This window comes from Osmerus mordax, chromosome 6, assembly GCF_038355195.1.
Source record: "Osmerus mordax isolate fOsmMor3 chromosome 6, fOsmMor3.pri, whole genome shotgun sequence".
NCBI lineage: Eukaryota > Metazoa > Chordata > Actinopteri > Osmeriformes > Osmeridae > Osmerus > Osmerus mordax.
In genome coordinates this window covers 10120080-10192168 of record NC_090055.1, presented here as the reverse complement: position 1 = coordinate 10192168, position 72089 = coordinate 10120080, and the positions used below count along the sequence as shown (strand labels likewise).

The following is a 72089-nucleotide window of genomic DNA, read 5'->3' as shown; positions in this document are numbered from 1 at the left end:
GATCCAAACAGCACGGGCGGGGGAGAGGGGCTCCACTCCCCCCTGAAGCAGACAACAACACAGAATCCACGATGGTGGTAGGTTGGACTCATGCTGGGAACTTTTGCCACGTTCCCGTCACCATATGTGGGGCCTTATGTACCGCCCTTGTGGACACGGGCTCCACAGCGACACTGATGCGGCCAGATGTGGTTCCAGAGGGGACACAGTTGGAGCAGACTACAGTGCAGCTGAGGACGGTGACTGGTGAGCTGGCCCCTATGCTCGGTAGGGGGAGGGTGATGTTGAATGTGGGAGGGCAGACAACGGACTTTACAGTGTGGGTAGCACAGGTGCAGGACCCCTGTATCCTGGGGCTGGACTTTTTGAGGTCTGCGCGCTGCCTGCTGGACCTAGGGGAGAACACATTGACCTTCCCCGGGGGCCCCGCTGTCAGAATGACACCGCCCACACAGTCCTCAAAGCCACACCCCCTGGTCGGGACAGCCGTGGAGACATACGGCCATGACACGGAAACCCCAGAAGAGAGCAACGCCCCAATCCACAGTCCCCTGCCACTGGTGCCCCCTGCCCCCAACAACGGTCAGCCCATCTCTGCACACTCCAGTTCATCTCCCCCAGCCCAGTCATCTACGGTGGAGGGGACAGATAGGTTGACAGCGGTGAGAGAGATATGGAAACAGAATTGTGACCAATTGGAGCAATGGCAGCAGGAGGAGCTGTGGGAGGTGCTATCTAACTTCACAGACATTTTTGCACTATCAGACGATGAAGTGGGCCTGACACACCTGGTGCAACACGAAATAGACACCGGGGATGCGCAGCCCATCAGGACGCGTCCCCGGCACCTCCCCATGGCTCACCGTGAGGCTGCAGACAGAGCGGTGGAGGAGATGCAAAGAGATGGCATTATCGAACCATCAGACAGCCCATGGGCCTCGGGAGTGGTGATGGTTTCAAAAAAGAGGGCCTCCAAAATTTGATTCTGCGTGGACTACAGACCGCTGAACAGTGTGACCAAAAAGGACGCGTACCCATTACCCAGGATCGATGAGTCACTAGACTTGGTGTCTGGCTCCTCCTGGTTCTCTTCACTCGACCTGCGCAGCGGATACTGGCAGGTGCCACTCAGCCCTGAAGCGAGACCAAAGACTGCCTTCTGTATGGACAGGGGGTTGTGGCAGTTCCGCGTCCTGAGTTTTGGATTGTGCAACGCCCCAGCCACCTTTGAAAGACTCATGGACCAGGTGCTGGCTGGCATCCCCCGTCAGAGATGTCTGGTGTATTTGGATGACATCCTGGCCCATGGGAGCTCCTTTCAAACAGCCTTGGAGTCGTTGAGGCTGGTGCTGCAGAGAGTGTCTGCGGCGGGCCTGAAATTACACCCACAAAAGTGCTGCTTCATGAGGAAGGAGGTGGAGTTTTTGGGTCACAGACTGGGAGGAGAAGGTATCAGCACACTGGAGGAGAAAGTGCATGCCGTGAGAGACTGGCCCATACCCGCTAACCAACAGCAACTGAAGAGCTTCCTTGGCCTGGCCTCATATTATAGGAAGTTTGTGCAAGGTTTCTCCTGCACAGCCGCCCCCCTGTACCACCTGCTGCAGAAGGGGAGGGGCTTCATCTGGACATCACAGTGCCAGCAAGCCTTCAACTCCCCCCAGAAGGCGCTGACAGAGGCCCCCATCCTCGCCCCCCCTGACCCCTTGTTGCCGTTTATTCTGGACACAGACGCCAGCGACGTGGGCATGGGCGCGGTGCTAGCTCAGGCGGGGCCAAAAGGAGAGAGAGTGGTGGCGTATTTCAGCAAAACCTTCAACAAGGCTGAGCGCCGCTACTGCGTCATGCGGCGAGAGCTCCTTGCCATGGTGGCGGCGATAAAGCATTTCAAGTACTACTTGTGTGGCCATCCCTTCACTGTCAGGACGGATCATTCAGCGCTTCAGTGGCTGATGTCCTTCAGAGAACCAGAGGGCCAAGTTGCACGCTGGATTGAAATGCTGCAGTCCTATGTTTTCACAGTGGTACACAGGGCCGGAGCCAGCCACACCAACCCAGATGCCATGTCCCGCCGCCCCTGTGCTCTGGGTGGGTGCCGTCACTGTGAGCGGAGAGAAGCACGTGAGAGAGAGCTCCGTATCGAGGAGGAGACGTGCCCCATGCACGAGGGAGCTGGACCAGTCTGCCGGGAAATTAGGATGGTTGACGTGGCTGAGTGGCAGACACAACAGGTGCAGGACAGGGACATACAACCGGTGCAGCAGTGGGTTGAAGCAGGACAAAGACCACTCTGGGAAGAGGTGACAGGGAGCTCCACTGCAACAAAAGGACTGTGGGCAGTGTTTGATGCGCTGAGAGTGAGGGATGGGATACTGCAGAGAGCCTGGAAGGAGCCTGCCACGGGAGAGGAAAGGTGGCAGGTGATAGTCCCCAGTTCACTGAGAGACGCTGTGCTGAGAACATCCCACGGGACCACTGGGGCGGGGCACTTTGGAGTAGCCAAAACACTCCGCCGGCTTCGTCAGGGATTTTACTGGGGGAGGGCCAGACGGGACGTTGAAGACTTTTGCCGCCGCTGCGACCTCTGTGCGGCCTATAAGGGCCCCCCGGACCAGTCCCGCGCACAACTACAGCAACAGGCGGTGGGAGCTCCCATGGAAAGAGTTGCTGTAGATGTCATGGGCCCATTTTCCCACACGGACACAGGCAACTGGTACGTCTTGGTTGCAATGGACTATTTTACAAAATGGCCTGAGGTGTACGCAATCCCAAATCAGGAAGCAGAGACAGTGGTTGACGCTCTGGTAGAGGGCATGGTTTGGGGCGGCAGAAACCATCCACAGTGACCAAGGGAGGAATTTCGAATCACGGGTCTTTGCCACCATGTGTGAGCGTATGGGCATGCATAAGACCCGGACCACAGCGCTGCACCCCCAGAGCGACGGCCTCGTCGAGAGGTTCAACAGGACCCTGGCAAAGCAGCTGGCAATCCTCACCGCGGAGCATCAACGTGACTGGGACACGCACCTGCCCCTCGTCCTCATGGCCTACAGGTCTGCTGTTCAGGAGTCCACCTCGTGCACGCCTGCCCTCCTCATGTTGGGGAGGGAGTTAAGGACACCAGTGGAGATGGCCTTTGGCAAACCCCCTGACACCCCTGCTGTTCCTCCAGGGAGAGAGTACGCCAGAAGACTCCAGGATCGGATGGAGTCCGCCCACATCTTTGCCCGAGACCAGCTGGAGAAAGCGAGCATGAGACAGAAAAGAAACTATGACACAAGGTCAAAAGGGAGACACTTCCAAGCCGGAGAGCTGGTTTGGGTGCACAGCCCACGTAGGAAGAAGGGGCGGTGCCCCAAGTTGGACTGTCAGTGGGTGGGGTCTTGTCAGGTGGTGGAGCGGCTGGGTAAAGTAGTGTACAGAGTGTAGCTGCCAGGAAAAAGAAAGCCGGTTGCACTCCACAGGGACAGATTGGCCCCGTACAGAGGAGACTCCCTTCCCAAACGCCTGTGCGGAGGGGCGACGGCACTACACGCAGACACACACGTGAGCCTGGTCAAAGCCCCATTCCCCCTGCACATACTTCTCCAGAGACAGTGACAGACCCCCCTGTTCACACCCCTCCTCCCCTCCCCTTCCCATCACACACACCTTTCACTGCACAGGGGCGTGGCCCCCCCCACCAGGCAGAGGCGCTGGCGTCCCCCACTCATCCACTGCCGCGGAGACAGAGACGTCGGCCGGACCATCTCAGAGACTTTGTGTAGTCCCTGTTCCTGTTATTGTCAATCGATTGTGTTATGCATGTTATCAGCAAATTGATGTGGTTCTGTGTTAAGACCTATTGGGGGGGGGGGGGGTTGTCTCAAGACAATCGAGACAACTGGGAAGTTTTGGGGGAGTTTGGAGAGCGGGATTCTGTTGGTGGCGTGTGAGCGAACTATCGAGAAGCATGGCGTGGTCACGGCCAACAGTGATCAAGATTCATCGGTTCTGCATTTAATAAACACAAGGAAGTCAGAAACCATTCCCTGCCTCCTTAATCTCATACGCAACATTGAGGAGAACATTACAATACAAAAAACATAATCAAAGTTCAGTTATATACATATTATGATCGTGTAAAACGTACAGTCATTGCTTTCTACAAGATTCACACGACAAAAAATGGCTCTATTTATGATTTAGCGAACACGCTAATAATAAAACACAACTCCATACTATCAAGTGTGCCTGATGTAGCCACGGCCATCAAATAATTTCTGACAATACCCGTGACTGTCGCAAGCACTGAAAGGTCATTTTCCAAGCTGAAACTGATCAAAACATCTAAGAAGCTCCATGTCACAAGAGAGGCTGTCAGGTCTGGCCATCCTTAGCATAGAAAATGAATGTGCGCGCAGTTTAGATGTAAAGAGTGTGGTAAAAGACTTTGCACACAGATTTGCTAAAAGACGCGCACATGTGTAGGCTATTCACCTGCAAACCGTTTGAGCGTTTCTTTCTTATTGAATACATTTTCCTCACAAGACAAGCTTGAGTTTTGATATCTTGCATTTATTACACGGCTCTTCAGAATGTTCCAAAAAGTTCAGTTGATCGCGTCGGGGTCCTGTTCGTCCCGTCGGTATTTGTATTACATTATCCGTTACATATGTGGTGTGTGTGTGTGTGTGGGGGGGGGTGTTCTCAGGCTTATTCTGCGGGGGGCCTCATGTGTTTCCGTTACGGGCCTGGTAAAACGTGTTGGGCTGTTGATCAAAGATTTTGGCATACGAAGTCGTCAGAGACTTGACTTGGATCTCCATCCATTTCCAAACCTATCTGGGACCGGGTGAAGGAGTGTGGACTGCTCTGCGGAAACCTTGGCTGCTGCTTTGCTGCGTATTGTTCCCTGCTCCGTCGATTTTGCTACTACTGGCCTATTATCGTGGGGGGACGAGGCTAGTTCTAACTAGTCTGGCTGGACGAGCTGGTGACCAATACCGGGGCTGTCCTGAGTAGCGTGTATTTGATTTGTGTTACGTGTTTGTTTTTGTTTTTATTGATGTGATGCACTGACTAACTTTGACGGTTAATCCCTGTCTACATCGGGAGGACCTCTTTGGTCTTACGGAGTTTCTCCGCCATTAACATTTGCTGTGTAGTTGCACCCAAATTTTATTATTTTTGTTTTTCTTTGTGTGAAATTTCAGTTTTTTTCTTATGGTGTGATTTTTTGGGTTGGACTCTCCAATTAACGTGTTTGCATGTATTTTCTTTTGGCGCGGAAACTAACTCAGACCATGGATGTTTAGCCCCGGCTCTTTTAATTGATAACAGTGCATCTTTTAATAGTGTTGCCTTTTCTACTTACTATATAATAAATGATATGTATTTTTGGGAAATCACATCTCTGTGTGTCATTTAGTTGACTGACCCGCAACTTTTCGAACTGGTTATTGTGCTCAGGCACACCCTTCCACAATTGTACACAGCTCAAATGTAACAAATTAAAGTGATTTCTTTTTACAGGCTAGTTGCCTTTATTAGTTAATGGTGATATGTCAACCCAGAGTAACTCCAGTATGGAACAATTGAACAACAGAATATCTGTTCTATATAATTGAACAAATATAAAATGTGCCTTTTGAAACACCTAATATTAAAGAACCTTGATGGCTAAGTTGGAACACAGTCCTACTGTTATAACTGCACAAACTCATCATTTTGTAACAGAAAGTGAAAGAAAAATGTCTTCTGGGAAACATTCAAAACATCAGTCTCATTTCAAGGAAATGGCCGCCAGCTTCTGCCAGCATAGATACAGCAAAACGGCAGCCCCTAAGTGGACAACACAAAGTACTGACACGTTGTATAACCAACTGGAAACTGAAAGTAACTTTTCACCTACATATATATCATGTCCAGTCACACCCTGGCTTTAGTCTTCCTATGTCAAAAAAGAGGGTAAGAATTTTCTGCTTCTGCATTTATTGGAGTCTCTTATCTCTTTCTAGATACTGTAAACTGAATTGCACATAAGACAGACTGCCAACACTGTTACATCATATGTTCTAGCATTTAGAATATTCTGGTTGTATTCTTTATTGGTTAGACATAGTTTTATATAATGCAATACCACGTAAAGTGTCAGGTTTTTAGATAAATACAATCGTATTTAATAAGCATAATGAGAAAGTGCAGTGTGAAATGTTTTTATAATTCATAAATAATGACTTAGGATATGTTGCTTTTGATACGAGTGTCTTCTAAATAAATTAATTGAAGACATGTTGTACATTGAAGTTGTTGTATTGACCAGTCCTGCAAAACAGTCATCATGGGAGGTGGCTCATCAATACCAGCACCAGCACCATCACCAGGTTTGTTACTTTTTAATTCCCCAAGTTGTTGTAGGCTACCCATGAAGGGCTCCAGGTCGGTCCTGTCCACCCCATTTTAAACTTCTTAAAATGCCCTGATCCAAATTAATTTCACAAAATCCACAGTTAATTGTACTTGTAAAATAAACACGCTTTTTTATGTCTACAGTTTATGACAAAGCTTGGAGGGAGGTTGACTGGACGTAAGCAGCCTACTGTCCTGACTGATGAAAAATACAGTGAAATAGAAAATAGTGAAGTGTGTAGCCATGGGCGTCGCCACAATATAACCAGGGGGGTCACGTCCCCCCACTTAAAAAAAAAAGTTATTTGGACCCTCCCTCTTTGCTATCAAAATATTAGTGCATGACGACAGGTCTACTAATCCAGAGTTCTTTCCATTGCTTCACAATCAAATCCGTTCCACTTTATCAGTAGGGGGAATACCCATAGCAATAGAAACCACCTAAACCATGTATTTTCTGAAAGCATCACAGAAATCTTCAAATGAACAATCTACATTGAGCTTATTTCAATTATCAATATGAAAGAATGCTTAATGCATACATGTGTCATATAGGTGGTTGAGATTGAGAGTGAGGCAGAGGCAGCATGTAGGGGCAGTGGAGACAGCTCTGTTGCTGAGGTTAGTGCTGAAAGGTGACAGGCAGTTAAGGAAGATGTCCCATTGCTTATTGGGAAGTTTAGTTTTCAAAATCTTTTAATGTCCAGTCCCTCAGTATATGTCTAACAACTATTGCACTATAAGGAATAATCTAGCATGCCTTAAGTTTACTGTAAAATTATGAAAATTAATAATGAAATGAATAGCCAATTTAATTCATTCCATTCCATCCATTTTCATTTCTAGGAACAAGAGACATTAGATAGGGGAGAGGGAAATATTGAGAGCACAGTGAGAGTGACTCATTCTGTTGGAGATGCAAGAGAGGGGGATGTTGAAAGAGACGAGGGTGAGAGGAGCCAGTCTGAGAGAGACGAGGGTGAGAGGAGCCAGTCTGAGAGAGACGAGGGTGAGAGGAGCCAGTCTGAGAGAGACGAGGGTGAGAGGAGCCAGTCTGAGAGAGACGAGGGTGAGAGGAGCCAGTCTGAGAGAGACGAGGGTGAGAGGAGCCAGTCTGAGAGAGACGAGGGTGAGAGGAGCCAGTCTGAGAGAGACGAGGGTGAGAGGAGCCAGTCTGAGAGAGACGAGGGTGAGAGGAGCCAGTCTGAGAGAGACGAGGGTGAGAGGAGCCAGTCTGAGAGAGATGACGGAGAGGATGTGTACCACAAGCCAAATCAGCCTGACCCAAGAGTCATTCCCCCCCAGCATCTGCTGAACAAGACTCTTACCTTTCAGGAAAAATGGTTTAGGGACTTTCCTTGGGTTCATTATGTGCCAAATGCAGGGACGGTGTTTTGTTTCTATTGTAAAGAAGCATTCAAAATAGAGGTAAGCCCTCTTGCTAAATGCACTGATGTAGCCTTTGTGGTTTCTGGTTTTAAAAACGGGAAAAAAGCCATTGAGAAGTTTCGAGCACATGAAAACAGTCACACACACAAAGTTTCTATCACAACACACACACACCTTCACAGAAACATTGAAATGCAGTTATCATCAGTTAAGATGCAGCAGCAAAGAGAGGCCAGATCATGCTTTCTGAAAATCATTAAATCAGTCAGTTTCCTTGCTCGTCAGGGTCTAGCATTACGTGGACATGAGAGTGATGGGGGAAACGTGGTTCAGCTACTAAAGCTTAGAGCAGAGGATGATGAGAATCAGAATCAGAATGGGATTTATTCACCATGAAAGTTTGCACAGACAAGGAATTTGCTTTGGCAGGAAGGTGCATACAATAAACATATAGGGACCTAAAATTTAAATATGTGGACTATCTATACTAAGGGTACATAAACTAGCAGTACTAAGTGGAATTAGAATTAAATAAAATATACAATAAAATAAAATGTATGATGTATGATGTCACAGCCTCTGTGAGCTCATCCAGACTATTGGTAGCAGTTGTGAACATGTCCCTGATGAGGTGATGTATGATGAGGTGCTGAAGCGTTGGCTCAGTAAGCCCTGCAACCATTACACAAGCCCAGAAGTGCAGGACGAGATTGTAAATATTATGGGCAACTCCTTTGTGCGTAAAATATCAAAGGAAATACACGAGGTGTATTTAAAGTTGTTCAGTCCGTTGCAATCTGCCACTCTGAGGTTGTCTGCTGGGGTAGCAGCACCATAGAAGATAACACCTGCCACAACTGACTGGTAGAACATGATCAGCATGGACCTGCAAGCTTCAGCAGGAGCTGGTGCAACAGGCAGCCAACCTAGACAGCGCCAATCCGGAAGTAGTTATAATATAATCCTGCAAAAATTGTACACAGATTTGGAAACCCAGGATATGATATTGGCTTTCTTTCGGATTGTGCCTGGAAAAGTGCTGAAGTTCAAGCATGTTGAAAGTGGAGCTCACAGAGACATCTAGTGGTTATCTAAAATGATAGACTTTAAACTCGAGTCTGAAGTGTACTGTACAACGGCCAGACAGGTAGTTAGAGGAAATGTATGGGAAATGTATGTCCGCTGCGTTAGGGCTTCAGCTGTACGTGCTGTACAGCAGAAGTACAGGCGCCACCAGGCACTCCAAACCCACATATTTCCTCTTGAGCCACACCCTCCACCTGTGTATCACAGGTTGCAGTGAAGAAATACAGTTCTGTGACGGTGAGTGAGCATCTGTTTGAAGTCCAAATGTTTACACCATTAAGTCCATCCTATACTTACCTTATAATATGTAAAAATTACAATTTAGCAGCTGGATGATGCAGTGATCAAAGAGGCCAAGGTAATGGTAAAGCGTACCAACACAGGTGATGTTTATTCCGAATAAAGTAACTAACAGCAGTTAAGCATGGCAGCAACACAGGTAGGGAGTGAGACCTGACCAGCCCTGGAGAAATAGAGACTGTAAATGTACACCATTTCAACTGGTAGGCACCAATGGATGATCCCACTAACTAAGGTGTTCACAATACCACCATCTGGCTAAATTACCATACACCAACAATTGAATATCATTCCCACCTACTATTCCAAACTATGTATCCGCTGCTGTTTAGCCCCTGTCCAAAGAAACACATAAAACATACAATAAATATATGTATACACTCAATTACCACCCCACTCCTATCCTCCCACTTCATCCCTCCCAGAACGTTGATTTAGGTGTTCATACCCCCAGGGACTGTTTTGGCTGGACACCTTGGAGCAGACACAAAACGGGATTGGTAAGCGTAAGAAAGGCTGGTGGCATCAGCCAATAGGACACTCGCTACAGACACCATCACCCACCGATGTCCGCAAAGGACACTGCGTTACTTAGTACTAATAGTGGAAGTGAAGTTGGGTTTTTGTTCTGCTTGCATTAGGTTAACAGAACATGAGCAAGCTGTAATGCCTTTAGTGTGCGTTCCTGACATGAAAACCACACACACACAACGCTAACACCCTCATGTGGTGTGATCTATAATAGTGTGACACTCTCTGGGCACCAGGGGGCAGTAGCGGGAAGAGTTCCGGTAGTGAATAAAGTTAAGCCATGTTACAGTTTTTCCCCATTGCTTTGGCTCATTTGACGAAACAGAAATGACATTCTCAAAACAACACGTGCAAACCTCCAAACCACTGGGCACTTGTTCACAAACGATTGGAATTTTTCATTCCTTTAATCAAATTGCAATTGTATTAGCACATCCTCGTAAATGACAAGTGTAATTGCCTACAGTTTGCACACATTTCAAATGATTTAGCACATCTTTGAAATGGTTAAGTACAATTGCCTTCAGTTAGGCCAATTACCAATTGAATATATCTTGCTGGTCTAAACTGACTGTTGTTTCTCAGTCAAGTGGTTATTCGCTGCAAAACATATTGGCATAATTTCCTTGTGTACATCGTCACCTGCACAATAGTTCACTCCACTGTCAAAATCTTTCAGGCACATAATACCATGAAAAACATCATGGTATAAACTGTAATATGGATCTCTTGGATCAACTGGTTACAGTCATTGTCAGGTGCAACTAGAACTTTACTAAACAAGGGGACACATCCGATCACCAATCACACAGTAAGTTTAGTTAGCTGACAGAAGCTATCCAGGAGTATAAATGCTTCCATCAAATATATAGAGCTTGTCCCAGGCCAGCTCAGAGGCAACATCACCATGTGTGCTGACATTTCAGAGAATGGTGTAGTCACCCACATTCCCAGTCTTGGCCCATACAATACCCAGAAGCACCTGGTGTTCTTGGACCACCTGCACTCCGATCTTATCCCTCTACATGAGAGGGGTTTGGTAGGGCCTCACTTGCTTACATTTGTCATTGTGTGGGACAATGTAAGCTTCCACTGTGGCCCACTCATCAGGGTTCACTGCCCATCCAAGAATGCTTATGGTGCTCATCACCTTACTCCCCATTCCTCAATCCTATCGAGGAGTTTTTTTCTGCATGTAGGTGGAGGGTCTATGAGCATTGGGCTCAAAACCAGAGGTCCCTGCTCCAGGCAATGGATGCTGCTTGTGATCATGTCACAGCAGATCAGTGTAGGGGATGGTTGCGGCATGCACAATGATTCTACCCCTGTTGCATCGCAAGGGAGAACATCAGATGTGATGTCGATGAAATCTGTGGCCAGACAGACAGGAGCGTGAGGATGAGCAGGAAAGTGAGGACGACAACTAGTGAAACTCCAGCTTTGCTTTACTTTCTTACTGTATGTGTTGGTAGTGTAGGTTATACATAATGTTAGTTTTGATGTGCTTATTGTATGACATTATATTGTGCTGTACACATTTAATGTTACAGTAACCACAATGTATGGCACTTACAGTAACAATTTCCAAAGCAGTGTGAGTGCAATATGTGATGTGAAACCTTGTAGACTACTCTTGAATTACTGTAATATTTTTTCTGTTTGATACACATTTACATTTTATATTTATTCATTTAGCAGACGCTTTTATCCAAAGCGACTTCCAAGAGAGAACTTTACAAAAGTGCATAAGGTCAATGATCATAAACAATGAGGTAGCCCCAAAAACATTGTGGGTAGCCAAAACATGAAGCATACATTGTGAAAAGCAAATAAGTGCCAATGGGAAGAAACATAGTTCTTGAAGGTGGAGGTGGGGAGGTGATTCCACCATTGGGCGGCCAGACAGGAGAAGAGCTTGGGTTGGTAGCGGGCGCTCTTGAGAGGTGGGACCACCAGATGGTTGTCAGAAAAAGACCGTAGGTGGCGGGTGGGGGTGTAAGGCTGGAGGAGAGACTTGATGTAGTCGGGTGCAATCCCGTTCACCACTCGAAAGGTCAATATAAAGAACATGCCAATGTGGCTGAGCCTCTTATGCCTTCCAAGCTACCCGATAGGCCATGGCAGAAGCTAGGGGCAGATTTGTTTACATTGGAAAACAAGGACTACTTGCTTGTTGTGGACTACTTTTTCAGGTATGTGGAGGTGGCCCAGCTGAGCCCGACAAGAAGGGTGGATGTGGTGAAGCACCTCAAGTCAATTTTCACCAGGCACGGCATACCAGAGGTTCTAGTCACCGGCAACAGGCCTCAGTTCGCGGGGGCTCACGACGGGGGGCTCACGACAAGCCTTCGCCACGAATTTGAGCATGCAACGAGCAGCCCAAGATACCCTCAAAGCAACGGAGAGCGGGCTGTTCAAACCATCAAAAACCTGCTGAAGAAATCAACAGACCCCTACCGTGCGCTGCTGGCTTTCAGGAGCACTTCTTTGAGCAATGGCTTCAGTCCGGCCCAGCTGCTCATGGGGCGCCGCCTGCGCACCTCCGTGCCATCTTTCACGGCGGTGTTGGAACCAGCCATCCCAGACCTTTGGTCGGTGCAGCGTAAAGAATGGGAGAAGAGATGGATGGACTTAAGCAACTATGACCGCAGACACAGAGTGAGAAACCTCTCTGACCTGTTACCAGGAGATCAAGTGTGGATCACAGATACAAGATCTACAGGTACTGTGACATCCGCACATGAAACACCTAGATCTTACCTGGTCAGTGGACCACAGGGAACTTTAAGGAGGAATCGCCGCCACCTTGTGCCCATGTCGGCAGACAACAGCAGTGAAACACAAGAGCATGCTGCAGGGGTTGACCAGCAGGATACTTCGACAGACACTGCTCAGGTGTCTCCGGGGGGGCCTCAGGGCACTCCCCAAAGTGTGAGAACCAGGTCTGGCAGGTCTATCACAAAGCCAGATCGTCTGGGTACGTGAGTCCGCAAAGGGAAAAAAAGAAATATACTTAAAGTAATGGGGGCAAAACAGGGTGGTTTGTTAATGTTAAGTGTTATGAGGGTTTAAAGGGAGGTTGAATCCTGTTGTGTGTTAACTGTCTATGGTGACTACTTTGTGTTCATTCGTAGATTAAGGAGGCTTCAATGAGTTCATATTCTTTAGTGTAATCCGGTCTCAATGTGAGTTCACAGCATTGGCGATTTTAGACCCTTTTTAGAGGTGCTCAAGCACCCCTAAAAATAATAATAATACAAAAATTAAAATTCATTATCATTTGATGCTGGTAGTTCATGAAGAAAGGGATATCCTTAGTTTTTTCATTCATTCAATATTTTGCATAATAATACATAAATGTATCAATTGTTATCCAGTGAAATTAAGGATTTATAGCAAGGGGGTTCAGCACTTTTGCAAGGCACTGTATTCATGTCACATTCTCATTGGGGGCTGAGCACCCCTAAAGTTCTGATCATAGAATCGCCCCTGGTTCACAGGATAGAAGAGTGATAAATAGTACAGTAAAGAAATTTGCTACGGTAGACCAAATGTTTAACAGTATACACATGTGAGATTAAGAGTTTGATGCAACCTGGGGATAAATATATTGCTTTTCGGAAAGGCAGATGTGGTGTGATCTATAATAGTGTGACACTGTCTGGGCACCAGGGGGAAGTAAAGGGAAGAGTTCCAGTAGTGAATAAAGTTAAGCCATGTGAATCTACCATGCTGCGTCTTTATTTTATATCTTAAGAACCCAACAAGACAAACATGGCATAGACTATATTTAGGAAACGTGTTATTCCAACAGCCTACGTTGTCCTTGTAAAATTGGTGCTGGGGGGTCATATAACTCCCTGTGCTTTTCAACTTCGAGAATTGATTTTATGTCGTCCATCTCCTTGAATTTCTCGATGATTTTGGAGGGGTTCTCTCTAGGGTAGGCTATGTCTGCACACGTGTGTGTTGTGTGAAATGACAACTCGTTTCTCTCAAACAAACAAAACAACTACGGGCATGCTGGCTCAAGCCGTTTATTTTCATTCGTTTTTATCAGTTTAACCACATGGAACTACCAACATTGTGTAGTTGGGTAGCTTCCCAGCCCTTGGCAGCCTGTGTGGCCGGTCCAATTTGATAACAGAGTGCCGAAAGCTCATTGTTAATGAAAAAAGGCGCCGCTTCGCAGCTAATTGCAGCGCTTCGCAGCCAGTGTGTCCCAGACGTAAAGGCCGATTTATATACTCCGTTTTCACGGAAACGGACACAGGGAACGCCCTCTCCGATGTGAAACGTCCTCTCCGAGCCCCTCGGAGAGCTCTACGTGCACTTCCTGATTTTCCTGACTATCCGTCCGTCATTTTACGGATACCCTTTGGCTGTAATTGGTCCGTATTAAGAACCGCTTGCGACAGGGGCGGGGTTGCCGTGACCAACAAGACGAACAGAATCCTTTGACCGCCATTGCTGTAGGTTTTTACAATTCATATTTCAGCTAAACAGTACATGTAAATCAGCATCTGAGTTAAAATGTGACGAGAAATGGGCAGTGTAGTTGCTGAAAATGAGCTTATTTTATTGATGAAACGGCTAATTTGCTCCGTCTTTTCTTTTGGCTTTGAGAAGTATTTAGCACTCAAAGCTTAATTATTTCCCCCCGACATGGGGGGTCACTGCCATGGTGTCCCTTATTTGACCACATTGGAGGTGGCAACACTTTCAAAGGGGTCGTATTATTTTTTAAATGCTACAATCTTTGAGACTGCTTATAGATCCGAGTGTTAATCAGGCGCGGAGGCAGGCGTTGTAAACATTCGGGGCTTAGCCCAAACCTAGGGCGTAGTCTGGGTTTGATGTGATGCTAGATAGGGACTTAATGAGAGTGAGCATAGCACACGAGTGAATTTTTTTTATTTGAGCGCATTTTTACCTTTATGTAAAATAAACATTGCCGTTTTCAAATTGGTAAAACCTTGTATTGTGAAGGTTATGTCTTTATCATTTCTGGCTCCAAATTGTCGACAGGGGAAGCAGAAACATACTAGCTTGGCTGAGTTCTCTAACCAAGTTCGAGAACGATACCAACTTGGGTTGAATGCCCGAGGACCTTGGCTGAAAATGCGCAAGGAGTAGCCTATGTTTGCATAACCAGCTGCATTGGAGTGCTGTCAGTCAAACCATGCTCGCCATCACCCACAGCAGCGGTAACGCTGATACCGAGAGACAGGGAAGTGCTTCCACAAGGTCCACGCTCTGCCTGCACTGGAGTAGGAGTTTTTTGTCCAATATCCCTTGTCGCAGGGGCGGTAGTAGATGGTTTGGGGATCAATGGTCGATGCATGATAAAAGGTTTTTCTTTGTACAAACACGCTTGCAAAGAACAACTGCCTAAACAAGCTTAAAGACTACTGTAGGCTACTGTACCGTTAACGTCTTACTAGCCCATGTATCTTCTATGAAATCAAATAAAGATTCAAACTGAAACAGAAGTATGAAATTGCAGTGTTTAATATTAAACACCAATGCTAAACTTTACTATCCGTCAAAAGCCCTCCACAAATGACTGATATACAATTACTTGGAGTCAGATGGCTGAGTGGTGAGGGAGTCGGGCTAGTAATCTGAAGGTTGCCAGTTCGATTCCCAGCCGTGCCAAATTACGTTGTGTCCTTGGGCAAGGCACTTCACCCTACTTGCCTCAGGGGAATGTCCCTGTACTTACTGTAAGTCGCTCTGGATAAGAGCGTCTGCTAAATGACTAAATGTAAATGTAACTTTGAGAACAAGTGAGTGGCAAGTGTTTCAAGGTTGATTTCAGTTGTATTGGTAAACGTGGAGGCGGAGCTCTAACCTACGTTGCCCATTATCAATCAGCCAATCACTAGGGAATCATAAAAAAAAAGCATATTGCTGAAAGCCCTAACGGACTTTTTCATACCTCCAACATGTAGCAGTTTGGCTACATGACCTCTTAACCCTGTAAGACCCCTTGTTGTAATATTACAACGTCACCTTTAGCTCTCCAAAAAACACATTTTCCAAAAAAAATATTTTTGAAAGACCACATTTTCTTAGACATTGGGTCTTATTGTCAGGGCTTATTGCCTTGCAATGTCATTGAATACTGAATGTGTATATAGATCTGGCTATAAGGCCATGAACTCAATCCACCAGACAACTTTCCTGGAAGCGAATCTCCTTGTTTAATTTGACTGGACATATCAACATTGAAGTAAGTAAATTCCATGAAATAAATTTTTGGGTGATTGTTAGAATATGTAGTTCATGTAAATACTAAGTTATTGTGGAAGTCATGCATCACATTTGATTTTCAGCTTGTTTTGTCTTTGCTGTAATTTTACAACGTTGGGTCAAAATGGTAGCTAAAATAGCAATTGCACCTTGCACTCTACATGGAGACATTACACTTCTCGAATGTTCAGATACAGGATAAATACTTACAGAAATATAATGTATTTGATGATTCACATTTTACAAATGGGTTATTTGTTATAATTTTCAGTTTAGACCAGATTTGAAGATTTCTAAATCAATGTTATTTCTATGTTAGCAGTGTAATATAGTCAACTGTTTTTTAAAATCTGGACTTTGCTTGTTTGCCCAAATATCTGCTTGTTGCACAAAGCAGATACTGTTTGTGGAATGCATTGGAGGATGGTTGTTCAGGGACAAGTGTAAATGTTTTGGAATGTTGAGGAAGTGGAAAAAGAGAATCAGAGACCCACTGATTGTCCAACTAATGATGATGATGGTAAGGACATTGAGCAAACCAACACAAGCCAACCAAACCCCAACATATGCGCTGTCAAGTGGTATGACAACAGGGCAGTCATCCTTTGCTGGTATTGATCCTGTGCAAAAGATTCAACGCTGGAACAAAGCCACCAAATCCTACATTGAAGTTGAGAGACCTCATATTGTGGGTGCATACAACAAATACATGGGCGGTGTGGATTTGCTGGACTCATTTTGAGCCAAATACAAGTTCCTCATGAAATTGCGCCGCTGATACAGTTACATCTTCTGACACACTACTATCATTGCTGTGATCAACGCCTCCCTGTCTCCTCTACAAACGGGACTGCAAGGCTCTCAATATTCCCAAGAAAAAGATGTTGAACAGGAGACTGGTCATGGGGACATGGTCGCACATTTCCCGGTGAAGACAACGAGAGGACGTTGCAGACACGGCATAAAAGGATATTCTAATATGCTCTGCAGAAAGTGCAATCTCCGTCTCTGCTTTTCAGAGGAAAGGAACTGCTTTTGGGACTACCATTGCACGTGAACAATGGACCCCGGGGTCTTTGAAGTTTTCATTCTGTTTTTATAATATTTATAAAAATAAAAAATAAAGAATTAATAAAAGAATTCTGATTCATCAAAATATGACTGTTGGGTGATTATTATTAATGAAATGTACTGTTATAGTGCTATGTAAGCAATCCACACTCAAAATTAACCATTAGTTGTTTTGTGTACCCCCCTGGATCCAGCCATGGCTCAAGGTCAGTCCTATCCACCCCATTTTAAAAGTTCTTAAAATTCCCTGATCCAAATTAATTTCACAAAATTCATAATTAATTGTACTTCAATAAACAGTTTGTTTATGTCTACAGTTTATGATAAAGCTTGGCGGGAGGTTGACTGGAAGTAAGTAGCCTACTGTCCTGACTGATGAAAAATACAGTGAAATACAAAATAGTGACATGTTTAGCAACTCTTGAAACAGTATTGTAACATGAACTTGCTCACCATCCCTTTAAATTACTGTAGTAAATTAATTAAAATGTATATATTTTTTTGCAATTCTCTGGACAGGCAGAGAGATACTATGATTAAGGAACTGAAACAATTCAGTTTGAATGATCCTGATATGGGCCAGCTCAGGATCATGCTATTTGGATCAATTGGCACCGGAAAGTCCAGCTTTGTTAACTCAATCAAAAGCGCTTTTTCTGGATATATTGTGACTGCTGCGCTGGTAGATGCTGACACTGGCACAAGCTTCACCAAGAAGGCAAGTATTCCCGGAAAACACATACATCCTTACACATTATATACGGTTAAGTAATTTTTTTAATGTAATGTTTTGAGGGAAGTGTCTTTTATTCTTGTAGTATCAAACACATTACATTAGAGATGGAAAAGGACGCTTACCTTTTGCATTCAATGACGTCATGGGTATGGAGCCTGATGAATCAAAGGGGGTGCACACTGATGACATCGTCAGCATTCTTGGAGGCCATGTCCGAGAAGGTTATCAGGTAGGCTACTCTGCAACATGTAGCTACAACAGCAACACATGCCAATTGTATCAAGTTGTTTTATGGAGTACCTAGTATTCACCAGAAGGGCTCTAGACTGTGACCAAAGGTTGGCATTTTGAGACAATTTTTTGAGACCGTGGGAGTACACTTTCACAGGTACGATCTGCAAATTTGACTTTTTCGTATTTAGTTTTCCACCAAATCAACTAACCGCCATTGTAATCACAGACATCCCAACCTGCAGAGACTCATTTCCGGGAGGTAGCTTCTTCCCTCCACCCCCCCCCCCCCCCCCCCCCCCCCGCATGATGTTCCCCCTCAACCAGCACATACACCCACCCCCCACCCCCCTGGACGCAATCAGGATGCGCGATATGCACCTGTCTCCACCAGAAATTACCATTGGACAGTCTCTCACTCGTTCTAAATACAAAATCCACGATTTCCGGGAGATTGTATAGAATTTGCGGGCGTCAGGGAGCTACTATTGAAATGCGGGAGACTCCCGGAACTTCCGGGAGACTTGGGATGTCTGTAATCACCAGCTGCATCACAGGCACTGCACTAGTTAAAGTGAACTCGCAAATCACCCACATGCATGAATCTTACATCAATGATGATTTGATGCATTATCAAGATACAGAAAGAGAACAAAAAAATCTTTTAAAAAATTGCATATTTTAGCAACCCCCAAAATTGTACTAATAATATTTTCAGGGGAGCGCAAGTCTTATGAGGAGCCAATACTCTCCCTGGCTCCTCCATAGTTCCCTTCCTGCCCATGGCAGATGCATCTCTAACCCTCCATCTCTCTGTACTTTATACAGTTCAACCCGACTTGTCCCTTGACACAAGAAAAAACAGACTACAACAGCAGTCCTGAGTTAAGAGACCAAGTCCACTGTTTAGTGGGTGTCATGTCTGCAAATGCTGTATTTGGATTGTCAGAGAGACTCAAACGCAAGCTGAGGACCATAAGGGAGAAGGCTAGCAGTCTGGGTAAGTGTTCTTCACAACCTAAATAACAACTAGTGGCACAGATTACTGAAAACAGTGGCTTGTCATTTGACCTACCAAGTACATTTCATCCCATGACATTCTAGGAATTCCTCAGTTTCTTGTCATGACAAAAGTAGACGCTGCTTGTCCAGAAGTGAAGAGGGATCTGAAAAATATCTACAAAAGCAAGGCAATTAAAAAGCAGGTAAGCTCTATAGTTACTCTGCTGTGGTCTTTGCTGAGCCTCTGGTCATTATAAAACCCTGTATGGTTCTAATTGCTCTCAGATGGAGACCTGCAGCAATGAGCTGGGGATCCCCATGAACTGCATCCTGCCAGTGAAGAACTACCATGAAGAGACAAAGACAAACAATGAAGCAGATGTACTGGTGTTGGAGGCTATTACTCAGATTGTGCAGGCAGCCGATGATTACATATGGACACTTCAACAAAAATAGTAAAGCACCACGGAAACTGTAGAGAATGAATTTACTCCGGCTCTGGAGTGTTCTGCGGCTCTGTGACCGACAGAACAAACTAAACTTAATCGCAGAAAGGAAATTATGTTACATGACTTTTGTATGTATAATATATGTGCTTGTGTGCATTGTGACGTTGTTGATATGTGTATTATGTGAAGTGGTGGCTTGAAGCCAAGCCAAGTTTCCCTACGCAACCATAATGTATACCTTATACCATACTGTTACACCTGTTTCTGTATGTACTGTATTCAAAGAGCATGGTACCTGTATATCCACTTTAGAATGTTTGCTTGATTAAAAGTCAGATCAGAATTAAGTGTAACTGTAACTGAAAGTGCTCCTATGTTCTGCTAAAATGTTTAGTGTATTGGATGTGAGGTGTTGTTCATAATGGTCAATCGTTTGGCCTCCATTCTCCTCTCTGCCACCTCTTTGACAGTCAGGGCTGGCTCCTTAAACAGAGCCTGCTCTCCTTATAAAGTTGTTCAGTCTGTTGCAATCTGCCACTCTGATGCTGCTACCCCAGCAGACAACCGCATATAAGATAATACCTGCCACAACTGACTGGTAGAACATGTTCAGCATGGACCTGCCAGGTTCAGCAGGAGCTGGTGCAACAGGAAGCCAACCTAGTCAGCGCCAAGCTGGAAGTAGTAATAATATAAGCCTGCAAAATTGTACACAGATTTGGAAACACAGGATATGATATGGCCTCCTCAGTTTTCAACATGTAATGCATTTTATTTGAAATCCAGTCCAGAGTAATGGCTATTTTAGACTACACTGACAGTACATCTCCTAACCTACAGTACTACTGATTACTATATTTAAACTGTCCAAGTTTATGTCTTAAAGGACGAAGATAAGTTTCTTTCACTTTCAATTCTGAAGTGATAAGAACTAATGATAAGACACTACCCATGCACCTTTATGTGGTCATTGGATTATCTGACCATTCATGTAACACCTTGACAGAAGGGCTTTTGATGTCCAGATGATGAACAAGTTACAGTTTTATGTATGTTGATTACACAGGTTGTTGGAAGTATTACTAGGGATGGGGGAACTATGCCTTGGTGCTTTCTTTCGGATTGTGCCTGCCGAAGTTTAAGCATGTTGAAAGTGGAGCTCACAGGGACATCTGGTGGTTATCGAAACTTATAGCAGCCATTAAACTCGAGTCTGAAGACCAGGCATTGGTAGTCTACTGTACGACAGGTAGCTAGAGGTAGACAGGAAATGTAGAGGGGAAGACATACAGGAATGGCCCAAGCCAGAATTGAACTTGACCCTCTGCGTTAGGGCTTCAGCTGTACGTGCTGTACTGGGGGCGCCACCGGGCACTCCAAACATGTTTCCTCTTGAGCCAGACCTTCCACCCGTGTATCACAGGTTGCAGTGAATAAATAAAGTTCTGTGACGATGGGTGAGCATCTGTTTGAAGTCCAAATGTTTACTTTAATGTGTTAATGTGAGACCTGATCAGCCCTTGAGAGATTGAGACTGGAAACTTGTATACCCTTTCAACTGGTAGACCAATGGATGATCCCACTAACAGGTGTTACATTTACATTTAGTCATTTAGCAGACGCTCTTATTCAGAGCGACTTACAGTAAGTACAGGGACATTCCCCCCGAGGCAAGTAGGGTGAAGTGCCTTGCCCAAGGACACAACGTCAAATTGCACGGCCGAGAATCGAACCAGCAACCTTTGTATTACTAGCCCAATTCCCTAACCGCTCAGCCACCTCACATCCCCTTGAATATCATTTCCACCTACTATTCCCAACTATGTATCTGCTGCTATTTAACCCCTGTCCAAACAAACGCAAAAAACACAAAATAAATACACTCAATAATCACCCTACTCCTGCCCTCCCACTTAATCCCTCCCAGAACGTTGATTTAGGTGTTCGTACCCATAGAGGAAAAATAAACCAGAATAAAATGTCAACACATTTCTCCTTCATTCCTTAGCTGTCAGTTGCAACATCACAGGTTAGGATTCTGCAAGGATCCATATCTGACAATCTCTGTCTCAGGTATGGCAGCCTCTAATGCTTACCCAATTAAATCCAAAATATGAAATTTCGTTTCATAACACCAAACCCAGCCCTCCAGATTAAACCCTCTCGGTGCCTGTAGTTACCTTCCAAGCTCCTCCTCTTTCAGCACTGTACAGAGGGACAGCCTATTATTGCTAATTCATTTCCAGAAATGAAAATATGTAGGTGGTTTGCACTTGCAAAATTTGTACATGCAAAGTCATGGTCACTCTATAATGAAATACTCATTGGGATGAATGGTTAAATGGGTTGTACTCAACTGTTTTCAGTACTAGACTTTTTATGGAACATAACTCAGTGAGAACTTAACACTGCAGGAATTGCATAAAAAAAACTGTCCATACCTCACTGACAAAAATCCAAACCTTTTAATAAAGATCCCTTACAAAATACATTTACATTACATTTAGTCATTTATCAGACGCTCTTATCCAGAGCGACTTACAGTAAGTACAGGGAAATTCCCCCCGAGGCAAGTAGGGTGAAGTGCCTTGCCCAAGGACACAACGTCATTTTGCACAGCCGGGAATCAAACCGGTAACCTTCATATTACTAGCCCAACTCCCTCACCGCTCAGCCACCTGACTCCCACACAAAAGCTGAGCGACATTAAGGAGTCAGATGGCTGAGCGGTGAGGGAGTCGGGCTAGTAATCTGAAGGTTGCCAGTTCGATTCCCTGCTGTGTCAATTGACGTTGTGTCTTTGGGTAAGGCACTTCACCCTACTTGCCTCGGGGGAATGTCCCTGTACTTACTGTAAGTCGCTCTGGATAAGAGCGTCTGCTAAATGACTAAATGTAAATGGAACGCTTTAATGCAAATGGTCCCAGTGCACCATCTGGTGGTCTGCTCTGGCACTGCCATGACGCCACCTCCACTACAGGAGGCTGTCCTTCTGGAACAGAGGACTCACAAAGAAAAAGACTGAGATAAACAAGGACTAATTTGTTTCCAACCCCCCTCAGTCCTGTTTTCCCAGTACCCTCACTAGGACTCCTACTCTTTGGCGATGACAAATGGCTTTCCCACTGCTATAGTGCCTGAGTTATGGATGGTGACGTCTTGAAGAGGCTTATCCCGGCCGTCTTTCCTTGTGTTCTCGATCTTCTTGACCACGTCCTGTGGATAAGGCATGTTAGGATCCACACTGGATAGTTTTTATTTCAGTAATCATAAGACTTTAAAGACCAACACTTGTGATTCTCAAATGTAGTCAACTCAGTAATCCTGCTCTTTGGAATTTGGCTTTTGAATTAGGCACAGTCAGTCTGTCTGGGCAGTTTCTGATTTCAACTAAGGTTTTGCATGACTGCCCAAGATGATTTAGCCATAGAAATTTGCCTATAGAAATACTTGTTAGATAACAATCGAGCATAGCAAATAATTCAACTAAGGGACACTGTATATCATCTTTACATTCTGTTTGAAAAGTTGAAAAATAAAATGGATAATGAACATCTGATAAAACAGTTTTCCACTTGTTTTAATTGAAGGATGTTCGGAGCATGCCTCTGAAGTAGGTGTGTAGATCATTCAGAAGTAAAACACTCACCATGCCCCCTAGAACCTTGCCAAAGACCACGTGTTTCCCATCCAGCCACGGTGTCGGAACAGTGGTGATGAAGAACTGAGAGCCGTTGGTATCTGTACCAGCATTGGCCATACTGAGCCAGCCAGGGCCATAATGCTTCAGCCTGAAGTTCTCATCAGGGAACCGCTCTCCATAGATACTCCTGCCTACAATATAAAAGAAAGCAAATGTAAACGTTTCATACAATTTATACATATTGTTTTGGTACTTTGTCACAAAAAAAACTGTGTTATTCATTGACATATGAACATATGCCACCCCTGTCATGCCGATTTAAAGATACTGTATCTGTGCTGTGATTACCTCCAGTGCCATCTCCATGGGTGAAATCTCCTCCCTGAAGCATGAAGTTCTTAATGACTCTGTGGAATTTGCTGCCCTTGTAGCCAAATCCTTTCTGTTTAGATAACAGGCATAATGTCAGTACTATGCCAATCAGATTGTTTGTCAAAAGGACATATACTGTATCAAGTTTTATTTTATTTTTGTGGCAAAATCAGTACATTAGAAGAGATGCTGCATTGGTGGTGATACATTATACTGGATGATCAATCAGATGCTAAACAAAATATAAAAATCTGTTCCTTTTACAAAACTGGTGCATAACCGTTATTACACCCACAGTAATATTTTAGTTAACTGAACCAGTGAGATTAAACACCTACCTGTCCGGTCGACAAGGCAATGAAGTTCTCAGTCGTTTTGGGAACAATCCTCCCAAACAAACCGATAACAATTCGTCCAACATCTTCATTTCCAATTCGGATGTCAAAAAAAACCTGCAGGGTAGAAGTTCATTACTGCTGTCTGAGCACTCAGATAACGTTCAAATACCAAATTCAATTTAAATTTGAAAAGGGCAACAGTCACTATGCTTCTCATCCTGGCGGAAATGTTAGAGATCAAACCCCTTCTTAAAATATATATTTTTAAATGAAGTCAGCTTTATAATGTTTTGCATCTGTTCTGATGACCCGAACATCACTCGTACTTATTGCTCTAACTCCATCATATGACAAAGAGATGTTCAATATATGGTAGCCTAGTGTCGAGCCCAATCAGAAACATTCACTGTATTTTTTACAAGCTGTCTGCAATGCTAGTCAATGTGACCATAGTAGCTAGGTAGCTACCGAGCTAATTATTTTCCGGTATACCAATGATCTGAATTATCTGTTGTAGCACTGACCACAATGACTTAAAAAAAAAATATATATATATATATGTGAAATATATAGTTCAATTGGCATGCTATGCAATTATGCCACACAAAGTCCTAGTGTGTGACACATAGTTGTGGATATTCGAGCAGCACAGGTTTGATCACGCTCTTCCCACTGCTGGCACTAGTAGTACAGTATTACGAGATAATAGTTTTGTGTTGGGTCCATACTCCGTGCAAACGTTCTATTTCAAGTGCATGCGGATCGCGGAAAAATTCAACCAGCTCCCGAAACAAATCGCTGTGCGATTGGACGCGAAGCGCGAAGTGCCTGGAAGCACAGCATTTTTCCTTTCGGCGCCCATGTCATCAAATTGGATCGGCCACACAGGTCGCAAAGCGCTGTGAAGCGCCGCGAATGGCTCGCAGAAATTGACGTAGAAAAACGACAAAATGTGTCGTCTGTACGCAAACGTCAAATTACATGTTTTGGCACAATTGGCTTGCCATACGGCCGTGTATAGACGTCGATTCCTGTCGTCTAAGGAAGGATAAATGTGTCTTCTGTACGCGAACGTCAAATTACACGTTATTGCACATTTGGCCTTCCATACAAACCAGGTTTAGCACGCCGCAGACGCGTCCGGAGTGAATAAGGGGTAAATGATTTACCTTGGCCGTTACTTCAATATTTTCTTCAGCGTTTGAACTGCTGGGAAACAGCAAAATAAACACCGATCCCACTATAACTGTGACAGCCACTAGAAACTTCATCCTCTTCTCGTAGATAGGAACCAACCAGTGAAAATGTAGCCGTGGCGGGTGAAATATATATGCCGGGGAGAAAACCCGGGAGGAGACTGGTCTTCTAATTATGTGAGCTTTTCCACACCCATTCTAAACCTATAGCTCATAGATGTAGGTCAGATTCAGAGACGCAATGTATTTGGATTGGCTCACATTTCAAGCTGAAAGCTTGTGACATTCGTTTCGTTTTACGCATCATATGAATAAAACAACTCAAATTGATTAATTCATTTCACATTGGATAAAGACTGGGAAAAAACTTTTGGATATAAGTGTGTTTTACAGTGGTGGGTGTAGGTCTACGACGAACATGGTTGCCCATTTACCCGCCGTTATCATATGGGTGATCGATGTCTGGATTTGTTAACACTGCAGACAATCCTGTCCATGACCTCAACATAAATTGGTCCCTCATAACATAATTTGTGCCGGTCAAAGTTTGAACGACACAAAGCTCAAACAAATGGTAAACGTTTGGGTTAATTTGGAGCATGTTAGGGGTCTGATTGACCTCAGAATGTAGGCTATACAATATTCTTTAATATCTTAAAAATGACAGCAACACAACAAAAACTGTTACTGCAAGACAGTACAGTACACTGCAGGGACAACAACATTTTCAGTGACCGTACAGTCCATCAGTAATAATAAATAATATTGATGGACATCTGATAGCTGTATTAGGCCCAACCTTTCTTGACCGCTCCCCATGTTTATCCTCTGCCTCAGTTCTATTTGTAGAGCCTCATCCTGAACATATAAGAAAACAGAAAACGATGTCAACTAAGCCACCTGTAAATACATTAAGTGGTTTGTTGAAAGAAAGTAACATGACCCTAATGCTCTAAATAACACATTCAAGTCAGGATGAACAAAGCTGTTTATTCAGTCTAGCAGTCTGATCCACACACACACACAATCCTTCCAAAGCACCCAGAAGGATGTGCGAGCTTGTCTCGCGCACGTGTGTGTAGACGGATCGTTGAAATCAGCCTAAACTACATTTGGGTTAGAGACTAGCAGTTGGACGAAACCTTCAGTGGTCCGTTACTCACCTTGTGAGCAGGTGGCATAAGCGATGCCAGCGTAGATTAGGACCTTTCTTTCTACAAGTTATCAGGGTTGAGGAACTTGTAGTCAGTGTGAGTTTGAGATTCGTGGACCCAAATGATAATGAGGGAAAGAAAGTCTTTGTGCAGTGCACAGAATGCACTGCACAAAACAATATACTCCACTCTACTCCTATATCTTGCATTGGCTGCACTAGAGTTTATCATCATTATTCATGTTTACATCCATTGTAAAACTTAGCGTTTTATATGAATTGGTATGAATTCTTACCTGACCTTGTGGAAAAGAACAGCAAACATCTTATGAGATGCTGAAACTAATGTTACTTTACTTCTCCCTCATACCAACTATGTCACACTCACATTGTTAAGGGAGCAACTTGAGAACCCAAGCGCTCGACATACAGCCACAGGACGGGGAGGTAAGTTCCAGATGATTTAATGATTGTACTGTAATGGCAGGGTGGGCAGGGCAGTAGCTAGGCAGATGGGCAGGCACGGTAAGTTGCGCAAATACTGACAGGGTGGGTAAGGCAGGCAAACAGGGTGATCCTGGAGACACAGGTAAAAACACAAAATGTTAACGAGGCATGCGCACTTACTTGCAAAACTCAAAGGGAGCGTTAACTAGTGTGGCGAAGAAGGGGTTACTACCAAGGCAGAAAAAACAACAATCTGGCAATAAATGACTGGAAAACCAGGGTTGATATACTGCGGGACGGATGACTTGATGGGAGACAGGTGCGGAGATCGAGGGAGTGTGGGATGATGTCATTGGGGGCGGAAACCGGAGCTACACCCACCACAAGCACACACATACAGGTATGCAAATAAGGAAAGAGAGAGATACATACACATAGTACAAAGGAAATACTGGGGAAACCAGAGGCACAGTCAGGAGCAGGTTTTCTCCTGTAGGTTGTTATTAAGTTATCCAGTGAAGGCGTAGCAAAGGAAGTGATTGGCAGCTTTGCAGACGTAGGACCGTTTGTTAGCTTTTACATCACATGGCACAAATCACCCCCCCACAAATGTTGGTACAATTCAACCCCCATGTTGTTCTTAGTGATGGGAAGTTCGGATCATATTACTGACAAGGATCTTTCGAGCTTGTTCATTGAAATTAACAAATCTTTTTTTCATGTCTTTCGTAAAAAATATTTTGGAGTGGGGGGGGGATCTTTTTCTCAATGATCTATGATTGCAGGCTCCCTTCCTGGGAACAGCACTGGAGCTCACAGACTCATATCAAGTGCGTCTTACAGAATTTCTAAGACCATTTTACTTCAATTGTACATTTATGTGGCAGATAATATTTTAAAAGAATAACTTCCTGAATTTTTTTTTAATACTTTAAATGGTCATTTATTATCACACTGGCATTTAATTATCACAGCAAACTATTTCACTGCTCTGAACTGTAAGTAACGTATCCAACAACATCCACCTCCACAAAACCTTAGAACCACAAACCATTCCGAGGTGCTGTCACATCGCTATGGGCACATAAAAACACAAAAAAACGGTAGTATCTTGGTCCCCAGCTCCACCATGTAGATAGAATAATTGAGTAATTTGGCTGGTTCCTCCTACCAATCCGGGGCTAGGTGATAAAAACTGGGGTTGTGAGAAAACGAGTGAGTATCTGTTGAGAGTTTAAGACAATTCATCAGTCTGACAGGAGAAGGGCAGTCAGGGGAACAGCACAGAAAGCTGAACTATATTTGAACCCTCTTATCCTTCATTGACGCTGCATTGCTTATATTGCATTAGCTGATTTGCTCATTAGCGTAGTGTTGGACTATATGTATCCAGGAAAAGCAAAGGACCCAGGCAGGTAACTAGCTGATTCTAATGTAACTAGTAATCAGCTCTCCAACTGCAGGATCTTTTTCTTCCTACACAGTACTTGTATTTCATGTGCTTTTAGTGCCACCTACTGACGTAACAGTCATTGCAATTTACTGCAGTTGTCAAACGAAATGTCAAAATCACATACACAACCTGGATGTTAGCTGACTGTAAGGATGGAGGATAACAGTTGGAGTGCATGGAAGTTGTAATCCAGCAGACATGTCTAGAGAGCAGTGTCATCGGTGTTGAAACATTCTCAGAAGTCATTCTCCAGACAGGCTGGGAGGCTGCCTGGCTTAATTAGTGACCTGGATAATGTCTAGATAATAAACACCTCAAAAGGCATTATCAGACCATGGTCACTTTTTAAATTAATAAAAGTGAGAACAATACTTTGTTTTCATGCGTTTTGTAATCAAAAACAGTTTTTCACAAGCTATAAAGCCAGCTCAGATACTCCTAGTCTGTTCAGTTAATATTGAACCCTGAACCAGAATGCTAACATTATGCTAGCCATGAAACTATGCCAGACCATGGTATGAAGAGCATTGATCAAATATACCGCCACGGTATTACCAATAACCACATGAGTGCGCTGACAGCATGACGCTTGATTGGACGAATGTCATTCCACTCGGCTGTGGCTTAACTCCCATTAGATTGATAGACACTGAGATGTATCAGTCATTATTTGTAGGTGGGTGTACATTCATTCGTCTCTTCCCAGGTGGGTATATGGTAAATCCCTCTCCTCAGTGGTGGGTCTATGCTGTATACATATACACAGCGCTACACCTCTGCTCTTCAGTATTCCATGATCCCTCCCGTCACCACCCTACATCGCAGGCATGTTGCCATCATTCCTCATGATAGCAACTCAAGACACACACACACTCTGTTCCTCCACACACTTATTTCTGTCCCTCTCTCTTCTTCCGCACACACACACACACCTGAATATTTCATACTAATTGGACATTTTAGGATGAGTCTGCCATAACTTGGACAAGTCAGGATTGCTAGATACATTATTAAACTTTCTCTATCTATCTCTCCCCCCCTTTCCTTTCTTTGTGTGCAGTTCCTGGGTGATCTTTCATAAAAGTCTTTGATGAGAGTGGCATGGAGAGTGTTGCAGTGTGTTACCCTGACCTCGCTTCATTTAGGAACATTTCTTCTCACAATAGCATGGTGCAAGGAGGAAGGGAGAGTTGTGGGCCGACGTACATGGCTAATATGGATGTTTCATCATAGCACTGTGCAATTTTTCAGCTGTGGAAAACCTCTGGTATCAGCACTAGTTCAGCGGGTTTTGAATATGGAGAGTGTGGATCTCAGAAAACACAGAGACATCTACACACACACACACATCCACACACACCAAAGATTGTCTGTCATGGGCTTTAATGTGTGATCAAATGGAGCCTTGTAAGGATGTGAGGTGCATCTGAAAACCTTTTATAGTGTGAGCCTTACCCAACAAGAGAGGGGGAGTGGGAACGGTACAATAAAACAGTGGTGAAAGGAAAGAGAAACTGTAGCCAGGGGTAAGGAAGAGGAGGAGAAAATATGGACAAGGTGAAAGAGAGAGAGAGAGGGAGAAAGAGTAATCCTTAAAAATGACGAGTCAGGCAAAGGACACTGTGGCGGCAGGGACAGATGGGGGTAGACAAGAAAGAGAGAGAGAGACAGAGAAAGAGAGAAAGAGAGAGAACAAAACGGCAACATACATTTAAAATGCAGCGGAGACAGCAGCCATTGCTGGGGCTGCAAACATCCAAATGAGATACCCTGGCATTTAGAATGTGGGGCGAACTACTAAAAATCAAGAAGGGGTTCTATGAATAATGAACAGAGAGAAACTTTCTGTTTGTATGTGTGTGTGTGTATATCAAATGTGTGGGTATTATGTACGTGTGCATACATTATATATGTGTGTGAATTATATGTGTGTGTGTGCGTGTCTGAATATGCCGCTGGTTCCCTTTGTCATCCTAGCAGGCAAGGTCATGCTTTCAACTCGGTCTGGCAGCCGTTCCTATCTCAGACACTCCAGGTTCTGCTCCTTCTCCCCTTTCACTCTCATTATGCACTCTTTGGTCCTCCTGGGGAACTTTCTCTCCTTCTCCGTCTCTCTCTCTCTTTCCATCTCATCTGTTTTGATGGTTTGTTTGCTTTTTATCTTTTGACATGTATTAAACACTTTTTACTCACCCTGTGCAGATGACTTCTTCTGAACGGGTTATCTGTCTGAATAGTGTTTGCTGATTCACTCTGAGACCTGCTGGGCTGGGGATTAGGGGGGAACTTTTTGGAGCCATTGAGGTGTCCCTCCTCTGAAAACGGTATTCGAAAAGAATTCTGTGGTTAGTCAAAGGAAGAGACGGAGCCAGTTCATATAGTTGACACGCGCCCTTTCGCTCATGTTCGACCTCTCTTGTCATCTCTTTATCTTTTTTGTGTGTATTCTGCTTCTTGAATACCAGTCACAGTGGTATGGAAGACTTAAAATATGTGTTCAACAAATGTGAAAGTAGCTAACATGCCCCTTTTTTGCATCTGGGAATAACTGTGGATACGTCGGCAAGGCCAACCTTGGTTGGTTGAGGTTACCCTGGTTGAGGTTCTGCTAATTTCATACCTCCTTTTTTAGATCTGTAGAAAACCTAGCTGGGAGGGTTTCTGAGCTGCTGTGGATGCAGTAGAAGTTTGTTTTGCTGATGCACACATCCGTCTAGTTGGGCAGGTTGGGGTCTAAACGGGGTTTGAACAGCTGTTAGCCAGACTTGTCTCTCTGACTCAGGTGTTTTTAAAAAGTCCTGAGTCGGACACATCACAGGAGAAGACACTGCACCACACACGTACTGGAGACGCGAGCAGATGAGCGCAAACACACACACTCAGCGCTGGGAGATCTCTGGGGATCCCAGGAGGAGGGGGCAGTCATGCATATCTAAGGAGACTGTATCCTCCGTGGGTGCTGGGGATGTGTGGCCTGCTTATGAATGGTGAGTGTGTGTGTGTGTGCACAAACCTATGTTTGCATCTGCACTTAGTCCAAAGTCACCACTGGTTACCCAAAAAATTGAAGTAGAAGTGTGTGCAAAAATAGTAAATACACACCTGACCGACAGCGCTCCCTCACTCCTACCACCACCAACAAAAAGTGGCTGATTTCAAGCCCCCACCCCCCACCACCTCAGTCCCCCTCACCAAGATTATCCCCTTACTGTGGGGTAGACACTGGTTTAAGGAAGTGTAGACCACAGTGAAGTACACACCCAAGTGTGCATGTGTTCAAATCCCCCTACCCCTGTAAGCTGCTGTATCCGTCCCCTATCCTGTCTGCCCGGCTGGGCTGGGCTGGGAAAATCCTGCCGCTTGAGTCAAATCCCGTTTAATGACTGAGAAAAGCGTCAGACACATGCTGGAGGGGAATAATAAGATTAGGATAGAGAGTTAGAGGGGCTGGATTGAGTTTGGGATGATTGTGTGTACAGACTGGAAGAAACTCCACAAATGGTTCAGATGGAGTGTGTTGTGGGTTGGAGTTTGTAGTCACTTTGATATTCAATAAGGTGTGTTCCTGTTAGTAGATGTGAATCTCAACTGCTACAGCCTGTACAACATGATATCGAGACGATTTGCACACAACGCACGATGCACACACACACACAAAATTATAATCTAACTTGAATCTGTTCTCATGACATAAATGTTTAAGGGTTTAGGAAAATTTCTAAGGATTATGTGTCTTGGCAGGTTTGACAGAGACTGCAAAGGGGGTTGAAATGTTTTAAGATTCTGGCATTGTGTTTCTTTAGCCTCTTTTCTTTGTTTTTGCTGGGTTTGCATACCTTGGTCAGATCAGTTTAACATCGTTCCTCGGTTGGGAGATTGTGGAGAGGGGTTTGTGTTTGTGTGTTGGCATGTGTGTTTGTGTGTGTGTATGTTTGTGTGCGTGAACGCAAGACTGATGACACGCAAGGAGCTGTCGTCTGGGATTTGCCCAGGGAGAGAGCTTAATCTCATGTGTGCCCAGGGATAGAGCTAATCTCATGTGTGAGAGCCCCAGTGTGATTTTTATAAAGGTTAGTGAGCAACTGTGTTTTAGTGGCTATCCTGTCCCTGACCCAATTTCTATTACTTGTGCTATCTCTCTTGGTCTTGTCGTAAGTAGTTGTGTGTGTGTGTGTGTGTGTGTGTGTGTGTCTGTGTGGTAATGTATGAGTAGGTGGGTCAGGCTTAGAAATTCGACATCCAGGTCGACAACCTCTCATGCCAGATTGTTTATTTGCAAAGACACATTACATTTGTGTGTCAGCATACCAATAGGTGAGTGTGTGTGGGAGTTTATTCATAAAATGTATGTATGTGTGTGTGTTTAGTAGCAATTGTGGTGGCTATTGCTACTCAAAGCCACTGAGTGATTGTTATACTGGGTTTTAGATGGTTTTGACGTGTGCACTCCACAGATGACTTCTTGCTGTTAATACTGTTTATTCTAATAATGAACTAGAGAGGATACAATTTCTGGGGAAATTGTAGGGTGTGCTTGCTTGCGTCGGTTGCACAGGGGTCTGTATATTTTATATAAAAATGCATCGGGCCTACTTATTATTTATAAAGATTACATAGATTTAAAAGCATCTTTTTTTTGCTGCTCATTTACAACTCAAAATACGAGTGAAGTGTAGAATGAAATATGATGTCTTCTCATTTCCCCTGCAAGAGGCAGCTGACAGGCTGAATCAAAACGAATACATTTGGCAGACCGGTGTTAAAATGGACCTAATCTCTGTGACTTAAACGTCCTTTTAAGTTGTCCCTTCTCGTGATATTTTCAGGCATTTAGCTACTCATATTGCATTAATTCATTAATAAAGAACCCCCTTTGAAGATTATTCTACGACTTTACCGGCAGAAGATAGAATCGCGATTCAAACAGTACCATCTGCTAACTGAAAATATGCCCCCAAAAACGTAAATAAGCTTGACATTTATTTAGTGGAAAATCGCTCATTCATAAAAAGCTCACTGGTAGCGATCATTGTCAGTAACAACGCAAAATGCGATATAGCCCTGTGTGGAGAAGCTGCCCCGGTAAATTCTACTACTACAATACAGTACTAGACTACTGCTGTGTTCGTCTTGGTAGCGATTGCGTTGGTTGAATTGGATTTAACGTTCCGTTGTACGGTTTAGGCTGAAATTAATTATTTTCATGAACAGATTGACAAAGTTTAGGCTGTGGCAATGAAGTTCAGGTTAGTAGTCAGATTGTTTCAACTATTGAAAGACTTTTGAGTAAGGGGAGTGCCGAACATGTTCTGTCGCCGTTTGACTTGAACAGCTGAGGAGTTTTTGTTAGCTACTCACACTAGTGTCTCGGGGAGGCTACAGCGTTGCAGTGAGCTACACTGGTTTGAAACCACAGGTAATGGTAATTTCACCAACAAATCGTTTACTAATGTCAGAATAAATCATACAACGAAAATGTATATGTGAGGAATGTTTATTTTAACGATTGAAAACAGATTCATCATAGACCACTGTAGTATGTGTTGCCCGGGCAACACAGGCTAAAAAAAAAAAAAAAAATGACTAAATGTAATGTCATGATGCTAATACTTCAGTGAAATAGTAGACTACTGTTTCCGAAAGTAGATGTACTTCCTTAATAATATCAGCTTATATTGTACATTACACATCACAATTGTGTGTCATATCACAAAGTAAAATGAGTAAATAGTTATCACCCTGGCCTCTTTGCTTGTGGCGTTTCTGCAGCTGCCTTGCAGTAAAGCTATAGTTAGCCTAGCTATCCCCCAAGTTAACAGATGCGAAACGAATGTTCTGCCAAAGGTAGTCACGCGTGTTTTTGTGACGTTAGTGACGTAGTGACGTTAGTAACGTCAGTGACTGTGGCTAGCAAATTAGCCACCGTTAGCTTCACTTTTCGCCACAAAAACTTAACTTAAGCCCAACCCATGCAACGGAACGTAAATTCCAATAGAAGCAACTCAATCGCTACCAAGACGAAACTGTTGACACCTACGTTGTCTATGTAGGCCAAATATTGACTGAGTTTTAGGGGGGCAAAAAGAAATAAAAAAAATTATAATAATATATATGTGAGAGAACAAAGGTTGTGCTCTCGCCGAAGGCTTGAGCACACCCAATAAATTGGGCAGACCGGTGTAAAAATTGACCTAATCTCTATGACTTAAACGTCATTTTAAGTTTTTCCCTTCTCATGATATTTTCAGGCATTTAGCCTACTCATTGCATTCATTCATTAATAAAGAACCCCCTTTGAAGATTATTCTACGACGTTACCCGGCAGTAGAAGATGGAATCGCGATTCAAACAGTACCATCTGCTAACTGAAAATATGCCCCCCAAAACGTAAATAAGCTTGACATTTATTTAGTGGAAAATCGCTCATTCATAAAAAGCTCAGTGGTAGCGATCATTGTCAGTAACAACGCAAAATGCGATATAGCCCTGTGTGGAGAAGCTTCCCTGGTAAATTGTACTACTACGGTACAGTACTAGACTACTGCTGTGTTCGTCTTGGTAGCGATTGCGTTGGTTGAATTGGATTTAACGTTCCGTTGTACGGTTTAAGCTTAAATTAATTATTTTCATGAACAGATTGACAACGTTTAGGCTGTGGCAATGAAGTTCAGGTTAGTAGTTAGACTTTTGATTTAAGTAAGGGGAGTGCCGAACATGTTCTGTCGCCGTTTGACTTCCTAAACAGCTGTGTAGTGTAGATGTTTTTGTAGTGTGTCTCACGTAAGCTACAGCGTTGCAGTGAGCTACACTGGTTTGAAACCACAGGTAATGGTAATTTCACCAACAAATAGTTTACTAATGTCAGAATAAACCCTACAACGAAAATGTATATGTGAGGAATGTTTATTTTAACAATTGAAAACAGATAACGCTACATCATAGACCACCGGGCAACACAGGCTAATGTCATGATGCTAATACTTCAGTGAAATAGTAGACTACTGTTTCCGAAAGTAGATGTACTTCCTTAATAATATCAGCTTATATTGTACATTACACATCACAATTGTGTGTCATATCACAAAGTAAAATGAGTAAATAGTTATCACCCTGGCCTCTTTGCTTGTGGCGTTTCTGCAGCTGCCTTGCAGTAAAGCTATAGTTAGCCTAGCTATCCCCCAAGTTAACAGATGCGAAACGAATGTTCTGCCAAAGGTAGTCACCCGTGTTTTTGTGACGTTAGTGACGTAGTGACGTTAGTAACGTCAGTGACTGTGGCTAGCAAATTAGCCACTGTTAGCTTCACTTTTCACCACAAAAACGCAATTTCTACTTAAACCATGCAACCGAACGTAAATAAAAATACAACCAACGCAATCGCTACCAAGACGAACCTTTTGACACCGCCGTTGTGTATGTAGTCCAAATATTGACTGATCCTTAGGGGGGCGAAAATAAATAATAATAAATAAATAAATATGTGAGAGAACAAAGGTTGTGCTCTCGCCGAAGGCTTGAGCACACCCAATTACAAAACAATAGCGTGTGCTCCGCAACACAGCAAAAAGAAACAGTGTGCTATTCCCAGTCTCCAATCAACTACACCTGTTCAGGTGAGCTCACCTACAAAGCTCTCCTGCACCCAGACACCACACAGTGTTCCAAATAATACAATACAAAAACAAAAGATTTACCATAAAGGTTGTAAAATACATGTTTTGTGCACTCATCAAAACATGTAGTCCAGACTGATCCAAATGCTATCGCTTTCCACCTATCAGTATACTGTAAAAAGTATGTCTAATTATTTACTTCCACTCCTACTTCTCTCATTAACTTAACACGACAGTCAACTCTGTGTCACACATGTTAACCAGCAACATTCAAGAAACATTCCTGCAACTGAAATGAGCCAGATTTGAGAAAGACAGCATTTTTGTGAGATCCAAACCCTGGAATTGTTATAGATTATTATGTACTGTACCTTTATATATACATAAGTATATTTAAACTACTAGTTGTATAAATAAACTAAGAGTATAATTATAATTGAAGGGAAATATAAGAATGTGGTTGAACATACAACATATAACTAGTCATTGAACTAGAAACATTCAGTCACACATCCAGACACCAGTAACTCATACCCTATGCCCACTAGATAAGAAAACTTAGAATAATGAAAGAACGAAAAAAAGAAGAAAAAAAAATCTAACATCTTGGTCCAAGATTCTTCCCTGATAAATTTGCGAGACTTTTTTTTGTGATTTTCTTTTTATACCCTGTGATCCCCAACCCCTTTTCACCCTCTTCATCTCCTGCCCTCTCCTCCTCCTTCTCTTTTCCTCTCCTTTGAGCGCAATATGAAAGAGGGATCAGATCTCACGCCAGCAGATGAGTTTCTCCCATAACCTTGAATAGATGATGGGAACAGTATGTCTCTCTCTTTCTCTCTCTCTCTCTCTCTCTCTCTCTCTCTCTCTCTCTCTCTCTCTCTCTCTCTCTCTCTCTCCTGGTTTCTCTCTCCCAGTTTTCTTTCTCTTTGATTTTTCTCTCCCGGTCTCTCTATGTCCCTTTCTCTGCAGGGTTTGCTGTTTATACAAAGGTTGAAGACTCAAACATCATATTCCTTGCTCGTGTGTGCGGATTCATACACTCTCAAATCAGACTTTTATATAATCTATTGAGACAGAGAGAGAGAGAGAGAGAGAGCGAGAGAGAGAGAGAGAGAGAGAGAAAGAGTGGGGCACGGATAACAGATAGAGGGTCAAATCAAAAAGAAAAGAAAAAAGGGAGATGCTAAGTAAGGCCAAGCATTGGCTTGAAAGATGTCAAGGCGAGAATTTCTTGCGTGGGAGGAGGAGGGGTTGAGGGTGTCCTGAGGAAAAGAGAACCAAATCGAATAAAAGACTTACAGTGTTGAAACACATACAGAATATCAACAAGGGGAAAAGTCAGAGAGAAATAACATTACTACTTGTAACTACTACTGTAACTTACTACTTGTAACATCAGCATCATCATGCTCTGTATCTGTGCACTGTCCTTATCTGGCCCATTCAAAGCAGCAGCCATGCACTTCTGAATGGCCATTAATTGGTTTGTTTGTTTAATTAGATTTTTCCACATTCTTCTTTTTATGGCAACCCACCCAACTTTATTGCCAGTTCACTTTACGATGTGAGGAAATTGTGCCTTTTGTAGCAAAACTATATTCACAGTGAATTCCTGAGGGACATTGGAGTACTGCATACATGCTCAACCATACATTTTTATGTGATATATCTTGTGGTTAGACTATTCGCCTTGCAGGTTATTCTGACAATTGAGCATGGCTCATGGTTCAAATGAAAAAATGACTATTTGAGATTGACTAAATCCCACTGCGAGGATACAGTGTTTGTTTTTTTAAACATAAAAGCAATTACACTGCAAATAATTCAAAGGGAATTTTCAGTTCGAAAATTTAGCCTGACCAAGCCAAAGAAAAGAAAACACAATGGAACCCATTCCAAGGTGAAACACCATGCTCTGCCTCTTCATACCACTCCATTTATTTTCCTTCACCTCATATGCTGACATGACACATCATTAGAAGGCTGGTGAGGAAAGGGAAGTCCATTTGAGCTGACCCTGCTGCCCTCTCGGAGGGAACACAGAGACCCTTTAGCTAGTCTCATGTCTGGCGTAAGGGCCTGTCAAGGCGGCACAAGAGGGTGTGCGTCCCACTGTGGGGGCGCAGGAAGAGCACTTGGAGGCAGACGGCGAGATGAGCTGTAAATGGAAAAGAAAAGGATGATTATCTCGCCGGCGAACGCGCGCTCCAGCCCCCCCCCCCCGATGGTGCTCAAAAATCTCTCTCTCCCGCGCTCTCTCTATCATATCGCTCTTTTAATCGCTCACTCTCCCGCCGGAATAAGAGGGGAGGGATTATGAGTCATTTTCCCAAACAGCCGATGGGTTCACTGTTTCTTTTCTACCTTTCCCTCTTCTCATCGTACTTCATTAGAAAGTGGGAGTTAACTTTATCCAGTCCCAGTCAATATCCCCTGTTTATATATCTCCATACCTACCTGTATACTGCATCTCTCTCTCTCTCTCTCTCTCTCTCTCTCTCTCTCACTCTCTCTCTCTCTCTCTCTCTCTCTCTTTCTCTGTCTCTCTCTCTCTCTCTCTCCCTCTCCGTCTCTCTCGCTCTCTCCAAGGAATATGACTGGAATTGCAGAACTGTCTTGTGCACTTGGGGACTGCATTCAATGTTTTCACAGTCATCTATCTTTCCTTCTTTAGGGATCCTGAGTGTGTGTGTGTATGAGTGTGTGTCTCTGCATTCAAGTTGCAGTCAGTGCAACTGAATTCATTTGGGCTGTGCGCAGTATGGTGAGTGCCTCATGGAGGTTGTGAGGATAACCGTGTCTGTGTTTATGGGGCGGGTCCATCGCGTAGCTGTGTATCTTGTGGTTTTGGCATCAGACCTGGGACCCAGAGACCCTCTGGGTCGTTGCGAGCTGTGTTTGCAGAGTCGAGTGAACGTGTGGACACAGTCTGTCTGGGGAACCTCTGTCCGCGTGTACAAGCAAGCCATGCTTGGGCTCGTCTTTCTCTCCCCGGCCAATACATTGAGATGAAAGATTGAATCGTGATAAAACAGACTCATTGAGCATTTGCACACACGCTCGCACACTCTCTGTCGTACATGCTCACACATACAAGAACAGACACATCTACACACAAGCACACACACACACACATAGGAGAATAGATCCCAAAAGTCGCTCTTAAACTCTAACAACCCTCAAAATCTCAAAAGCGTTACATTTCATCTTCAACTACGTTGCTGATTTTCAGCACACCATGGATCAAAACTATCATAATATGTGTCGGAGGCAACTACCACTACAGGTTTATCATTATGGTCTGCATCTCATGCAATCCATATTGTGTTTGTGTTTGATCTTTTTTTCCTTGCCCAGTTTCAAGAAAAAGGACTCTTGACTGTGAGGAAGTGGGTAAAGGAAACCCGAAAAGGCTCCAGGAATACCCATCCTCCCTGTGTGTTTCTGTGCATTGCTTCCCCAGCAATGTAGAAAGAGCAAGGCACTTGCCTGGAAGCCAGCGAATGACATTGTGTGCTTCATGTGAGAGAGACTGCCTTTGCCCTGTACCTTGGTGCATATGCATGGGAATGAGTGTGTGTCTGGGAGGATGGGTATATTGTAAACTTCCGTGTGTGTATGCGTTTACACATGGCCCAGAGGGTTGGCCTATCATGTGTATGTCGGTGTGGCAGAGAAGGTTAATGTGAGGATGAGTGTAGGCTATACACTGTTTGGCTGTGCTGTGTGGGTGGGTTTCTAGCCCCTGTGGCTGGCAGGATAAGCATTCTCACTCCAGTGAATCTGCCGTGACAACAGGTATTAGGATATAATTTGCCATGAAGCCTAATGGAGCTCAAATAACCAGGCCTTGAGCTGGTGTTCTGCCTGTCTCTCCCATCATGTCACTGCTAGCCTCCTGGCTGGCCCGTATCACTGACCTTGCGCAGCTAAGGCTAGCTAAGCAGTAACCGCTAAATAACCCTACACTAATGCTACACAACTAACTAACTGTGCTACCTGCTAAACTTATCACAGCTTATTCTTCAATGGCTTAGCCTCACTAATGATGGCTTGTTTTCACATATCAAACTGTATATATGAAATAGGAAAATATGTTTGGTAATCCCAAAAGCACAAATCTCTTGACCCATTCTGCCAAGTATGAGAACATTATCCTGCTCCTCATGAGGTGAACATTATTATTTTCTTCACACACCATTATAAAAACTCATAAGAGCATCTTAATACTGTATTTCAAGACATCTGGAAAAAATTTACTTGTGGGATATTTCAACAACCATCCATTGTTTGAGTGTCTGTGCATGTGTGTTCAAGGGCTTTTCTGTATGTGTGTGTGCGTGTAGTTATGTGTGTGCAGTGTGTGTGTGTGTGTGTGTGTGTGTGTGCCGAAGTGCGAGGCTCCTTCCTGGTGTGGAGACCAGACACTGACATAGTCATTACCCTTCATTCATCCCAGCATACGCTAGCTATTAAAATAACAGGCCCATAGCCAAATGGCCCGTCTCATCCCCCACCTGTGTGTCATTCTATGGCTGACACCACTCAACTCAGCTCAGCTCAGAGATGACTGGGGCTTAAAGTGGGGGGCTGGAAGGAGGAGGTCAAAGAGAGTCCGCTCCAAAGAGAAGGTGAGGGTCGCTTGGATGACAAGGATGGAGCGGTGAGTTTCACTTCTTTGACAGAGGGGGAGAGAGGGTGGGCCTCCCCGAATCACACATCCAGTTTGTGAGTCATTGGGGCCGACTGTCAGTCAATTTGTCAGCTCTTTGACACACATGTGTTGGCCATTGAGTTAAGGTTAGGATCACACAATGTCCTTTGTGTGTGACTCATTACTCCTACTCTGCTTCCCGAGGAAGAAGCACACACGCGCTCACACCCACCTTCCACCCTGACTCCTAAGGGTTAACAACTGTCAGTCCATTTCCGGTTGACCTTAAGTGTGTGTGTGAGAGTGTGTGTTGAGGGGAGAGGGGGTGTTAGGGTTATAATATGCTGACATAAACAATGGATGAAGTTTCCGGCTATTTGACCATTTGAGAGTTGCTTAGTTTAAGAGTCGGTTACTATCTATAAACAGACCCCCCCCCCCCCTTCTATCATCCTGTCCCTCTGTCTCCTGCTGCCGTGCTGCCCTCAGTGCCGAGCCTGACAAGACGTGGCCTAATAGAAACATAACAGGCCGTTTAACCGATCAAAGATGTGACCCGGCAAATGGCTCCTTCTTTGTATGCCGCCTGGGCCTGTTTCTGTCAGCAGCTTGTTTGTTACGATACGTTCAGACCAGGAAGTACTCAGCAAAGAGACAAGGCGTCATTTGTCTTGGACCCTCACCAAGTCGGCTTGCCGTGAAATCCCAAGAAAGCTAAAGAACGTCGGTACCTAAAAATCAAAAACTCCCTTATGAGTCACATTTGGATTTTGAACGTGTCGTCGGTTGTCTGTCAAGAACAGGGGGGACGTTGGAGCTCGTCAATTAGGCTCAAATGTCATTTAAAAAATGTCTGTTTTTGATGACATACTCTTTTCATGACACGAAAACGGTTCAGCCCATCTCGCTATTCATTAAAATGCCACTATGTGTGACTCAATAGTGCTGCGGTAGGGTTTCTTTTCATTGTTGAGAAAATGATAGGCTGTCACATTAAATGGAATATAAAGCATTCTTATTTAAGGGTTGAATGATCGGACATGAAAAGATTGGACTTATACTGGGGGCTTTTTTCATAAATAACTCCAATAGTCTTTACAGGCTGTCCTTTCTTTTATTCCTCTCGTCTCAGAGTGTCAGAATTTATTATCTTTTTTTCTCTTTCTTTTTAAAAGATAATGTCGCTTGCTACGCCTCCTCTTGCAAGCGGTCATCACACAATTATGCTTTAAGTCTTGAGAAAATTGCTTGCTGCGGGTTTTTCCATATGTGTATTTGATGTCTTGAATTCATGCTATTTGTGAATAGTGTTCAAGCATGAACTTCAATTTGGTGTTGTAAAGGGATTACGCTGCGAGTCGTATTAACCCTCTTCATGCTCACACACACACACACACACACACACACACACACACACACACAACTCACACACTGTACCTTTTAGTCATGTAGCACAATTGCATTCTGATGTCCCAGTATTATTCGAGGTCTCCTCAGACATTTCCCTTGAGACTTTCTGAGTACTGAGTGATTCTTGAAGTCTGCGATTCTTTTCAAAAGATGAAACTGCACAGAAGGTGAAGTTAAGGATATTTTGGGATAGGCCTACGGTGTAGATTTCGGCAAACACACACACACACACACAAAAGAAAAATACACATCAAGGCCGTATAGACCTTGTATGGCTGGGTAAGATGGTTGACTGTGCTGCATGACACATCTGACTCCCAGTGGAACAATTTTTTTACTTTGTTAAAAAGATAACAAAGGTATCAAAATCATGGAATAATTCATTTCGGAGGTTGACCAAAAGGTTCAGCACCAAACATTCTGTCCACTGTTTGGTGCAAGGGGGAGGAAAACGGGGGAAGAATTCTAATTGCTCTGGCCCACTTTCTACGTTGACAAACTGCCGAGACTGACAGCAGTTGATAAATGACATGCGCCATCATTTCCATGACAACCCTGTAACGAATGCCAGGTCCGAAGGTGATTTAGCTGGTAAACATTTGGTTCTCCTGAGGAGTGCCCTTCTCTATACCTATAATGAGAGGGCTAGTTATTCCAGCTGTAGGCCAGAGGGCTAGGGTAGCCCCAGGTGGAAAGAGCCTTAAGCAGTCCTCATGACAGAACGCTAGCTAGCTAGCTAATGAGGTAAGAGGCATATGGCAGGGAGCACTGCGGGTCCGCTAAGCTAACGCTAAATCAAGCGAGGCTAACCTTGCCCTCAGTGGCTCGGCCGCAGCAGATGTTTCCCATTAGGGGCTGGAGAACAGAGAGAGGGGTGAGAGACAGGCGTCTTCCACTCGCCTGTCCAAAATGTCACCCGGCAATCTCAGCGATCAACTGTGCTGGCGGGGGGGTGGGTGAGGGCCACATGTTTTTGCCAGACTTTCTCTGTCTGACTGTGGGTGAGTGTGTGTATGTGTGTGTGGAGGGCGGAAGGGTGTTCACCTGTGTGTCTCTGTGTGTCTCTGTCTCTTTGGGTGTGTGTTGGGGCATGTGCGTTCAAATTCCTTTTTGGCAGGCGACTACCCATAGACAAGGCAATGGCAAAGGCAAAAGTGGCATGATTAGCTCACCTCCCCATGATGATTTCACAACCGTCGTAATAATGACAAGAGACAGTTATAATTATGCTCCATGAATGAAAACCCTGCCTTCGGATCTGTCTGATGCCCGGAGTCCTCGTCTTCTTTTGACTTGAGCTCTGGAAGATATCCAACAACCCCCACCCCTCCATCTTTGAAGTTATTTGTTTCCACTTTACCTCTCATAATGGTGTTTTCAAAGACCTGTCAATCATTGGCGCCCGTGCTGTTCACCTAGCAACAGGGGGAGCTGGAAAAGTTCATCTAAGAGAGAGAGGCAGAGAGCGAGGGACGGATGGAAAGAGAGAGGTAGGTAGAGAGAGAAAGATAGTTGAGGTAAAGGCAGAAAGAGTGAGAGGGAAGAGGGAGAAGGAGAGGCAGGAGGTGAATCAGAGAATGGAAGAAATAAGAGAATACTTTTTCAAATTGGACGTGGTTATTGTTTGTTTACTTCCTCCCTGGTTTACCAGGGGAAGGATTTAGCGGTTGCGCCGGCTATGGGCTCTATGTGATTTAGTGGATTTCCTTCCTGCTCGCTCCACTCGTCTAGGCTGTGACTGACGAACAACATGGCAAGGCAACCTTAATGCCACCTAATCTGAAATGCTTTATGAATCATCACTTTTTTTCTCTCCTCCTCCTATTCCTCGCCTTCCTTTTCTACACTTACTGCTAGTGCTGTGAACGTAAATCCCCAACAGCAAAGGCCTTTACTTAACTCTTTAAGTAGGATATTTACATGATACATAGCTCTACACGAACATTTGATAAGAAGCTCACTCACAACAAACAAAATTGCAATGAAGTTTGATTGACAAAAACACAATACATACAACCCATGTCTTGTGGGCAGACATACATTTGAATACAAAACATTTTCATGGTCACTAAATAATAAATCTATTTTATCAGCATATGCTGGAGATATATTGTACTGCTATTGAAAAGGGATTAACTTCACCACAGGACTCTGGATTGCCTCGCGGGTGGACCTGTAATCTGCAACCCATAATCTCTTTTAGGACAGTGTAATTGGGGACCGATTGCTGGATTGGTCCCACAGGGCCTTTTGGACTAGACACCTGCATGGTCCAAAGATTTACTGTTCATCAGTATCCGTGTGTCAACAATACTACCCTGGAGGAAGACAGAGTTTGGGACAGTGTGCCAATACTGTTGCACTTTTTCTGCTTCGGTGTGTGTGGGAGTGTGTGTTCCAGTCCTGTGTGTTCTCCATCATATCGATTTGGAGTGATGTTAGTCAGCTCATCATTTAAGAAAGCATGTGTATACACACACTCACACACACTTGTGTTGTGTAGCTTTGCGCCATTACCGTAGCGTGTCCGTAAGGCAAGCTTTAATACCCCTCCACTTTGCACAACAGTGCTCTAATCCCAAATATACACCCTCCTTCTAACACCTCTCTTTCCTTGACTTCTTACTATCCTAATCCCCCCCCCCCACACACACACACTTCCTATCCAAGCGACACTCCAACTGAGAGCTATTTGTGGTACAGAAAAAAATAGAATGAAAAATTCTACACTTACATTCCACCTTCACGTTTGTGAGGAGACATTTTGAAATTACATTTGACAGTCTCTTTTGGCTCCACACTATAGATAATGAATACAATTACAGCAATAAATAAATATATAAAATGATCCAGAAAACAGAAATCAAAAACAGCAAGAGTGAACCCATTGTAGAGGCGTCCTGTAATCGTTGTTTGTTTCTCTCTCAGCCCTCATCCGTCACAACATCTTCCCGGAAACAATTTGGAATAATATAATAACACCCTCATCCACAACAGTTTCCAACAAACATTTTAGAATAATTCTTAACAATAATTATATGTTGTTTCTTAAGAGGGAAATGGATAGATCAAGCCGTCTGTTTCTGTTTCAATCCTGGCCAAATCGAGGCCATGCACTGGATGACATATTTACACAAGAGAGACAGGCTATTAGAAAAGGGACCGGATAAGAGAGGAGCACACTCCATGGGTCAAACACTGAGACGTGCACGGATCCAAACAATCCCAGCCATGCCTATGGAAAAGAAACTGAGTCATGAGATTCTATAAAAAGATCATGTCATCCAACACCAGAAGCATTTCTGTACCTTTTCAGTCAGTTCTGCTGTCATTGCTGCTGTTGTAGTTGTCAAGAGCAGGGGGGGGGGGGATGCAGAGGATTTTATGTTCAGGGGAACTGACATCAACAGAAATGGGGCATCCAGAGACGACTGGCAAGGGATGCTGGGAGTTTTTGAGCTGAATTGGCACTGTTACATTCCGCTGCGTGTCGCACAGTGGGAGGTGGTGGGACTTCATATGTGGGTCGCAGGGGGTTCACTGGCTAGCTCCTGGGTTCAGCTGAGGTATAATACTAAGGATAGATGGTGGCACATTGACAGAAATATTGATTAATGTATTTTAAATTTAAAAAAGGTCTATATCTGAAACATTTCAATAAAATCTGTATTATTTAGAAGAAAAAATCTAAATAACAGCATCAACAGACCATCAACAGGTCATCTTACTATTACATTTATTTCTACAAAAACCATGTGCAATCACATGGTTTTGATGAAAACAACGTTTATATTTTTACTTGTTAGAATAACAGTATCCTTCACCATGTGTCGAGTACTCACTCAGAAGTCCTTTACTGGATTTCAACGAAATATATTCCATAACACAAGTAAACTAAATCCAATTTCATGTGATGAACAGTCTCACAGGTGTATGAAATACACAATAAATGCCACATGGCACTGAAACGATATTTATAGAGCTTCTTCCCAGGGGTACAGTAGGCCCATAAAGCATTATGGCGTGAAATCATGTCAACCTCTTTCGAGGCCTGTGGCTGTGTCAACCTTCTTGGTGGGGCACAAAGGCCATTTCTAGAACGCCCAGACGCACATGATCAACAACAGATGAGAGAAGAGTGGAGGTAATCTGACTAGTCAGACAATGCATCGATTCTGTCCTCCTCCGTTGAATTGGACCTGCTTTCCTTCCAATAACACCGTTTGCCGTGCCGGTGGCTGGGCCGGTAGGTGGTCGTGCCTCTGCAGAACAGTGTTCTTCACCGCTCTAACAAACCATCCCTCTTTCCCCGCCAACGATACACTCTGTCACAAAGGGTTAGCCATTAAGCGCTCTCGAGGGGCGCTGGGTAAATGGAGCGGACGGAGTGAAGAAGGTGCTCTCATTGATTGCAATCAGGGAGACTTTCTGGGGGAATGGGGGAGGGGGGGGGGGGGTGTAGGCAGGCTGGTTTGGAGGCGGTGGGGGAGCGCAGTTGATGGTTAGCGTTTGTGAGAGTGTGTATGTGCGTGAGTGTGTGTGTGTGACAGAACACTGTACATGTGTGGGGGTGGGTGTGTCCGGACGGTGTGTGTGTGTGTTGAGGGGTGGGGGGGGGGGGGTTGGGGGGGCTACAGGGAAAAAATATAATCAAGGGATGAAGACGGACAGGGGGGATTGTGGCGACATGGCTCTGATTACTCATTAGCGGCGTCGCTGGCTAGCGAAGCGCTGTGCGGCGACGATGGCAGCTGAGGTGGAGGGATGGTGAAGGAGCCGGGGGGTCTGATGGAGTGATTTAGCTGCCGGAATAGGATCAGGAACCAGAGGACACCAGAGCGTCACTACTTCAATCAGGAGGCACCAGTATCAGGCTGCTGGACAGGCCGCATCCAGAGACGGCAGCCTCTGCTGGCCAAGTCAGGAACAACATCTAATGTTCCCAGTCATCATATTAAGGATATTTTGCTCTTACTTAATCTTCTCATCTAAGAAAAAAAACTAATTCTGCTTTATTGGCCGACACAGCCAATGCTGTGCTAAGCAATCTATAGTATTTCAAATTATATTTAGCCTATCATACAAATTAGGCATTATTTAGTACGTAACGGCAAAAACTAAAGAAATCTACGGATCATGGATGAGAACCCTCCGGATAGAATGCGAGTTGCCAGTGTAGGGCGATTCAGTAGGAGCACACACATCAGGGTATAATATAAACTTAAAACAATAGAAGGCAATCTTGATGCCGAGGCATGGAACAGGACAGGACAGAAGACCTGACGCAGGTGACGGAGTACCTGTCACGGCCGACGGCCGGCGGTAAATTTGGAGGATGAACAGGAAGGGGTAAGGCCGTGGCACGGACGAGGGCGTGGCGACAGTCGGCAGGGAGGGACGCCAGCGACGGCCGTCGATTGGTCTGACGATGAGGAACGATGTCATGAAACGAGATTGATGCGCCGTCATTGCCGGTCTGCTGATCCCAATAGATTGAAGCCCCCCCACCCCCACATACACACTCCGACCCCCCCCCCCCCCTCACTCGCACTCACTCCGTTCTCTCTCTTTTCCTCTCTGCCTTATTACCCCCGCATTCTCTCATCCCTGCCCCTTCCTGGTTTGTCTGCTCCCTCTCTCCGTCTCTCCCCCCTCCTCCACCATCAATCCCTCTCCTTCTCAGATGATGGAAGGATGGCTAGAGCTTAGTCACTGAGCTGCAAGGTCAAGTTCTCAAGCTCCCTCTAAATTGGGGTATGATTTAAGAAAGGTTGGCTGATCCTAGAAAAGAAACTGAACATGTGTGTACGTGTGAGTGTCTGTGTGTGTGTGTGTTTTTTCAGGCTGGCATACACATACAGGACATTGAGAGACCAAGCTATAGGGGACAGGGACCCACTCTCCCCCAGGTACACCGCAGCCCTATCACCGAGCATGAGAACACCTAACCAGAGATCAGACACATGACACGGATTAACAGGGACGCCCGACATCCTGGCTGCCTTTCAACTGTTGAATAATTCTCCCTCTGTGTTACCACGGCGAGGGGGCGGGACCCACCTGACATTCATCTGACTGTCAGCCCAGCTCCCTGTGTTTACAGAGAGAGAAGGGAGAGAGAGAGAGAGAGAGAGAGAGAGAGAGAGAGAGAGAGAGAGAGAGAGAGAGAGAGAGAGAGAGAGAGAGAGAGAGAGATGTGACAGAGTGAGAATGAGGTAAAGCCAGAGGACAAGAAGCAAAGAGAAACAGAGATTGTTGGAAAGGGGGGGGGATGTACCTCTGACTCTGAGAGAAGGAGGGAGAGAAATTACTGAAAAGACGGAATTAATGTACAGTAAATCAAACTTTGTCGTAGCACAAATCCATGCAAAACATGCATTAGAACAGCAAGCAAACCAAACAAATGCCTTCAAGAAAACTCACGATACAGAGAGATATTTTACAAGAGATTTGATGAAGTGAAACTTCTTATCATTCCAATGCATCCACACTACAGGGTTTACTGTGTGTTACGCATGCAATCCTATTTTAATGTCCTGCTAATGTGAGAAATAGAACATTAGAAGCTTCAAAGAAGTTGAAGCATGATATCTCGCCAAAATGGGAGTATCAATTTTCACTTCAGATTAGGATCAAAGTTTCGAGGCATAATGAAACACAATTTTTGAGCCCAGTAATTTTTCTTTGGCCATTGCATCCATTCTCAAACAAGGCAATGAGGTGCGTTTGGCACCAGTAGTAAACCTTGCAATACAGTACATGTATTTTAATGGCAGTTTGTGCTTCAGAATTGGAGTCTGATGTTGGGAGCCTAGTTGTTCTCTGCCTGCCCATCCTTCAGCCTTGGTCAGGGTTAGATGTTTCAGCCCGAACAATGCATCTCTTTACAAAGCACATGGAACTGCGTAGAAATGTGTTCATGGAAAGTGGCAAATAAATGGTTTTCCTACGCATGCTGAAATGGCTGTAAAGAGAGGAAGATGTAACAAAACAGAAGGAAAAGCAGGGTTGAGTCGGGCACACAAATACACCAAGGAAAAGAAACAAAACAGAGAAACGGAAAGGGAATGTGGGCAGAGAAAAAAGAGCACTTGACCTTTGCTGGTGGGGCTCAAGGTTCATCCTCATTTCCTCTCTCTCTCTCTCTCTCTCTCTCTCTCTCTCTCTCTCTCTCTCTCTCTGTCTCTCTCTCTCTCATGTGATGAAAGACTGGCATGAGTGCCTGTGACACGACATTCGACACCGTCAACTCCAAACCCATTCCCCTGTCACACACGCGCTGGCTCTTTGGGTAAATTGCTGTAATTTGTGTTACAGCTTCTCAAAAGACAACTTGAGGTGGGGGAGAAGAAGGACCGGGGGGGGGGGGGGTATTTTCCATCCTTTTTTGCTGCAGAGGTCGATTATTTTATGACTGGAGTTTTCATGCTTAACCTATTCCCCGTTAAACATGAATCTCCTTTCTAGTTCAATCTCTTCTAAGTGTTTTTGTGTGTTTCAAAGGTAAACGGCACACAATTCAGGTGCCTGTCTGTTCTATTTACGGCAAAAAAACGAGTGTGTAGGAAAAACAGGCCTTTTGACTTGGAAGACTAAATGTTCTGCAAAGTGTATCAGCTCCTCATTATCATCTTTTTTTTCCCAGTCAATCTGAATAAAGACCTGTTTACCACTGGGAATTCAGTACAGCGGTGGAATTCCTCACTCACATACACTACAAACCGTGTCTCATCTATTGGAAATCAGGAAGAAACTCATTGCTATTCGTACTGTTTGTCGCGTATCATTAGGGGTTGGAAGAAACACCAATGGCAAGTACAGAGCTACAGACAAAACCAGTTTGGCAAAGTGAGAAGCGGAAAGGAAGTGGTGTAGGAGACACAGCACCAGCCCTGTGGCGGGTGTTGGTGCGTGGAAAATGTGTTGTAGGTTTAGCCTTCAGGCTCGGCTTGGGCTGCCCACTTGCAAGGGCCATGTGTTGGAAGATACGAGGACCATGACTGAACAATTCAAGGCTTCACCAAATGATGGCGCCTCTAAAAGGCTGCCCATAGCCATCGGCCAATTTGAGGTGAACGACAGTAGAGACGCCATTGGAAGTAGCTTTAGAGGAGGGAATGTTTCAGACTAGCACTTTCGTCGAGATGAAATGGTGCAGTATTTGAACCAGCGTTAGATGCGGGTCACTTGATCTAGGGCTAACAAAAGTCTGAATTTGATGCTTGCAGTTTAGTAGGCTAAATACAATACCGCACTGCAGTCATTCCTTTAGGACTGGAACACACACACACTTTGTTTGAACAAATTCCAACCTTAACAGATTTAGTGTCTAGTAAAATACACTGAAATAGGCCACAGGCCTTTGGTCAATACAACTCTGAAGGGGAAATATGTGCTGCATCCCAAAAATATTGATCCTTTTAAATTGCATTTTTATGTACAAGATTCCTGACAAATTATACTTCTGCCAGATACTGTTTTGCCAATGAAAAGGAAATAGTAAATTCCAGCCCTTGCTCTGGTTGCACTTCACTGTAGAAGTTGAAAAAGCAAGCAAATATATTTTATCTTTCTGATTGACCTAATGCGTAGACTACAATACAACACTGTCCAAGCATGCAAAAAGCTATGCTTAGATTTTGATATATGTTTTAATTTTCACTCAAAATATAATATTTTTGCACAGGTTTGTATAACTTAATTGTAATCTCATGTTGAATAGATATTTCTGTTAGAATGAGCTTTGGTTTCTGTTTCAAAGCTACTTCTACTTTAATATTGTTTTACTGTTTTGTAACGGATGCTGATTCTTTCAAACATTAACAAAGCATTTCAATGTTTTATGGGGGAACAGACGGGGTTCACTTCAGTCAAAATGTGGCGTGCAATAGCCTGATGCCCACTGCAGTTCCCTATAGAATACTGATTGCCATTCAGGCCAAGCCCAGAAAAAAAGAGGCAACACCAAATGTGCATTCTGAGGACAAGCCTCTCTAAGAAACAAAACTCATCCATTCCACAAACACACCGTTTTAAATTGTGGACCTGAATACTAAAAGCTCTCTCCAACGTTCTTCTCCTGCCTAGTTAAATCAAAGTCCCTGTGGATGGGCCTATGAAACTGTCTGCCCGCTCTACTCCAGTCTCTGATTGGTTCTTGCTTTCGGGGCGGTGATCATAGTGCCACATGGAGCAAATGCGGTGTATTTGTCTGACAGTGTAGACTTCATCCTCGGTGCGCTCGAGTGATGCTGCACGGAAAAAGCCGAAAGTGAACTTGACACTGTGGTGCAGTTGCTTGAATAACTGTCACTCTTTCTTTTTGCGTAAAGCATTTATTTTTATGCCTTTGCAGTGTATTGGTATTTATATTTTGTTTTTTTGTGCGCAACGGAATTTTAATGTTGAACTAGTGACTGAAATTGATTTGATGGAAACATGACGAGAGGTTCAAGCGGACCGGGTGCCCTGAACGCGTTTGTGCTTGTCGCATTGGTGACATTTTCATTGGCGAATGGGAAACAGTTTATGTTTTATGGACAAATTGGTGAGAATAAACCTACTGGAACTGTAGTTGACGGAGTTGCTTTAACATTTGGGAACGACTGCAAGGGTTTAAAACTTGAGACAGATTTACAAGGGGAGTATGCGTCAGATTTTCGTTTGGTTTACCATCAAGGAAAACATCATCTCATTTTGAAATCCACCAAAACTTTAGACCGAGAGCTCATATCATCTTATGATTTTAGAGCTGTTCTGTCTGGATGTTTTCAAAGTGTATTTTTGATTGAAGTTGAGGTGCTCGATTCAAACGACAACATACCCAGTTTCACCAGTGTGAATGACATACGAGCAGTGAACGAATTGACTCCGGTCGGTTCCGAAGTGGCACGTTTTTATGCGAAGGATGGGGACGCTGGAAAAAACGGTCGAATAACTTATTACGCGTTCCCAAAATGTGAATATATCCACATAGTTCCGCAAACTGGACAGGTAAAACTGGTTGATTCACTCATTGGTGTCTCGAACATAACAGTACAAATTTACGCAAAAGACAACGGAGATGTTGCACTCATAAGCAAACCGGTGACACTTCACCTTGATGTGCGAAGACCTGCCGAATCGAAGGTGAGAAGGCCACGAGCGGTATCTGAGGAGCTTTTCTACACGGTGACAGTGTTCGAGGATGTCAAAGTCGGGGACATGATCTTCACGGTACCGGACCAAAAGTTTGAGAAGAGATGGTTCGAGGTGATTTCGGAGGCCGACTCGCCGGTCCAGATAGAGCGAGACTCGGGTCGCCTGTTTCTGGCGCACAGACTTGAGTCTCCCGCGGAGGTCATGGTTAAGATCCAAAATCTCAGAGGTAAGTCCAGCGTAAATGTGCGTCATATGATAATGTGATGCTATGAATGCAATTCAATACAGTGAATTAAACTTTCTTAGTTAGGTGTTCTCAGAAGCACCTGCAGTTTTCCTTCTTTCTAGTCGTATGGGTCTCTAAAGTCTCAACAGAAAGCATGTCATGTGATTTCAGTCGCAAAGAGCCTTATTAAACCTTCTGTCTGGTTCAACCGACAGTGAATCATTATGTGTTTGATCTGATAAAAGTAAAGCGATTGCCTTAGTATTTCAAAACATTGTGCTAGTGGATTACAGTGCCGAAGTGAAGTCACGTAGGCTATAGGATGTTATTTCCAACCAAGTGTACGGGATGGATTGAGCGCTTGGAGCAGGTTATGAGGCTCAGAAAAGATGCCTATCATAGTGTTTCAATGTCATTTTTGAAATCGGGTCTAAATTATTAAACCGTTTAGCTTAAGTTTGGCTGAACAGACAGACTTAATTTTGATGATGAAGTGGTGCGCGAGATCACTTTGGCATGCGCTCTACTGGCAGGTTGGCAACGGAATTTTTCGGACGGTGGCAGCTAGACCTTGTGCTTGTATCATTTGAAAGCCAATGTTCCCCTCCCTTCAAGTGTCATATGCAGCTCTATGTCATATGCAGCTCATGTCTGCATATGTCATATGCAGCTCATATGCAGCTCAAAGGTGGTCAATGTGCCTGGCTGATTATGATAACGTGGGGAGTCAGGTGGCTCAGCGGGTAGGGAAGCGGGCTAGTAATCTGAAGGTTGCCAGTTCGATTCCCGGCCATGCAAAATGACGTTGTGTCCTTGGGCAAGGCACTTCACCCTACTTGCCTCAGGGGGAATGTCCCTGTACTTACTGTAAGTCGCTCTGGATAAGAGCGTCTGCTAAATGACTAAATGTAAATATCTAAATGTAAATGATAAAGAAAGTGGCACGTGCAGCCACAAGGGATGGCTCTGGTTGGCAGAGGAATTTTCCAGACTTTGGCAGATACAAGTGTGGCATTCATTCGAATGTGTATAGGCTCAACTGAATGTTTCGTGTTGTTGAGAATTATGCTCTCCAGTTCGAATGGTTGCGCATTGACGGCGGTTTGAGCGCCTTGAGATGTGTCCGCAGACATGTGTCTTGAGAACACATCACTGTCGCACGAAATGTGGATGTGACATTTGTCACCTGCAGGCCGCTAATTGGGTAAACACAATTACAGCTCGTTGGTGACAGTGTGGGGAGACGTGTGCTGAACAAATGCCCACAGCCCAACAGGTCAATATTTTCAGCTGGCGCCATTGTGGCCGTCTACATCTGCTATCATCGTTTTTAATGATTCTATTAACAGAAACAATTGCAAGGAATGAAGGAAGACGAAGCCTTTGATAAATAGGTAGCCTACCAAGATAAAGGAATTGTTGTCTTTTAGAGGTCAGTACTGTAAGCATAGCCTACTTTATGATGCATTAAAAAAAATATATCCTCAGTTCTTTTATATTGTATGAAACGGTGCTGTGTAAACCCAGTGTCAGTCAGGCCTGTTTTCATTGATGTGGCACATTGAAAAGTTGTCTAGGTAAAGATTGGTTCACCACCCAAAGTAAATGTTTGGGTAGCTACCTTAATTACGACATCTGCTAGGTTAAGGAAAGTGCCCTCAAACACACCAGGCGGATCTATGTAATCAGTTTTTCCAAACACCAACTCTGCCTGGATCCTCTGTTTATTTAGAGTAATTATAGTTATTTATTCACCTGGACATTCTTAGTCCAGGCACATGTGGCCATGTAAGCCAAAACAACTGATTTCAGAGGGAATAGTTTGTTTGGAGAAGTGATTTTGGAGTTCTTATATTCAGGATTTGGAGGAATCTCAACAGAATTCTGGTGTTCAGTGGGCACACTAATTAGTGTGACATGCCAGTGAAGGTAGTCCAAACTAGAACTGATTGCATTCCTTCATTCCGTTGTAGTTCTACCCTATACAAGCTTTGGAGTAAGCTGTGGAAACTTCAAGCCATGTTCAATTAGCACATAACACATGCCTCATGCAATAAATTAGGTCAACCAACAGATTGTCTACATCATTTATATTGTCTGCCTGCACGTCATGCTCATGAAAATTAGAAATGAATTAATAAACCCCTTTCCGCCCGACTGCAGACATAGTTCTTCTCCCATGAAGATAGTGTCATCTTACATCGTGAGTTGAAGTCCTCAAATTAGAATGCGAGCTGATATAATATTGATGCTATGTGTCGCTAGCAGGCATTTTCTTGTTCAAAAGCCACAGAGATGAGAGAAATAGCTTTTCTTTTGATTCGGGATGGATTTTACCAACCACCATTTACTGTGTGGGACTGGCAAAACGGAGCAAAGATGCTTTAAACTGCCAGAATGCAAAGATATCTTTGGAGACCCTACAGTGTCAAATGGGACCAATGCCTGTGTAGTCTCAGACGACAACATGCTGCAACGTCTTAACCGCACAGCCCAAGGCAGCAGGCCTATGTTGAATCAAAACAACAGAATACTGCTTATTCAACTTTAGTTTAAACGTTTAAATGTTATGTTTTTTAGGGACAATTTGAAATAACTGCATACATTTTCAACTTCCTAGTCAGAGCTTCACAGATTCCATCCATTCAACAGCAGAATGAGTAAAACACATCAAAAAGAGATATTCTCTCACTCTATCTCTGTGTATCTCTCTTTCACTGTCTCTCTCTCTGTGCCTTTCTCTCTGTGTGTGTCTCTCTCTCTGTCTCTCTCTCGCGACCATGGGTAGGGAAAGCGCCAACGCTAAGGTCTTTGGGGATGTAATTACCGTTGAAACTATTGTCTTGCCCGGTGCCACTGTGCCACATTCCGTCGGCGGGCGTTTGAAGACGACAGTTTGTTTTCTTTCCGTTCCGTAGAAGGACTGAATGCTGGGAGATGAAGGAACCCCCTCCACCACCTCACCCCCCACCCCTAGTAATCAGTGGGCTCTGGATCCCTTCCCACCCTTGAGTCCCAGTACACCTAGTGCATGCCTCCACACGCACATGCTCACACACAAGTCTCACAAGTTTGTCTCCTTTGCTTTTCATTTCTGGCAGTTCACCTGTTTCTTCCAGTTGTAAATTTAGGACAGCAACTCTTGTTTATTACTCGAAGTTCTTGGAACATACTAGGTGTGTTCTGCAGGCGAACGAGTGTATATTATTCACAACACACTACACAGAACATTGTGTGTGTCCCGCCCTCACCAATCCATGCTCCAATGCAAATCCAACTATCTTCTCTCCATCAGAACCTGGGTTTGCGTGTTTGCTTGTTTGCTTAGCGGGTAGACGCGAATCCAAGGACACCAGTGTCGGTGACTCAACTGTGGTGTCAGATACCATTTAATTAACGAGCCTCTCACACCCTCGGTGGGGCCAGTGGTTTGTCTGGCACCATTGTTTACTCTTAGCTGTAGGGCATCACATGTTTACTGAGGACTTAACTGAAAACTCTTTGGGGGCCCAATCCCTTCTTTTCCTCACAAGGAAAGACCACACAGATTTGAATTCGACCTGCTGCATATTGAAGCCATAGTTTTCGATGGGGCCTTGGACTGTGTGTGTTCATTGTGTTTTTGTGTCGGTGTACATATACCTCAAGGTTTCGGTGATGTGAATCCACGGTGGTGCCGAAACAATGTCTTGTGTTGCGTTGAGAATGTTAATATCACTGGCCTGATTTCAAGCACCTTCAAGCACCTTCACCTAGCAAGAGGAGGAGGCCTACATTGTCCTGATCTGATTTGAAATGTTGGACATCTGTCTTATGTGATATTTTAGAGGCAGGGGGGTGCTCTATCTTTCAAATTTATAGCGGACACTACAAGCAGTGTGTGGAAAATCTGTAGAGGTGTGTGAGGTATGTGTGTGTGTGTATGTGAGAGGTGTGTGTGTGTGTGTGTATAAATAGCACAATTCTGAGGGCCACGCATACAAATCTCAGTTGCTCCTTCTCAGCTATGAATGTATAGGCTGGTTAAATGGCAGAAATGGATTGTGTGTGTGTGTGTCTGGGTGTGTTTGTGTGTTTGTGTGCATGGTAGAGCTTTCTCTTCTTCCCTTCACACCCCAGAGGGATCCGAGGCTAGCACCCATGAAGGTTTGAATAAACCTCAGAAACAACTTTATCTTTCCCCAAACACAGCAGCACTTCTCTTTACCCAGAGGCCTGAGGTGATGAAAGGATTTTTTGGAGGGAGAGAGAGAATGGGTGGCAGAGCAGAGGGAGTGAAAAGAGAGCAAGAGCGAAGGAGGAATGAGAGAGACCAGAAAGTGCCTTCGTCAGCGGCCGGAAAAAAGATCAATTGGGCTCCCACAGTAGATTGTGACTGACTGGACGTGGTGCTACTCTGGCTGTGACTTTCTTTCTTGTTCACTTGGCTTTGGGTTGTAAGAACATCCTACTAGGTAGGACACAAAAGCCAGAGAGCAAACTCCTTGTTTTTCTCCTCTCATGATGCAATTAGGTGGTTGATGTTGTTTAATTGTAACTTGTTTAACTACATGCTCTTATGTTTCTTCCCATTGGCACTTATTTGCTTTTCACAATGTATGCTTCATGTTTTGGCTACCCACAATGTTTTGGGGCTATCTCGTTGTTTATGATCATTGACCTATGCACTTTTTGTAAAGCTCTCTCTTGGAAGTCGCTTTGGACAAAAGCGTCTGCTAAATGAATAAATGTAAATGTAGGACAGCCGCTGTGTCGTTGGATTGCTGTTCTGACTGGAACCAAATACACAGTGGCTGTCCAACCCTTAGTTGGCATTAAATGGACAGGATGTTGTTTGCTGCTCTGGGTGTGAACATGTTTAGGTCAGCTTTAGCAGTGCCATATGTATTCTCAGATTCAGAATGCACACCTCTTACTGGCTAATATGAGTTATATGTCTTGTCAGTAGTGAGCCAGTACAAATGGTAGAATGGCTTGCCAGGTTTGATGCGTACAAATTAGTCTAACCTTTGTCTTTGTCCTGTCCTCTATGCTATGGACGTGAATTGGTGGCAGGGTCTCTGTGCGTGTCTCACGTGTGTGTGTGTCTGGAAGGTTGTGTCTGTTTGTGTGTGTGTGTGATGGCACACACACCATCCAGTCATCACATTATAACGGAGGAAAAAGCAGGCATTCGTACGTTTGCTCTGCTCAGGCGCGTTTGGGTGACACATCCAGATGACAGGCTGGGTTGGATTCGCTTTCATCCACTCTGTTCCACCCCCCCCCTATCTCTCTCTCTCTCTCTCTCTCTCTCTCTCTCTCTCTCTCTCTCTCTCTCTCTCTCTCTCAATTCAATTCAATATGCTTTATTGGCATGAAGGTTCCGGTTAAACAATGTTGCCAAAGCAGTCCACAGTGAAGGTACAACATATGTAATTATAAACATATCATTGTTCACATTCATTACAGAGATCAGGGGATTCTCTTCCCCTCTCTCTCTCTCTCTCTCTCTCTCTCTCTCTCTCTCTCTCTCTCTCTCTCTCTCTCGCTGTTTCTCTCTCTTTCTTATTTTCTTTGTTTTTTTATCCGTTTCTTTATTTCTGGCCTCACCCGAGGCTGGAGCCTCAGCCCACCAGTGTCTCAGCCGCTCTCACTCTAACCCCAACCATGACTGTAAACCCTTAACCCATCTACAGAGGACTTGGTGGCCCGGAGGTGTACCCACAGGCCTGTGTACACGATTAAAGATATGGACGCTTTACATTCAAATGGTAGGGGGATAACTAAGTGTGAAAGGGGTCTTTGCAAGAGCAAGAAAGTGTATCGTATTATTCAGAATACTGGGATTATTAGGTATGCAGCATGATAATGTTCTCCAGGAAATATGTATTGATTTTATTGACTTGAAGGTGTTTTGTCCCATTTGGCTAATTTAGCTCCAGCAAACTGTTTGCGTTGATTTGGTGTGTGTGTGCGTATACATTCTTTTGTGTGTGCATGCATAAAAGTGTTTATGCATTTATCTTATCTGTCTTGATATGCATATTTGGGAATTTGTTGCTAGTCTGGTGTGTTTGTCTCTGTCAATGGGAATGTCTCTGAGTGTTGCTTCCTGCTGGGTGTGTGTGTGTGTGTGTTGTGTGTGAAGGAGGAGAGAGAGCTGCAGGATAAATCATTGTGAGGATGCTAAACCTCCCCAGAATTGTATTTTTTTTGTACCAAATAGCCCTGCAGAACTGTTTGGGTCTGCCTGAATCAGCGTTATAACTGGGAGGGCATGGGAGCAGCACACACACAAACACACACACACACACAAACACACACACAGGCCTGGAGCTGCAGAGGACGGTCTCATGAGAAGAGTTAGAGGTCCACCGTGGGGTTGGTAGGAAGGTGTCAGGTGTGTCGCTCTCCCCTCTTCCTTTCTCTCGGTGTTTTGTGCCTTCTCCACCTTTCTCAGGAAAGGAGGGACGACAGAAAGGGTGAGCGAGGAAGCAGAGGGAGGAGGCAGGTCTTCCTCTCTCGTTCCTGCCTCCCCTTTATTATTCAGGTGATCACACACCCCTCCCACACACCCCTCCCTCCCTCGCCCCGCCCCTGTGCCTCATCCTCTTTGCTGTTTTAATCTGATCGCCCCCCCGCCCTCCTCCTCTCCCTCTTCTCTCCTCCTTTCATTTTATCTCGTTCTCTTTCTCTCTCCATCGCTCATTCTCTCGCTCTCTCTCGTCCTCTCTCCCTCCCTCACTCCCTCTCCTCTCTCATTCTCTATCTCTCTCTCTCTCTCATCCTCTCTCTCCCTCTCTCCCTTTCCCTCTTAATTGAACTTCATGCCAGAGTGAGGGCAAGCCCTCTCCATTGTGTTATAATAGGTTATTGACAGCCAATCCTGTGTAGCCCCGAGCACGGCGTTCTTTAATGACCAACTAGGACAAGGTCAACCCCAACCTCCACTGGGCCCTGCACATCCGACCTGTACCGCCAAGCACTTCCAGGCCGACACGTACACTGCATACCCCAAGCACACACACACACACAAACACACACACTCAGAAATCGGATCCCCTCTGCCATCATCATCTTAATTGTGAAATTGGACACGCTCAAACTTGTGTGCAGGGATTTATTCTAATTCCTTGAGACACATAAATAAATGCTGTCATAGCCTCTCAAATCCCTCTCCGTCAACAGACAGGCACAGCTTTCTCTTGGGAGGCTCTCATTTCCATACACACACTTACACGCAGACACACACACACACACACACACTCAATAAGTCAGTAAATGTATCTCCCACATCCAGTGATCAGAGGTTGTGAATGATGTGAATGTGTGTGTTTGTGTGTGTATGTGTGCATACGCTGACGTGTATCCGGGTAGACCCATTGGTTTGTGGGCGCGTGTGTGTGCATGTGTTTGCGTACATCTCCCGACAAGCCCAGCTGTGTGTTGTTCCATCAACCAATCTGTGTACTGGATGTCCCCTCTCTGCTCTTTCCCTAAGGAGAGAGCGCACAGATCCAAGCCACAGGAAGGCCGGTCACATTAGTCAGCCCTCAGTCAGGGCTTGAGGGTGCGTCCGGTCATTGACACTGAATATCACTGCTATGAACCCGAGTGAGTCTGTTATAGGACGTTGTTGAACATGGTCGTGATTGATTGGATGAGTGGATCGGTGGATGAGCCTCCTCTGTCTGTTTTCTCCCAGTTGTACCGGGAATCTATAAACGACTTACGTTTTACTGGGAAGCGGGTGGGTTTAACGTTGTTTCCTTTAACGCGACCTTTTTTGGAGTCATCCTTGAGTGAAACCATACAAGAAAGTAATACCTATCTGTGATGTGCTGTATGCACGCCACCTTCACGTGTGTAGAGATCTACACACATCGCATCCTACTGAAGATCTTCCACTTTGCTCCAGCATACTACCTGCAGACACAGCTCCCTCTGCACTTAGACCTAGCCCTTCATTAGCTGGACTAATACTGTCTGTGTTGCTCTCACGAGTCTTCCTTCAGGGCCTCGGGGCACTTGGAAACGGGAATCCTTCTTCACGCTGGTCTCTGGTCAGCTCCTGCATTCTTTGCCAGCAGTGCTCCGGTTGTTTGGAAGGGGAGAGAGAACTGATCCCAGTTCGTCGCCTCAGGGCTCGGTCGGCCTCGGGAGTCGGAGCAAGCTCTATTTCCGGTTAATGAGGGTGCAGCGTTGGGCTGGGTGAGGTAGGTGTGGATGCTCATTACGTTGAGGCTCAGACTGGGGGCATTATGACCCACATAAACCAGGCTGTTGTTGAGGAACACCTGGGCCTCTCGGCAACTCTCTCCCACACGCACGCATGCTCACACACACTGCACACGCACACACACACGTGTACAGAACACACAGGGGCACCAATACACAAACAGACACCATTTTGAATTTGCACGTATACACACATAGCTGGAGGCACACCTGCACCAGTGGCGAAGGCACACACAGTCACACACATATGCTTAAAAATAGATACTGTTCTCACGCACGCAGAGAGATTATATGATGTAAATCAACTCACACACCCACCCACCATTCGCTCACAAACTCAGTCATACACATATTGACTTTTTGGCTTAGAGCTTCTGACACAAGAAGTGAACTCTAAATGAGGTGACTTCTAAAAGGTTTCTGAGTAAACTCAACTTCAGCAACCTAGAGATATCTGTAAAGCTAGGGTTTGTTAGAAGTGTTGAGGAGAGAGTGAGCCGATCAGAAGAGAGAGAGAGAGAGAGAGAGAGAGAGAGAGAGAGAGAGAGAGAGAGAGAGTGTATTAAAACCCTCATCAGCATGTGTCGGAAAGTTCCTTTGCAGGCAGATGTATGTGGGACGGGTGATCGATGTATTATGATGATTATGTAAGAACAACGGCAGGCCAACACACACTCTCACAAACACACTTTCAAACAAACACACACTCCACACATGTTGTTATCGATTGACTACGCAGCAACCACAGACACTCATACGACTGTGAAGCGCTCTCTCTCTCTGTCTCTCTCTCTCGCTCTTTCGTGCTTTTGAAATGCCAACTTCAAAGAGGTGCAGGAATAAACTGCCAGTAAAAAAAAGGGGGACTCGTTTAAAGATTTAAAGGCCTCGGAGAAATCAATTAAGCAAATATAGCAGCCGGGCCGCTTTGGTTGGGCGCGGGCAGAAAATCAACAAACAAACGGGCTGCGTTGGGAGATTTCACGTTCAATTGGTGGGCTTTAATGGAGGCGAGACGTAAATGGGAGTAAACTGGCCGTGTAAGAGGAGTAATTCACTGGTTTACCCCCCAGTAGCTGAAGGAACAAGCACTTAAAGTGTGTGTGTTTGCGTGTATGTGAGGTAGTTCTCTAGGGACACAATGTTTCACACCTCGCCAGAGCAGAGACATGAGAATCAATTAAGTGCTGTCAGTTCTCTGGCATTGCGTGTTGGGAGGGGGGCATATATGTGTGCACGTGTGTTTCTGTGCATCCTAAGGATGAACTCAAACATGCATCATGCATACTAAAGCATTTTCCCATGGGATTTGATGTTTTTCCGAACCAGAGATAGCTTTTTGTTTTACGTTGGTCATGCTGACCTTGTTGCTGTTTTCTATATCCACTTCATATCACCAACCAGCAAGCACCTTGATACAAAACTGACACTGAATCAGTGCTGACACTCGCACTCACACACTGAATTATATGCCAGCAGTTCATTTGGCTCCTTGACAATACACACACAGAAACCCCCACTAACCCACACCTGCACTCACACTCATATAGCCTGCCAGTAGATATCTAAGAACTGATTTCATTTTATTGCTCGCAACTTGTCTAATTAATCAAACCTTACAAAACATACATCAAACGTCTTCCCAATTAAAAATTCTTGGGGAGGAATCACTTTACAAACTCATCTATTAAGGAAAATCGAAGGTTTTGTTCACGAGTTTGTTTCATCAGGTCAGGGAAAGACTTTGAGCATGATGCTCGGGGAGAGGAAACTGCAGGAGGGCAAAACGCCGAGCCGAGGAGGAGGAATCTCTGAACTGATTTTTAAAAACCTGCGCTCACTTTAGTTGGTTGGCTTCACCTCACAGTCAAAACTCAACAGAATATGTATTTATTTTACATTTTTATTACTGACTGACATTAATTTGGAATAAACAATAACATGGTATTTGATGTCACTCATACATTTTATTTTTTTTGCTGGGTCATTTATAAGAGAATGAACTCCAGTGTGAGGGAGAAAAAAAAACTAACCCTCCTAAGTTAGATTCGATTTATAAAGCAGAGTCCACAGACCACTTAAACAAGCCTCTTAACCTCAAGGGAAAATTGCTGGCGTAAGCACACACACAAACACACACACACACACACACAAAAACCTTTGGCCTCACATTTTCAATGCTCAAATCTATTCACTGTTCTTTACTCTAATTTCAGATTTTCATACTGGGATTACATCATCTCCCAGTTCAGCATCCCGGAGGAAGCCGTGGTACATTTTTAATACAGCCCCCGATCCCATCAACTATTAATGATACGAGACAACAAAATGTAAAACCTTAAAATGATAAGAAATCCTATTTCTACACATTTAGTGAATTTTAGTGATACCTTTTTTTTATGTGTGTGTGCCTGGCATGAATGTGTGTATATATTTATGTAGGCAGGCTCAGTTTATCCGAAATGTGCAGGTTTACTTCAGCTGTCTCCTGTAGATCTTTCCAATGGGGTGTATTCAGTTTGTGTGTGTTGCTGGTAGTCTTGAGTTTATGTTAGTGTGTATCCAGCACATGAAAGGGTGTGTGTGTGTGTGAGGAGGTCCTGTGGGGGTCGGTTTACCTCCTGAAGCTTTGGAGTTTGGTTTTCTGGCTGATTTATGAACACACAGAGCTAACCCAGACCCCGTTAATGAGCTCTGTCTAGCTCCAAAGCGTACCCTCATCTTCCCTCAGCCAAGCATGGACACACACCGTGCACACACACACACACACACACACACATGGGCAGACTCAATTCGTTTACAGTGATCTAAGCTTCATGGTTGCGTTTCGGCCTCTTTCCTCTCCCCTCTGTCTTCCCTCGCTCTAGAGCCACCTGGTTCAGCCCACACTTGTCCACACCTAGTTTCCCAGCCATGACCCTGTGACCCTGATTACACGGCCCAAGGACAAACGCTCCCGTCTTGGTGGGGCTGGGGTGGGTGGGGGGTCATTCGAGTCGTGGAGACTTTTCCACACAGTGATGACTTGTGGAGCAGAGAGAGGCAGCTGGAAGGTGAAAAGTGGCACATCCAATCAGCGCATCAGAAGCAGAGGCCGGGAAACGAGACCTCCGTCTCCGCGTAGACATCCTTCTAGCGGGTTCCCGCCCCGCAAAGCGGAGTGGAGGGGGGGCATTTCAACAGGGTTCAAACAGCGAAAAAATGTGAGGGTCACCGCTCAAACGTTCCTGAGCAGATGTTGGCTGTGTGTGTGTTTTTTGTAATTGTGACCGGTGCATTTACAGATCCCAAGTTCCTTAGTGTATCCAACTTCCCCCCCCTTAACATCCCATCCAATGAAGTGATAGTCACAGAAGGGGCTTGGCTTCCCTCGTCTCTGGTTCCCTTCCTCTCCACCTTGAGAGAGCTGAGAGGGGCTATAGAGCAGGGGAGATGAGAGGAGAGGCGGCGAGATGGGCAGGGGCGGGTGGTGTGTGTGTGTGTGTGTGTATGGGGGTGAAGGGGGGAGGGTTGGAGGGGGGGGGGGGGGGGGGGGGCTGGTAGGGGGATGGAGAGGGGGTAGCGCCGGGGGAATTTATGGCTCCAATCAAAGGCCTTTCATCTGGCGCTGCGCTCCTCTAATAATTGAAAAGCGACGTTGTCACTGTTTGATGGCACTTTTGCATTAGACAAAAGTTCCCCATCCTCAATAATTCACGACTCAAATGAGACTGGCTTCATTACAGAGATCAGGGGATTCTCTCTCTCGCTTGCTCTCACTCACTCTCTCTCTCACTCTCTCGCTCTCTCTCTCTTTCTCTCTTTCGATCTCTCTCTTTATCTCACAACATTCTCCCCTCTCCTGGTTAACTTCCCCTGTCAACACCTATCCAACCCTCCTAAATATTTTCCTCCAACAGTTTATTCAAAGTAAAATGTCTCCAAAATAGGCTAGGGGAATTAATGTTATGTGTGTTATAACTTGGTTTTGATAGATTCTAAGTTTGGGTTTGGCAATTTTGCTACTTAGTATTTAACTTTGCCCTAGCTTGCAACTACTTTGGATGCACACACACACACACACACACAGATTCAAAACACACAAAAGCCAAAGCAAGAATGCTGCTGGTGATTGCAAGTTAAAAACTTTTGTTAATCAGAAATGTGCCCCGAACATGAGGGGTGCAGCTGACCTTTGAATCTTGTGTTTCAGAGTTTGTGTTCCTTTCCAGCCCAAATCATGCATGGTGGGGAGCTGGACAGCACATGGAGAGAGAGAGCGAGAGAGAGAGAGAGAGAGAGAGAGAGAGAGAGAGAGAGAGAGAGAGAGAGAGAAAGAGAGAGAGAAAGATAGAGAGAAAGAAAGAAATCTTTAGTTATTCATAATCCCTTCTCTCTCTCTTGCCCCCTCTCCCTCCAGCAGGCTCTTGGCCTCTCCCATCCTCCCTCCCTCTCCCCCAATCCTCCCTTAAAGCACATTAGCCAGTATCTCCTCCTCCTTGTGTTGGATCTCCATGTCTAACTTTCAAACAGGCTATCATGCACACGGGTGAACGGCCCTTAAGCCTCCTCCTCTCTGTGCTCTCCTTCTCGGACATAAAAGCAGCACTCCAGTCTGTGTGTGTGTGTGTGTGTGAGAGAGAGAGAGAATGAGTGTGTGTGTTGGTTGGTCTCACCGCATCAAGAGAACCTTTAGAGTAGCCCCTGAGAATGGTACTGCCTCTGGTCTGTGGTCCGTTTGGCTTCCCGTTTGGTTAAGGTTTGGTTTGAAGGTGTTTTACACCTATAATGGACCTTTCTGAAATCAAGCAACAATGACCTGTGACCTGCAAATGGCACACACACTTAACGCACACTGACACACACTAACACACACTGACACACACTAACACACACTGACACACACTTAACACACACTGACACACACTTAACACACACTGACACACACTAACACACACTGACACACTACAGTGTACAGGGGTACTATTTTCACAAGTAAGGTGTACATTTTCAAAACTCTTAGTACAAAAATCCAAACTGATCACACTTTTAACGCAGCTAGTCATTCTTTCAAAACCTGATGGAATGCTTTCAGTCCACATAATCATTGTTTCAAACACAAGATTATTGTAATATGTAATGGGAACATTTGGTTTAATCACCGAAACACAACAGTATGATCTTCTTTCAGTTTAGTACTTTTAACAATCAGTTCATCCAACAGCAAACAATGCAAGATACATGTTTCCCCAGCCTTAGAAGTGCTGAAATTACGTAACATGCTACATTACTATGTAAAAGACAGATTCCACAGTTTCACATTAGGCAATACACTTACATGACTCACATTTACATAATAAATAATAATTTCCAAAATATCCATCCTATGTGTAATCAAGTGAAGGATCAATGAAGACATCGTCTACAATCGTTTGGGCAAATTACGTAGTTTTTACTATTTTTCAGATATAATTGTAACATAGGTATACTTTCTATTATGTAACTAAATGAGAACAAAACATAACATTTAGAGGCCCCATGCCCACCTCTCTGACCTCTCTGTTGGTGCCCATGCCCACCTCTCTGACCTGTCTGTTGGTGCCCATGCCCACCTCTCTGACCTGTCTGTTGGTGCCCAGGCCCACCTCTCTGACCTCTCTGTTGGTGCCCATGCCCACCTCTCTGACCTCTCTGTTGGTGCCCATGCCCACCCCTCTGACCTCTCTGTTGGTGCCCATGCCCACCTCTCTGACCTGTCTGTTGGTGCCCATGCCCACCCCTCTGACCTCTCTGTTGGTGCCCATGCCCACCTCTCTGACCTCTCTGTTGACCTCTCTCATGCCCACCTCTCTGACGGATCCCTTGTCCACGAGCTCTTCCTATTCCTTGCTGTCTATCCTGCTATGTTGAAAGAAATTGCCAGTGTTTACACCCCCACTTTTATCTAATGACCAAATGTGGTTACCCCAATCTGAAATCAAGTAGCAATAACGAGTATTCATCATGTGTGGTTCATTTATATGTTCGTACAAAAACACATTTTATTTCTATAGTTCTCAAAATCAATATACTGTTTATTGCTGAAATGAAAATATATAGGTTTACCAAACGGTTCAGTGATTAACCATTACTAAGATCAGTTGGATTAAGTGTTGGTCAAATGTATTTACGCAAATTAGATGAGAAGCATAACAAAAGTATTGTGAGCATTGGATTGTGAAAGACAATTACTTCATATGAAAGGTATTTCTTTGATGACACACTGATTAGGTGTCGTGAAAAAGTGATTGTGTATTTTGTGCATTGTACTTTGTCAATTGAACATGTGATTACATGTTTGAACAAACAGACTTTTTGATGATCTGCTTTGAGTTTTTTTTTTCAACAGTTGTGAGGTTTTACCACATACTTGTGAAAATAGTACCAAAGCGAATAAAAAAAACTGTATAATTATTATTTTATTTTTTTTGCATTATGCCGCGGCCGTTTGACTGGCTGTCGGGAAATCTCCCGACTCTCCCGACGGCCAGTCTGACCCGGATTGAATTGCTCTATTAACTATTTTATTTTAATTTTACTATGTAATAATTGTTGGCAGTGTGGTTGAATGAAACCCTCCCCCACAGCACACCCACATCCTATTGGTGTGTGTGGGTAAAACAATGCACATCTGTGTGTGAGTTTCCCTCCCCCAACATACAGTACACACACAGGCGGCCCCTGGGGGCAAATCACAGCATCCCTGTGCATGAGCGGAAAAGTGTGCATGTGTTTGTTTGAGTGTGTGTGTTTGTGCGTTTGTGTTCCATTTGCACACTAATTGTGCTTCATGTCGCACTTTCCCATTGTTGTCTCCCAGCTGGGGCTGAAGAGAGGGTGGGGTTGGAGAGGGAGGGAGGGAGGGACTGAGGGGGAAGGCAGATGTGACATCACGCCCTTCCAAATCATGTTGATGGGAGCTGACAACAATCCTGTCACCTTCATCCTAACTAACTGTATAGCAGTGTTAGGGTAAAGAAACTTGTACTAAATACAGAATTGACAATGCATTGAAATACACTGCAGATTCACAGTCTACCTCAGAAATCTGCCTGAATGTGGACAAGTTTAAAGTCTGTTTTGACATTTCAGTACAAGCCGGATGAGTGTTTTCTGTCCAGTGCCCCCCCCCCCCTCCAGCTCCCCCCTCCCCCGCCCCAGAAGTCAACAGTGTATGGCCTACCAACAGAGCAGTGAGCCTCAAAGCAAACACACAACACATAACTCTTTCATTCGAACAAATGGATGTCCCCCAGTCCCGGTGGTAGAGATAAGCAAATCCGACACACACAGACACACACCAAGCCCTTTGCTGAACATCTAAAAGGCTCTTTTTCTTTCCATCCCTTCTCTCTCTAACTCTCTCTCTCTCTCTCCACTTTTCTCTATCTCACTTTCTCTTTCTCTCCTCCCCAAAACAGCATTTGGTGAACCCCACAGGAAAGAACAGATATTTAAACCTTTCCGTCTCTCACACCTCCCTCTTTAAACATTCACTTTTAATTATGGCGAAAGAGTCAATTCTCAAGTTGAATCACCGCTTGGAAAAAACAGAGTTTGAAAGCAGTGTGAAATTGCCACAGTGTGTGTTATCTTGGGCGCACTTTAGCTGAACACACATATTTGCAGGGAGTAACAAGTCCAACCTTTTGAAGTGTTCCTTGCAGCTCAGTGTAGTGTGTGTGTGTGTGTGTGTGTGTGTGTGTGTGTGTGCGGGAGGGAGGAAGGGAGGGAGGGAGGGAGGAAAGTTGCTTTGATGTCTGGCTGTGGCCCTGCTTGCCGCCTTTCAGCTGGGAGTCCTGTCAGAGAGAGAGGAGTAAAGCGAGAGAAAGAGAGAGAGAGAAAGAAAGAGAGATGGCGATTCCGAGACAAATTCAGAGGGAACAGAGGGAAAGGTAAGAGAGAGACAGATATACTGTACAGAGGGGGTGAGAGAGATAGAGAGAGAGAGAGAGTGAGAGTGAGAGAGAGAGAGAGAGAGAGAGAGAGAGAGAGAGAGAGAGAGAGAGAGAGAGAGAGAGAGAAAGAGAGAGAGAGAGAGAGACATAAACCGAGTGAAAGTGAGAGAGGTACGGAGCGACTAGACCAGGCCCGGATGGGGGAGATTGTATCAGATACCTCCCAGTCAGTGAAGGCCCAGTTAAAAGGCAGTGTGTTGCTCCAATTAAGAAGAAAGAGTCTCGTACAGGCTATATGTGTCAGGTGGTGAGTGTAAGGCCAAGTGAAGGAGATAAGGGGGGAGAGGAAGGAAGGTGAGGTGGGTGAGAGGAAGGAAGGAGAAGAGGAGGAGCAACTGGTTGATCGGTGGGGCAAATGGTTTTCGTTAAATACTTAGCGTTAAATAATTAGCATTTAAAACCTCTAGTTTACCCCCCCTCCCATCAAACACTCACACACAATCACCCACACAGAGTACACACATAAACAAACACAACAATGTATTGAACTTAATATCGCAGCAATCTTCCAGAGCTGGAGGGGTCTTGTGATGAGTTTAGCATGCTAGCGCCAGCACTCGACCTTGGCTGATCCTAACACCGGGGGTGTGGAGAATCGGGTTTAGGCCCCTGTGTCTCTGGGACCTCAGCATGTCTGTCAATCTACAGGGAGACACGGAGCGGGCTCCTTCTTTCCCCTTTCCTCTCCTTCTCTCTTTCTCCTCTCTTTCTCCTTCCAGGGATCAAATTTGCTACGCTCGCGGACCCCAGCTCCAGGGAGATCTCTCTCCCCGCTCGCTCTCAGAAACGAGTGCACGGAAGGAAGTCTCTTTTTGATCCCCTTCTTCACCACTGTGAAGGTCGCGATGCTTGAAAGAGAAGTTCCTTGTCTTTTCTCCTTGTCTTCCTCAACTCATCTTTCTAGCCTAAGGTCTGGTTTTTAGGAGGGGGGGGGGTGAGGGTGCTTCTATGATGGCCGTGGACAACAGAACGTTTTTCTAGCAGTTTAAAGACTTGACTTGAAGCATTTTTCTTCTTTTTGTTTTTTACCATGTCTATTATTGATGTGCTCATTTATACATGTATTGGGTGTTTATTAATGTATCTGTTGACTGATGTTATTAATTCATCAAAGTCAAACCATAATTATTTCCCACAGCAGGGTGGTAGAGGTTGACTATGTATACTGTATGTGTTTGTGTGTGGTTGCATGTGTGAGTGTGTGCGTGTGTGTGTGTAGCTTTGTTTATGCGTGAGATAACTTACTCGTTGGGACGGTGGTAGTCTGGGGCATCAGGTCTCATTCAAATGCAAACAGGGCCTTGGGTGTGTGCATGTTTGGGTAGGTGTGCTCCTGTGCGTGTGTAGTATGGCGGTGCGGATTCCACTCATTTTGTGGGCTTGTCTGCTTGTTTATTTGTTGATATGTTTGTTTACTTGGCTCAGACTCCGTCTCTCCTCCCCTCTCCCTCGACGTGCGGCTCAGGCTTGTTTGCGTCCCTCCCTGGCTCTTCGCCTGCGTGCGTTCCATTCAGCTCATGCACAAACTCACGATATCACGCAGTGCGCGCGTGTGTTTGCTGGCGTGCCTGTGCGCGCGTGTCTGTGCCGTTTGTTAGGAAGCGTGTACGAATGTGCAATGTTTTTTCAAGTGTGCATTTCTGCGTTGCCACCTCTGCGTTCTCCTGCTAGCCCGCCTCGATATTTTAAGAGCGAGTGTAATATTCTGCTTGCGTTCGCACCTACGTCAGGTTCAAGGGGGCCGTGTTTGCTTTTCTGTGTTTATTTGTGGCTTGTTGAAACTCCCAAGGTGCTTCTGCGCTTTGTGTGAGACTCAGATACACGTCACCTCCGTACAGGTGTTAAACAGTTAACCACAGCATGGGAGCGCTTTCTCTAGCTGTCTCTAGCTGGGAACAGACAATCTATACTGTATCATTCTTCCACATTGAATCAATGCACAGGACAGGACATGTACACTTTATAGGAAGTCCAATGGTCTATTTAGAAGGTCTGTGATGTCACCTGTTTCCTTCCAGTGATCAACTGGTCCCCACAGCAGACGGTCCCGGCCTACATCCCCCCTAATGCCACAGTCTGACCACCCCAGATGCCCACTCTGGGTGTCACCATGGAGTGCCGTGCCCAGACAGACGGCCACTTCCCCGTGCCAACTAACCCCCTTTTTTTTTCTCGATATGTCTGTTGGCCATTATGCCACCCTGCCGCCCAGCTTGTCCTCTCCCCTGACACCTGACCGACATCCGTCCCTTACCACATGGTCTGTGCCCACTAATCTACCATACAGAGGGATCAACCAAATAAGCACACACACGCTAGCTCCAAACCTGAAGTTAACAGTGTTTCTCCTCGAGTATAACAGAAAGGTGGCCCCTCTGAAGCAATGTTAAAATGCGTCAAATGCCTTCTGCGTTTAAGAACGTCAGTTGAGAGCTTCACAAGGAATAATAATGCTTTTAGCAGCATACCCTTTACGTACGCGAGACAGAAACCTTTTGATTGAAAGGTTTGTTGACTTTAAGATGAAAAACCTTTTGTTATTTCCACTAGCTCTTCAATCCACATCCCCCGGCGATGGCACTCTCAAGCGATGGCACGCTAAACGCAAGTTAACTACGCTAAGTATCTTAAGTGTTCATTTACCTCATTGCGAGGATGTGTGTGTTTGGTTCACTACGTCATACTCTACATGAGACGCATCAAGCAGCAGAATGGCAGAGAGAGAGTCGCTCAAACGAAAGAAGCATCTCGATTTTCCCTCGCTCGAACTCAGACAGACCGTTGACGGCCTTCGCACCCGGCATCCCTAACCCTTTTGTTCTGTCAGGCAACTCTTTCACACGGCGGCAACAACAAACAGCAGGCGCCAGCCCGGACGACGCGCATTAAGGATCTCCATTTCTGAAGGGGTCCTCACGTCAGAGCTGTGTGGTGTCCAAAGAGCTGCCAGATAAGAAACACAACAAACAAAAAGAAACTACAGAGAAACGACGCCCATACTTCTGAGGGGACTCTGTAGTCCTTTCTCAACAGTGAGAAAGATGGAAGGGGAGAGCGAGAGAGGAAGGACTGGAGGGATGGGTAGAAAGACAAGGGGAAGAAAGGGTGCCCCGGAGCCCCCCGAAGCCAGACTTTGAGGGGGATGCGGTGGTGACCCCCGAACGTCGACAGCTCCTCATCTCTCTCCTCTTTGTCTCTGACACCGCAGGCGAGAAAGAGAGGGAGCGTGAGGGAGGGAAGACAGTAGAAGGGTGAAGCAGGAAAAGAAAGGTAGTGAAAAAAGAGTGACGCCTAGAAGTAGAGGGAATAAATGATTGTTGCGGGAGACAGAGACTTGCACGTTGTGGAATGTGCTGGTGTTATTACCTTGGGTAGGTGGTTGGAGCATGTCGGAATGAATGGGATAAGGTTGCATGGGCGTAGAAACTTACCACACACACACACACACACACACATACACTTGGTAGGTAATGAAGCTCTTGGTTAGGGGAGGCCTGGCAATGTCTGTGCTGTAAGGTTCAGAGGAGTTCAAGTATGTGCCCCCACACAGACATATCTTTCTTCAGAGTGCTTCACCAGGGTAGCCTTATCCTATTGCAGCACCTTCCTGAGGAGGTCACCTGGAAAGTGAGTGCACACACACACACACACTCACACTCACGCTGATGCACCCAGTCAAAAAGACACCGACCGATGGACTCCCACACACACAGACACACACCCTGAAAATTGTTCCCAGTCCCAATTTTCTTTTCCTTGTCTTCCCCTCGCATTCTTGCCGTCTCTCTTTCTGCCGCTCTTTTTG

General features: G+C 44.7%; 2 protein-coding genes across 2 annotated transcripts in view; one reads left to right on the top strand and one right to left on the bottom strand.

Annotated features, from left to right (window-relative positions):
- Positions 1-22533: 22533 nt before the first annotated feature.
- LOC136944015 (peptidyl-prolyl cis-trans isomerase B-like) lies at positions 22534-25082 on the bottom strand. Its single transcript, XM_067237554.1, has 5 exons — positions 24963-25082; positions 23794-23907; positions 23432-23525; positions 23090-23274; positions 22534-22656 (listed from the first exon to the last, which is right to left on the bottom strand). Exons 1-5 carry the CDS (start codon positions 25062-25064, stop codon positions 22534-22536), a joined length of 618 nt encoding a protein of 205 aa, XP_067093655.1. The 5' UTR covers positions 25065-25082.
- A 26078-nt stretch (positions 25083-51160) lies between these two features.
- Positions 51161-72089, top strand: part of si:dkey-22o22.2 (neural-cadherin) — a 96107-nt gene continuing 75178 nt past the window's right edge. The window contains exon 1 of the mRNA XM_067237434.1: positions 51161-52088. Coding sequence (XP_067093535.1) covers positions 51161-52088 — 928 coding nt within the window. The remainder of the gene's footprint in view (positions 52089-72089) is intronic.

Coding starts and splice junctions, on each gene's coding strand:
- LOC136944015 (XM_067237554.1), bottom strand. CDS start 25,064: ATGAAGTTTCTAGTGGCTGTCACAGTTATAGTGGGATCGGTGTTTATT. Junction 23,526..23,793: donor TTGCCTTGTCGACCGGACAG/GTAGGTGTTTAA, acceptor TTATCTAAACAG/AAAGGATTTGGCTACAAGGG. Junction 22,657..23,089: donor GCAAGGTTCTAGGGGGCATG/GTGAGTGTTTTA, acceptor CCTTATCCACAG/GACGTGGTCAAGAAGATCGA.